Genomic DNA, 72,089 nt, shown 5'->3' on the forward strand with positions numbered 1-72,089 from the left:
AGTGCTCACATCTGGGAGCTTGAAGACTTATGGCGCCGTACACAGATACATAAATATGTACAGTCATGCCCCAACCCACTTCGTTCCACGCTGGTATGTCCTGCAGCGTCTTGCATGCAGATGAAGGTAGCATTGTTGACAGTTATGAAGACGTGTGGTTATGACGCGCCACAATGAACAGCAGCTTGATTGTAGCGAATATGATGATCTCAGGAAGGTGCTTACATTTGGGAGCTTGAGTACTGTTGTCGCTGTACACATATACATAAATATATACAGTCTTCTCCCAAAGGACTTCGTTGCATGCTGAAAGTTGCCGTAGCGCCCTGCAACCAGATGAAGGTAGCATTGTTGACGTTCATTACGAGGACGTGTGGTCATGACGCAATACAGCTTAAAAAAGCCTTGAGTGTAGCGAATGTGAATACATTACGCAAGTGCTCACATCTGGGAGCTTGAGGACTTATGGCGCCGTACACATATACGTAAATATGTACAGTCATGCCCCAAAGCACTTCGTTGCACGTTGATATGTCCTGCAGCGTCCTGCAAGCAGATGAAGGTAGCATTGTTGACGACAGTTATGAAGACGTGTGGTTATGACGCGCTACAATGAACAGCAGCTTGATTGTAGCGAACATGATGATCTCAGGAAAGTACTTACATTTGGGAGCTTGGGTACTGTTGTCGCTGTACACGTATACATATATATACAGTCTTCTCCCAAGGGTCTTCGTTGCATGCCGAAAGGTGCCACAGCGCCCTGTAAGCAGATGAAGGTAGCATTGTTGACGTCCATTACGAGGACGTGTGGTCATGAGGCGCTACAGCGTAAAAAAGCCTTCAGTGTAGCGAATGTGATGACATCACGCAAGAGCTCACATCTGGGAGCTTGAGGACTTATGGCGCCGTACACATATACGTAAATATCTACAGTCATGCCCCAAAGCACTTCGTTGCACGTTGATATGTCCTGTAGCGTCCTGCAAGCAGATGAAGGTAGCATTGTTGACGACAGTTATGAAGACGTGTGGTTATGACGCGCTACAATGAACAGAAGCTTGATTGTAGCGAATATGATGATCTCAGGAAGGTGCTTACTTTTGGGAGCTTGAGTACTGTTCTCGCTGTACACATATACATAAATATATACAGTCTTCTCCCAAGGGACTTCGTTGCATGCCGACAGGTGCCACAGCGCCCTGTAACCAGATGAAGGTAGCATTGTTGACGACCATTACGAGGACCTGTGGTCATAACACGCTACAGCTTAAAAAAGCCTCGAGTATAGCGAATGCGATGACATCACGCAAATGCTCACATCGAGGAGCTTGAGGACTTATGGCGCAATACACATATACATATGTACAGTCATGCCCCAAAGCATTTCGTTCCATGCTGGTATGTCCTGCAGCGTCCTGCATGCAGATGAAGGTAGCTTTGTTGACGACAGTTATGAAGACGTGTGGTTATGACGCGCTACAATCAAGTGCAGCCTTGATTGGAGCGAATATGATGAACTCAGGACAATACTTACATTTGGGAGCTTGAGTACTGTTGTCGCTGTACACATATACATAAATATATACAGTCTTCTCCCAAGGGAATTCGTTGCATGCGGAAAGGTGCCACAGCGCCCTGTAACCAGATGAAGGTAGCATTGTGGACGTCCATTACGAGGACGTGTGGTCATGACGCGCTACAGCGTAAAAAAGCCTTGAGTGTAGCGAATGTGATGACATGACGCAAGTGCTCACATCTGGGAGCTTGAGGATTATAGCGCCGTACACATATACGTAAATATGTACAGTCATGCCCCAAAGCACTTCGTTCCACGCTGATACGTCCTGCAGCATCCTGCAAGGAGATGAAGGTAGCTTTGTTGACGACAGCTATGAAGGCGTGCGGTTATGAAGCACTACAATGAACAGGAGCCTTGATTGTTGCGAATATGATGATCTCAGGAAAGTGCTTACATTTGGGAGCTTGGGTACTGTTGTCGCTTTACACATATACATAAATATATACAGTCTTCTCCCAAGAGACTTCGTTGCATGCCGAAAGGTGCCACAGCGCCCTGTAACCAGATGAAATTAGCATTGTTGACGTCCATTACGCGGACGTGTGGTAATGACGCGCTACAGCTTTAAACAGCCTTGAGTGTAGCGAATGTGATGACATCACGCAAGTGCTCACATCTGGGAGCTTGAGGACTTATGGCGCCGTACACAGATACATAAATATGTACAGTCATGCCCCAACCCACTTCGTTCCACGCTGGTATGTCCTGCAGCGTCCTGCATGCAGATGAAGGTAGCATTGTTGACAGTTATGAAGACGTGTGGTTATGACGCGCCACAATGAACAGCAGCTTGATTGTAGCGAATATGATGATCTCAGGAAGGTGCTTACATTTGGGAACTTGAGTACTGTTGTCGCTGTACACATATACATAAATATATACAGTCTTCTCCCAAAGGACTTCGTTGCATGCTGAAAGGTGCCGCAGCGCCCTGCAACCAGATGAAGGTAGCATTGTTGACGTTCATTACGAGGACGTGTGGTCATGACGCGCTACAGCTTAAAAATGCCTTGAGTGTAGCGAATGTGATGACATTACGCAAGTGCTCACATCTAGGAGCTTGAGGACTTATGGCGCCATACACATATACATATGTACAGTCATGCCCCAAAGCACTTCGTTCCACGCCGGTATGTCTTGCAGCGTCCTGCATGCAGATGAAGGTAGCATTTTGAGGCCAGTTATGAAGACGTGTGGTTATGACGCGCTAGAATGAACAGCAGCCTTGATTGTAGCGAATGTGATGATCACAGGAAAGTGCTTACATTTGGGAGCTTGGGTACTGTTGTCGCTGTACACATATACATAAATATATAGTCTTCTCCCAAGGGTCTTCGTTGCATGCCGAAAGGTGCCACAGCGCCCTGTAAGCGGATGAACGTAGCATTGTTGACGTCCATTACGAGGACGTGTGGTCATGACGCGCTACAGCGTAAAAAAGCCTTCAGTGTAGCGAATGTGATGACATTACGCAAGTGCTCACTTCTAGGAGCTTGAGGACTTATGGCGCCATACACATATACATATGTACAGTCATGCCCCAAAGCACTTCGTTCCACGCCGGTATGTCCTGCAGCGTCCTGCAAGCAGATGAAGGTAGCATTGTTGACGATAGTTATGAAGACGTGTGGTTATGACGCGCTACAATGAACAGAAGCTTGATTGTAGCGAATACGATGATCTCAGGAAGGTGCTTACTTTTGGGAGCTTGAGTACTGTTCTCGCTGTACACATATACATAAATATATACAGTCTTCTCCCAAAGGACTTGGTTGCATGCTGAAAGGTGCCGCAGTGCCCTGCAACGAGATGAAGGTAGCATTGTTGACGTCCATTACGAGGACATGTGGTCATGACGCGCTACAGCGTAAAAAAGCCTTCAGTGTAGCGAATGTGATGACATCACGCAAGAGCTCACATCTGGGAGCTTGAGGACTTATGGCGCCGTACACATATACGTAAATATGTACAGTCATGCCCCAAAGCACTTCATTCCACGTTGACATGTCCTGCAGCGTCCTGCAAGCAGATGAAGGTTTCGTAGTTGACGACAGTTATGAAGACGTGTGGTTATGACATGCTACAATGAACAGCAGCCTTAATTGTAGCGAATATGATGATCTCAGGAAAGTACTTACATTTGGGAGCTTGGGTACTGTTTTCGCTTTACACATATACATAAATATATACAGTCTTCTCCCAAGAGACTTCGTTGCATGCCGAAAGGTGCCACAGCGCCCTGTAACCAGATGAAGTTAGCACTGTTGACGTCCATTACGCGGACGTGTGGTCATGACGCGCTACAGCTTTAAACAGCCTTGAGTGTAGCGAATGTGATGACATCACGCAAGTGCTCACATCTGGGAGCTTGAGGACTTATGGCGCCGTACACAGATACATAAATATGTACAGTCATGCCCCAACCCACTTCGATCCACGCTGGTATGTCCTGCAGCGTCCTGCATGCAGATGAAAGTAGCATTGTTTACAGTTATCAAGACGTGTGGTTATGACGTGCCACAATGAACAGCAGCTTGATTGTAGCGAATATGATGATCTCAGGAAGGTGCTTACATTTGGGAGCTTGAGTACTGTTGTCGCTGTACACATATACATAAATATATACAGTCTTCTCCCAAAGGACTTCGTTGCATGCTGAAAGGTGCCGCAGCGCCCTGCAACCAGATGAAGGTAGCATTGTTGACGTTCATTACGAGGACGTGTGGTCATGACGCGCTACAGCTTAAAAAAGCCTTGAGTGTAGCGAATGTGATGACATTACGCAAGTGCTCACATCTGGGAGCTTGAGGACTTATGGCGCCGTACACATATACGTAAATATGTACAGTCATGCCCCAAAGCACTTCGTTGCACGTTGATATGTCCTGCAGCGTCCTGCAAGCAGATGAAGGTAGCATTGTTGACGACAGTTATGAAGACGTGTGGTGATGACGCGCTACAATGACCAGCAGCTTGATTGTAGCGAACATGATGATCTCAGGAAAGTACTTACATTTGGGAGCTTGGGTACTGTTGTCGCTGTACACATATACATAAATATATACAGTCTTCTCCCTAGGGTCTTCGTTGCATGCCGAAAGGTGCCACAGCGCCCTGTAAGCAGATGAAGGTAGCATTGTTGACGTCCATTACGAGGACGTGTGGTCATGACGCGCTACAGCGTAAAAAAGCCTTCAGTGTAGCGAATGTGATGACATTACGCAAGTGCTCACTTCTAGGAGCTTGAGGACTTATGGCGCCATACACATATACATATGTACAGTCATGCCCCAAAGCACTTCGTTCCACGCCGGTATGTCCTGCAGCGTCCTGCAAGCAGATGAAGGTAGCATTGTTGACGACAGTTATGAAGACGTGTGGTTATGACGCGCAACAATGAACAGAAGCTTGATTGTAGCGAATATGATGATCTCAGGAAGGTGCTTACTTTTGGGAGCTTGAGTACTGTTCTCGCTGTACACATATACATAAATATATACAGTCTTCTCCCAAGAGACTTCGTTGCATGCCGAAAGGTGCCACAGCGCCCTGTAACCAGATGAAGTTAGCATTGTTGACGTCCATTACGCGGACGTGTGGTAATGACGCGCTACAGCTTTAAACAGCCTTGAGTGTAGCGAATGTGATGACATCACGCAAGTGCTCACATCTGGGAGCTTGAGGATTTATGGCGCCGTACACAGATACATAAATATGTACAGTCATGCCCCAACCCACTTCGTTCCACGCTGGTATGTCTGTAGCGTCCTGCATGCAGATGAAGGTAGCATTGTTGACAGTTATGAAGACGTGTGGTTATGACGCGCCACAATGAACAGCAGCTTGATTGTAGCGAATATGATGATCACAGGAAAGTGCTTACATTTGGGAGCTTGGGTACTGTTGTCGCTGTACACATATACATAAATATATACAGTCTTCTCCCAAAGGACTTGGTTGCATGCTGAAAGGTGCCGCAGCGCCCTGCAACCAGATGAAGGTAGCGTTGTTGACGTCCATTACGAGGACGTGTGGTCATGACGCGCTACAGCGTAAAAAAGCCTTCAGTGTAGCGAATGTGATGACATCACGCAAGAGCTCAGATCTGGGAGCTTGAGGACTTATGGCGCCGTACACATATACGTAAATATCTACAGTCATGCCCCAAAGCACTTCGTTCCACGTTGATATGTCCTGTAGCGTCCTGCAAGCAGAGGAAGGTAGCATTGTTGACGACAGTTATGAAGACGTGTGGTTATGACGCGCTACAATGAACAGAAGCTTGATTGTAGCGAATATGATGATCTCAGGAAGGTGCTTACTTTTGGGAGCTTGAGTACTGTTCTCGCAGTACACATATACATAAATATATACAGTCTTCTCCCAAAGGACTTCGTTGCATGCTGAAAGGTGCCGCAGCGCCCTGCAACCAGATGAAGGTAGCATTGTTGACGTTCATTACGAGGACGTGTGGTCATGACGCGCTACAGCTTAAAAAAGCCTTGAGTGTAGCGAATGTGATGACATTACGCAAGTGCTCACATCTAGGAGCTTGAGGACTTATGGCGCCATACACATATACATATGTGCAGTCATGCCCCAAAGCACTTCGTTCCACGCCGGTATGTCCTGCAGCGTCCTGCATGCAGATGAAGGTAGCATTTTGAGGACAGTTATGAAGACGTGTGGTTATGACGCGCTAGAATGAACAGCAGCCTTGATTGTAGCGAATATGATGATCACAGGAAAGTGCTTACATTTGGGAGCTTGGGTACTGTTGTCGCTGTACACATATACATAAATATATACAGTCTTCTCCCAAGGGTCTTCGTTGCATGCCGAAAGGTGCCACAGCGCCCTGTAAGCAGATGAACGTAGCATTGTTGACGTCCATTACGAGGACGTGTGGTCATGACGCGCTACAGCGTAAAAAAGCCTTCAGTGTAGCGAATGTGATGACATCACGCAAGTGCTCACATCTGGGAGCTTGAGGACTTATGGCGCCGTACACAGATACATAAATATGTACAGTCATGCCCCAACCCACTTCGTTCCACGCTGGTATGTCCTGCAGCGTCCTGCATGCAGATGAAGGTAGCATTGTTGACAGTTATGAAGACGTGTGGTTATGACGCGCCACAATGAACAGCAGCTTGATTGTAGCGAATATGATGATCTCAGGAAGGTGCTTACATTTGGGAGCTTGAGTACTGTTGTCGCTGTACACATATACAGAAATATATACAGTCTTCTCCCAAAGGACTTCGTTGCATGCTGAAAGGTGCCGTAGCGCCCTGCAACCAGATGAAGGTAGCATTGTTGACGTTCATTACGAGGACGTGTGGTCATGACGCGCTACAGCTTAAAAAAGCCTTGAGTGTAGCGAATGTGATGACATTACGCAAGTGCTCACATCTGGGAGCTTGAGGACTTATGGCGCCGTACACATATACGTAAATATGTACAGTCATGCCCCAAAGCACTTCGTTGCACGTTGATATGTCCTGCAGCGTCCTGCAAGCAGATGAAGGTAGCATTGTTGACGATAGTTATGAAGACGTGTGGTTATGACGCGCTACAATGAACAGCAGCTTGATTGTAGCGAACATGATGATCTCAGGAAAGTACTTACATTTGGGAGCTTGGGTACTGTTGTCGCTGTACACATATACATAAATATATACAGTCTTCTCCCAAGGGTCTTCGTTGCATGCCGAAAGGTGCCACAGCGCCCTGTAAGCAGATGAAGGTAGCATTGTTGACGTCCATTACGAGGACGTGTGGTCATGACGCGCTACAGCGTAAAAAAGCCGTCAGTGTAGCGAATGTGATGACATCACGCAAGAGCTCACATCTGGGAGCTTGAGGACTTATGGCGCCGTACACATATACGTAAATATCTACAGTCATGCCCCAAAGCACTTCGTTCCACGTTGATATGTCCTGTAGCGTCCTGCAAGCAGATGAAGGTAGCATTGTTGACGACAGTTATGAAGACGTGTGGTTATGACGCGCTACAATGAACAGAAGCTTGATTGTAGCGAATATGATGATCTCAGGAAGGTGCTTACTTTTGGGAGCTTGAGTACTGTTCTCGCAGTACACATATACATAAATATATACAGCCTTCTCCCAAAGGACTTGGTTGCATGCTGAAAGGTGCCGCAGCGCCCTGCAACCAGATGAAGGTAGCATTGTTGACGTCCATTACGAGGACGTGTGGTCATGACGCGCTACAGCGTAAAAAAGCCTTCAGTGTAGCGAATGTGATGACATCACGCAAGAGCTCACATCTGGGAGCTTGAGGACTTATGGCGCCGTACACATATACGTAAATATGTACAGTCATGCCCCAAAGCACTTCGTTCCACGTTGATATGTCCTGCAGCGTCCTGCAAGCAGATGAAGGTTTCATAGTTGACAACAGTTATCAAGACGTGTGGTTATGACGCGCTACAATGAACAGCAGCTTGATTGTAGCGAACATGATGATCTCAGGAAAGTACTTACATTTGGGAGCTTGGGTACTGTTGTAGCTGTACACATATACATAAATATATACAGTCTTCTCCCAAAGGACTTCGTTGCATGCTGAAAGGTGCCGCAGCGCCCTGCAACCAGATGAAGGTAGCATTGTTGACGTTCATTACGAGGACGTGTGGTCATGACGCGCTACAGCTTAAAAAAGCCCTGAGTGTAGCGAATGTGATGACATTACGCAAGTGCTCACATCTAGGAGCTTGAGGACTTATGGCGCCATACACATATACATATGTGCAGTCATGCCCCAAAGCACTTCGTTCCACTCCGGTATGTCCTGCAGCGTCCTGCATGCAGATGAAGGTAGCATTTTGAGGACAGTTATGAAGACGTGTGGTTATGACGCGCTAGAATGAACAGCAGCCTTGATTGTAGCGAATATGATGATCACAGGAAAGTGCTTACATTTGGGAGCTTGGGTACTGTTGTCGCTGTACACATATACATAAATATATACAGTCTTCTCCCAAGGGTCTTGGTTGCATGCCGAAAGGTGCCACAGCGCCCTGTAAGCAGATGAACGTAGCATTGTTGACGTCCATTACGAGGACGTGTGGTCATGACGCGCTACAGCGTAAAAAAGCCTTCAGTGTAGCGAATGTGATGACATCACGCAAGTGCTCACATCTGGGAGCTTGAGGACTTATGGCGCCGTACACAGATACATAAATATGTACAGTCATGCCCCAACCCACTTCGTTCCATGCTGGTATGTCCTGCAGCGTCCTGCATGCAGATGAAGGTAGCATTGTTGACAGTTATGAAGACGTGTGGTTATGACGCGCCACAATGAACAGCAGCTTGATTGTAGCGAATATGATGATCTCAGGAAGGTGCTTACATTTGGGAGCTTGAGTACTGTTGTCGCTGTACACATATACATAAATATATACAGTCTTCTCCCAAAGGACTTCGTTGCATGCTGAAAGGTGCCGTAGCGCCCTGCAACCAGATGAAGGTAGCATTGTTGACGTTCATTACGAGGACGTGTGGTCATGACGCGCTACAGCTTAAAAAAGCCTTGAGTGTAGCGAATGTGATGACATTACGCAAGTGCTCACATCTGGGAGCTTGAGGACTTATGGCGCCGTACACATATACGTAAATATGTACAGTCATGCCCCAAAGCACTTCGTTGCACGTTGATATGTCCTGCAGCGTCCTGCAAGCAGATGAAGGTAGCATTGTTGACGATAGTTATGAAGACGTGTGGTTATGACGCGCTACAATGAACAGCAGCTTGATTGTAGCGAACATGATGATCTCAGGAAAGTACTTACATTTGGGAGCTTGGGTACTGTTGTCGCTGTACACATATACATAAATATATACAGTCTTCTCCCAAGGGTCTTCGTTGCATGCCGAAAGGTGCCACAGCGCCCTGTAAGCAGATGAAGGTAGCATTGTTGACGTCCATTACGAGGACGTGTGGTCATGACGCGCTACAGCGTAAAAAAGCCGTCAGTGTAGCGAATGTGATGACATCACGCAAGAGCTCACATCTGGGAGCTTGAGGACTTATGGCGCCGTACACATATACGTAAATATCTACAGTCATGCCCCAAAGCACTTCGTTCCACGTTGATATGTCCTGTAGCGTCCTGCAAGCAGATGAAGGTAGCATTGTTGACGACAGTTATGAAGACGTGTGGTTATGACGCGCTACAATGAACAGAAGCTTGATTGTAGCGAATATGATGATCTCAGGAAGGTGCTTACTTTTGGGAGCTTGAGTACTGTTCTCGCAGTACACATATACATAAATATATACAGCCTTCTCCCAAAGGACTTGGTTGCATGCTGAAAGGTGCCGCAGCGCCCTGCAACCAGATGAAGGTAGCATTGTTGACGTCCATTACGAGGACGTGTGGTCATGACGCGCTACAGAGTAAAAAAGCCTTCAGTGTAGCGAATGTGATGACATCACGCAAGAGCTCACATCTGGGAGCTTGAGGACTTATGGCGCCGTACACATATACGTAAATATGTACAGTCATGCCCCAAAGCACTTCGTTCCACGTTGATATGTCCCGCAGCGTCCTGCAAGCAGATGAAGGTTTCATAGTTGACGACAGTTATGAAGACGTGTGGTTATGACATGCTACAATGAACAGCAGCCTTGATTGTAGCGAATAATGATGATCTCAGGAAAGTACTTACATTTGGGAGCTTGGGTACTGTTGTCGTTTTACACATATACATAAATATATACAGTCTTCTCCCAAGAGACTTCGTTGCATGCCGAAAGGTGCCACAGCGCCCTGTAACCAGATGAAGTTAGCATTGTTGACGTCCATTACGCGGACGTGTGGTAATGACGCGCTACAGCTTTAAACAGCCTTGAGTGTAGCGAATGTGATGACATCACGCAAGTGCTCACATCTGGGAGCTTGAGGACTTATGGCGCCGTACACAGATACATAAATATGTACAGTCATGCCCCAACCCACTTCGTTCCACGCTGGTATGTCCTGCAGCGTCCTGCATGCAGATGAACGTAGCTTTGTTGACAGTTATGAAGACGTGTGGTTATGACGCGCCACAATGAACAGCAGCTTGATTGTAGCGAATATGATGATCTCAGGAAGGTGCTTACATTTGGGAGCTTGAGTACTGTTGTCGCTGTACACATATACATAAATATATACAGTCTTCTCCCAAAGGACTTCGTTCCATGCTGAAAGGTGCCGCAGCGCCCTGCAACCAGATGAAGGTAGCATTGTTGACGTTCATTACGAGGACGTGTGGTCATGACGCGCTACAGCTTAAAAAAGCCTTGAGTGTAGCGAATGTGATGACATTACGCAAGTGCTCACATCTGGGAGCTTGAGGACTTATGGCGCCATACACATATACGTAAATATGTACAGTCATGCCCCAAAGCACTTCGTTGCACGTTGATATGTCCTGCAGCGTCCTGCAAGCAGATGAAGGTAGAATTGTTGACGACAGTTATGAAGACGTGTGTTTATGACGCGCTACAATGAACAGCAGCTTGATTGTAGCGAACATGATGATCTCAGGAAAGTACTTACATTTGGGAGCTTGTGTACTGTTGTCGCTGTACACATATACATAAATATATACAGTCTTCTCCCAAGGGTCTTCGTTGCATGCCGAAAGGTGCCACAGCGCCCTGTAAGCAGATGAAGGTAGCATTGTTGACGTCCATTACGAGGACGTGTGGTCATGACGCGCTACAGCGTAAAAAAGCCTTCAGTGTAGCGAATGTGATGACATCACGCAAGAGCTCACATCTGGGAGCTTGAGGACTTATGGCGCCGTACACATATACGTAAATATCTACAGTCATGCCCCAAAGCACTTCGTTCCACGTTGATATGTCCTGTAGCGTCCTGCAAGCAGATGAAGGTAGCATTGTTGACGACAGTTATGAAGACGTGTGGTTATGACGCGCTACAATGAACAGAAGCTTGATTGTAGCGAATATGATGATCTCAGGAAGGTGCTTACTTTTGGGAGCGTGAGTACTGTTCTCGCTGTACACATATACATAAATATATACAGTCTTCTCCCAAAGGACTTGGTTGCATGCTGAAAGGTGCCGCAGCGCCCTGCAACCAGATGAAGGTAGCATTGTTGACGTCCAATACGAGGACGTGTGGTCATGACGCGCTACAGCGTAAAAAAGCCTTCAGTGTAGCGAATGTGATGACACCACGGAAGTGCACACATCTAGGAGTTTGAGGACTTATGGCGCCGTACACATATACATAAATATGTACAGTCATACCCCAAAGCACTTCGTTCCACGCTGATATGTCCTGCAGCGTCCTGCAAGCAGATGAAGGTAGCATTGTTGACGAGAGTTACGAAGACGTGTGGTTATGACGCGCTACAATGAACAGCAGCCTTGATTGTAGAGAATATAATGATCTCAGGAAAGTACTTACATTTCGGAGCTTGAGTACTATTGTCGCTGTATACATATAAATAAATATATACGGCCTCCTCCCAAGGGACTTCGTTGCATGCCGAAAGGTGCCACAGCGCCCTGTAACCAGATGAAGGTAGCATTGTTGACGTCCATTACGAGGATCTGTGGTCATAACACGCTACAGCTTAAAAAAGCCTCGAGTATAGCGAATGCGATGACATCACGCAAATGCTCACATCTAGGAGCTTGAGGACTTATGGCGCAATACACATATACATATGTACAGTCGTGCCCCAAAGCATTTCGTTCCATGCTGGTATGTCCTGCAGCGTCCTGCATGCAGATGAAGGTAGCTTTGTTGACGACAGTTATGAAGACGTGTGGTTATGACGCGCTACAATCAAGTGCAGCCTTGATTGTAGCGAATATGATGATCTCAGGAAAATACTTACATTTGGGAGCTTGAGTACTGTTGTCGCTGTACACATATACATAAATATATACAGTCTTCTCCCAAGGGAATTCGTTGCATGCGGAAAGGTGCCACAGCGCCCTGTAACCAGATGAAGGTAGCATTGTTGACGTCCATTACGAGGACGTGTGGTCATGACGCGCTACAGCGTAAAAAAGCCTTGAGTGTAGCGAATGTGATGACATGACGCAAGTGCTCACATCTGGGAGCTTGAGGATTATAGCGCCGTACACATATACGTAAATATGTACAGTCATGCCCCAAAGCACTTCGTTCCACGCTGATACGTCCTGCAGCATCCTGCAAGGAGATGAAGGTAGCTTTGTTGACGACAGCTATGAAGGCGTGCGGTTATGAAGCACTACAATGAACAGGAGCCTTGATTGTTGCGAATATGATGATCTCAGGAAAGTGCTTACATTTGGGAGCTTGAGTACTGTTATCGCTGTACACATATACATAAATATATACAGTCTTCTCCCAAGGGTCTTCGTTGCATGCCGAAAGGTGCCACAGCGCCCTGTAAACAGATGAATGTAGCATTGTTGACGTCCATTACGAGGACGTGTGGTCATGACGCGCTACAGCGTAAAAAAGCCTTGAGTGTAGCGAATGCGATGACATCACGCAAGTGCTCACATCTGAGAGCTTGAGGACTTATGGCGCCGTACACATATACGTAAATATGTACAGTCATGCCCCAAAGCACTTCGTTCCACGTTGATATGTCCTGTAGCGTCCTGCAAACAGATGAAGGTAGCATTGTTCACGACAGTTACGAAGACGTGTGGTTATGACGCGCTACAATGAACAGAAGCTTGATTGTAGCGAATATGATGATCTCAGGAAGGTGCTTACATTTGGGAGCTTGAGTACTGTTCTCGCTGTACACATATACATAAATATATACAGTCTTCTCCCAAAGGACTTGGTTGCATGCTGAAAGGTGCCGCAGCGCCCTGCAACCAGATGAAGGTAGCATTGTTGACGTCCATTACGAGGACATGTGGTCATGACGCGCTACAGCGTAAAAAGGCCTTCAGTGTAGCGAATGTGATGACATGACGCAAGAGCTCACATCTGGGAGCTTGAGGACTTATGGCGCCGTACACATATACGTAAATATGTACAGTCATGCCCCAAAGCACTTCGTTCCACGTTGATATGTCCTGCAGCGTCCTGCAAGCAGATGAAGGTTTCATAGTTGACGACAGTTATGAAGACGTGTGGTTATGACATGCTACAATGAACAGCAGCCTTGATTGTAGCGAATATGATGACCTCAGGAAAGTACTTACATTTGGGAGCTTGGGTACTGTTGTCGCTTTACACATATACATAAATATATACAGTCTTCTCCCAAGAGACTTCGTTGCATGCCGAAAGGTGCCACAGCGCCCTGTAACCAGATGAAATTAGCATTGTTGACGTCCATTACGCGGACGTGTGGTAATGACGCGCTACAGCTTTAAACAGCCTTGAGTGTAGCGAATGTGATGACATCACGCAAGTGCTCACATCTGGGAGCTTGAGGACTTATGGCGCCGTACACAGATACATAAATATGTACAGTCATGCCCCAACCCACTTCGTTCCACGCTGGTATGTCCTGCAGCGTCCTGCATGCAGATGAAGGTAGCATTGTTGACAGTTATGAAGACGTGTGGTTATGACGCGCTACAATGAACAGCAGCCTTGATTGTAGAGAATATAATGATCTCAGGAAAGTACTTACATTTCGGAGCTTGAGTACTATTGTCGCTGTATACATATAAATAAATATATACGGCCTCCTCCCAAGGGACTTCGTTGCATGCCGAAAGGTGCCACAGCGCCCTGTAACCAGATGAAGGTAGCATTGTTGACGTCCATTACGAGGACCTGTGGTCATAACACGCTACAGCTTAAAAAAGCCTCGAGTATAGCGAATGCGATGACATCACGCAAATGCTCACATCTAGGAGCTTGAGGACTTATGGCGCAATACACATATACATATGTACAGTCATGCCCCAAAGCATTTCGTTCCATGCTGGTATGTCCTGCAGCGTCCTGCATGCAGATGAAGGTAGCTTTGTTGACGACAGTTATGAAGACGTGTGGTTATGACGCGCTACAATCAAGTGCAGCCTTGATTGTAGCGAATATGATGATCTCAGGAAAATACTTACATTTGGGAGCTTGAGTACTGTTGTCGCTGTACACATATACATAAATATATACAGTCTTCTCCCAAGGGAATTCGTTGCATGCGGAAAGGTGCCACAGCGCCCTGTAAGCAGATGAACGTAGCATCGTTGACGTCCATTACGAGGACGTGTGGTCATGACGCGCTAAAGCGTAAAAAAGCCTTCAGTGTAGCGAATGTGATGACATCACGCAAGTGCTCACATCTGGGAGCTTGAGGACTTATGGCGCCGTACACAGATACATAAATATGTACAGTCATGCCCCAAAGCACTTCGTTCCACGTTGATATGTCCTGCAGCGTCCTGCAAGCAGATGAAGGTTTCATAGTTGACGACAGTTATGAAGACGTGTGATTATGACATGCTACAATGAACAGCAGCCTTGATTGTAGCGAATATGATGATCTCAGGAAAGTACTTACATTTGGGAGCTTGGGTACTGTTGTCGCTTTACACATATACATAAATATATACAGTCTTCTCCCAAGAGACTTCGTTGCATGCCGAAAGGTGCCACAGCGCCCTGTAACCAGATGAAGTTAGCATTGTTGACGTCCATTACGCGGACGTGTGGTAATGACGCGCTACAGCTTTAAACAGCCTTGAGTGTAGCGAATGTGATGACATCACGCAAGTGCTCACATCTGGGAGCTTGAGGACTTATGGCGCCGTACACAGATACATAAATATGTACAGTCATGCCCCAACCCACTTCGTTCCACGCTGGTATGTCCTGCAGCGTCCTGCATGCAGATGAAGGTAGCATTGTTGAAAGTTATGAAGACGTGTGGTTATGACGCGCCACAATGAACAGCAGCTTGATTGTAGCGAATATGATGATCTCAGGAAAGTGCTTACATTTGGGAGATTGAGTACTGTTGTCGCTGTACACATATATATAAATATATACAGTCTTCTCCCAAAGGACTTCGTTGCATGCTGAAAGGTGCCGTAGCGCCCTGCAACCAGATGAAGGTAGCATTGTTGACGTTCATTACGAGGACGTGTGGTCATGACGCGCTACAGCTTAAAAAAGCCTTGAGTGTAGCGAATGTGATGACATTACGCAAGTGCTCACATCTGGGAGCTTGAGGACTTATGGCGCCGTACACATATACGTAAATATGTACAGTCATGCCCCAAAGCACTTCGTTGCACGTTGATATGTCCTGCAGCGTCCTGCAAGCAGATGAAGGTAGCATTGTTGACGACAGTTATGAAGACGTGTGGTTATGACGCGCTACAATGAACAGAAGCTTGATTGTAGCGAATATGATGATCTCAGGAAGGTGCTTACTTTTGGGAGCTTGAGTACTGTTCTCGCTGTACACATATACATAAATATATACAGTCTTCTCCCAAAGGACTTGGTTGCATGCTGAAAGGTGCCGCAGCGCACTGCAACCAGATGAAGGTAGCATTGTTGACGTCCATTACGAGGACGTGTGGTCATGACGCGCTACAGCGTAAAAAAGCCTTCAGTGTAGCGAATGTGATGACACCACGGAAGTGCACACATCTAGGAGTTTGAGGACTTATGGCGCCGTACACATATTCATAAATATGTACAGTCATACCCCAAAGCACTTCGTTCCACGCTGATATGTCCTGCAGCGTCCTGCAAGCAGATGAAGGTAGCATTGTTGACGAGAGTTACGAAGACGTGTGGTTATGACGCGCTACAATGAACAGCAGCCTTGATTGTAGAGAATATAATGATCTCAGGAAAGTACTTACATTTCGGAGCTTGAGTACTATTGTCGCTGTATACATATAAATAAATATATACGGCCTCCTCCCAAGGGACTTCGTTGCATGCCGAAAGGTGCCACAGCGCCCTGTAACCAGACGAAGGTAGCATTGTTGACGTCCATTACGAGGACCTGTGGTCATAACACGCTACAGCTTAAAAAAGCCTCGAGTATAGCGAATGCGATGACATCACGCAAATGCTCACATCTAGGAGCTTGAGGACTTATGGCGCAATACACATATACATATGTACACTCATGCCCCAAAGCATTTCGTTCCATGCTGGTTTGTCCTGCAGCGTCCTGCATGCAGATGAAGGTAGCTTTGTTGACGACAGTTATGAAGACGTGTGGTTATGACGCGCTACAATCAAGTGCAGCCTTGATTGTAGCGAATATGATGATCTCAGGAAAATACTTACATTTGGGAGCTTGAGTACTGTTGTCGCTGTACACATATACATAAATATATACAGTCTTCTCCCAAGGGAATTCGTTGCATGCGGAAAGGTGCCACAGCGCCCTGTAACCAGATGAAGGTAGCATTGTTGACGTCCATTACGAGGACGTGTGGTCATGACGCGCTACAGCGTAAGAAAGCCTTGAGTGTAGCGAATGTGACGACATGACGCAAGTGCTCACATCTGGGAGCTTGAGGATTATAGCGCCGTACACATATACGTAAATATGTACAGTCATGCCCCAAAGCACTTCGTTCCACGCTGATACGTCCTGCAGCATCCTGCAAGGAGATGAAGGTAGCTTTGTTGACGACAGCTATGAAGGCGTGCGGTTATGAAGCACTACAATGAACAGGAGCCTTGATTGTTGCGAATATGATGATCTCAGGAAAGTGCTTACATTTGGGAGCTTGAGTACTGTTATCGCTGTACACATATACATAAATATATACAGTCTTCTCCCAAGGGTCTTCGTTGCATGCCGAAAGGTGCCACAGCGCCCTGTAACCAGATGAATGTAGCATTGTTGACGTCCATTACGAGGACGTGTGGTCATGACGCGCAACAGCGTAAAAAAGCCTTGAGTGTAGCGAATGCGATGACATCACGCAAGTGCTCACATCTGAGAGCTTGAGGACTTATGGCGCCGTACACATATACGTAAATATGTACAGTCATGCCCCAAAGCACTTCGTTCCACGTTGATATGTCCTGTAGCGTCCTGCAAACAGATGAAGGTAGCATTGTTCAAGACAGTTATGAAGACGTGTGGTTATGACGCGCTACAATGAACAGAAGCTTGATTGTAGCGAAAATGATGATCTCAGGAAGGTGCTTACATTTGGGAGCTTGAGTACTGTTCTCGCTGTACACATATACATAAATATATACAGTCTTCTCCCAAAGGACTTGGTTGCTTGCTGAAAGGTGCCGCAGCGCCCTGCAACCAGATGAAGGTAGCATTGTTGACGTCCATTACGAGGACATGTGGTCATGACGCGCTACAGCGTAAAAAAGCCTTCAGTGTAGCGAATGTGATGACATGACGCAAGAGCTCACATCTGGGAGCTTGAGGACTTATGGCGCCGTACACATATACGTAAATATGTACAGTCATGCCCCAAAGCACTTCGTTCCACGTTGATATGTCCTGCAGCGTCCTGCAAGCAGATGAAGGTTTCATAGTTGACGACAGTTATGAAGACGTGTGGTTATGACATGCTACAATGAACAGCAGCCTTGATTGTAGCGAATATGATGATCTCAGGAAAGTACTTACATTTGGGAGCTTGGGTACTGTTGTCGCTTTACACATATACATAAATATATACAGTCTTCTCCCAAGAGACTTCGTTGCATGCCGAAAGGTGCCACAGCGCCCTGTAACCAGATGAAGTTAGCATTGTTGACGTCCATTACGCGGACGTGTGGTAATGACGCGCTACAGCTTTAAACAGCCTTGAGTGTAGCGAATGTGATGACATCACGCAAGAGCTCACATCTGGCAGCTTGAGGACTTATGGCGCCGTACACATATACGTAAATATCTACAGTCATGCCCCAAAGCACTTCGTTCCACGTTGATATGTCCTGTAGCGTCCTGCAAGCAGATGAAGGTAGCATTGTTGACGACAGTTATGAAGACGTGTGGTTATGACGCGCTACAATGAACAGAAGCTTGATTGTAGCGAATATGATGATCTCAGGAAGGTGCTTACTTTTGGGAGCTTGAGTACTGTTCTCGCTGTACACATATACATAAATATATACAGTCTTCTCCCAAAGGACTTGGTTGCATGCTGAAAGGTGCCGCAGCGCCCTGCAACCAGATGAAGGTAGCATTGTTGACGTCCATTACGAGGACGTGTGGTCATGACGCGCTACAGCGTAAAAAAGCCTTCAGTGTAGCGAATGTGATGACATCACGGAAGTGCACACATCTAGGAGTTTGAGGACTTATGGCGCCGTACACATATACATAAATATGTAGAGTCATGCCCCAAAGCACTTCGTTCCACGCTGATATGTCCGGCAGCATCCTGCAAGCAGATGAAGGTAGCATTGTTGACGAGAGTTACGAAGACGTGTGGTTATGACGCGCTACAATGAACAGCAGCCTTGATTGTAGAGAATATAATGATCTCAGGAAAGTACTTACATTTCGGAGCTTGAGTGCTATTGTCGCTGTATACATATAAATAAATATATACGGTCTCCTCCCAAGGGACTTCGTTGCATGCCGAAAGGTGCCACAGCGCCCTGTAACCAGATGAAGGTAGCATTGTTGTCGTCCATTACGAGGACCTGTGGTCATAACACGCTACAGCTTAAAAAAGCCTCGAGTATAGCGAATGCGATGACATCACGCAAATGCTCACATCTAGGAGCTTGAGGACTTATGGCGCTATACACATATACATATGTACAGTCATGCCCCAAAGCACTTCGTTCTATGCTGGTATGTCCTGCAGCGTCCTGCATGCAGATGAAAATAGCATTGTTGACGACAGTTATGAAGACGTGTGGTTATGACGCGCTACAATCAAGTGCAGCCTTGATTGTAGCGAATATGATGATCTCAGGAAAATACTTACATTTGGGAGCTTGAGTACTGTTGTCGCTGTACACATATACATAAATATATACAGTCTTCTCCCAAGGGAATTCGTTGCATGCGGAAAGGTGCCACAACGCCCTGTATACAGATGAAGGTAGCATTGTTCGCGTCCATTACGAGGATGTGTGGTCATGACGCGCTACAGCTTAAAAAAAGCCTTGGATGTAGCGAATGCGATGTCATCACGCAAGGGCTCACATCTGGGAGCTTGAGGACATATGGCGCCATACACATATACATAAATATGTACAGTCATGCCCCAAAGCACTTCGTTCCACGCTGGTATGTCCTGCAGCGTCCTGCATGCAGATGAAGGTAGCATTGTCGAGGACAGTTATGAAGACGTGTGGTTATGACGCGCTAGAATGAACAGCAGCCTTGATTGTAGCGAATATGATGATCTCAGGAAAGTGCTTACATTCGGGAGCTTGAGTACTGTGGTCGGTGTACACATATACATATATATTACAGTCTTCTACCAAGGGACTTTGTTGCATGCCGAAAGGTGCCACAGCACCCTGTAACCAGGTGAAGGTAGCACTGTTGACGTCCATAATGAGGACCTCTGGTCATGACGCGCTACAGCTTAAAAAAGCCTCGAGTGTAGCGAATGTGATGACATCAAGCAAGTGCTCACATCTGGGAGCTTGACAACTTATGGCGCCGTACACAGATGCATAAATATGTACAGTCATGCCGCAACCCACTTCGTTCCACTCTGATATGTCCTGCAGCATCCTGCAAGGAGATGAAGGTAGCTTTGTTGACGACAGTTATGAAGACGTGCGGTTATGAAGCACTACAATGAACAGCAGCCTTGATTGTAGCGAATATGATGATCTCAAGAAAGTACTTACATTCGGGAGATTGAGTACTGTTGTCGCTGTACACATATACATAAATATATACAGCCTGATCCCAAGGGACTTCGTTGCATGCCGAAACGTGCCACAGCGCCCTGTAACCAGATGAAGGTAGCATTGTTGACGTCCATTACGAGGACGTGTGGTCATGACGCGCTACAGCGTAAAAAAGCCTTGAGAGTAGCGAATGTGATGACATGACGCAAGTGCTCACATCTGGGAGCTTGAGGATTATAGCGCCGTACACATATACGTAAATATGTACAGTCATGCCCCAAAGCACTTCGTTCCACGCTGATACGTCCTGCAGCATCCTGCAAGGAGATGAAGGTAGCTTTGTTGACGACAGCTATGCAGGCGTGCGGTTATGAAGCACTACAATGAACAGGAGCCTTGATTGTTGCGAATATGATGATCTCAGGAAAGTGCTTACATTTGGGAGCTTGAGTACTGTTATGGCTGTACACATATACATAAATATATACAGTCTTCTCCCAAGGGACTTCGTTGCATGCCGAAAAGTGCCACAGCGCTCTGCTACGAGATGAAGGTAGCATTGTTGACGTCGATTACGAGGACCACTGGTCATGACGCGCAACAGCTTAAAAAAGCCTTGAATGTAGCGAATGTGATGACATCACACAAGTGCTCACATCTGGGAGCTTCACAACTTATGGCGCCGTACACAGATACATAAATATGTACAGTCATGCCCCAACCCACTTCGTTCCACGCTAATATGTCCTGCGGCATCCTGCAAGCAGATGAAGGTAGCATTGTTGACGACAGTTATGAAGACGTGTGGTTATGAAGCACTACAATGAACAGGAGCCTTGATTGTTGCGAATATGATGATCTCAGGAAAGTGCTTACATTTGGGAGCTTGAGTACTGTTATCGCTGTACACATTTACATAAATATATACGGTCTTCTCCCAAGGGACTTCGTTGCATGCCGAAAGGTGCCACAGCGCTCTGCAACGAGATGAAGGTAGCATTGTTGACGTCCATTACGAGGACCACTCGTCATGACGCGCTACAGCTTTAAAAAAGCCTTGAGCGTAGCGAATGTGATGACATCACGGAAGTGCTTACATCTGGGAGCTTGAGTACTGATGGGGCCGTACATATTTACATAAATATGTACAGTCATGCCCCAAAGCACTTCGTTCCACGCTGATATGTCTTGCAGCGTCCTGCAAGCAGAAGAAGGTAGCATTGAGAATGTCCACAACAAGCAGATGCGATTATGACGCGCTAATATGAACAGCAGCCTTGATTGTAGCGAATATAATGATCTCAGGAAAGTACTTACATTTGGGAGCTTGAGTACTGTTGTCGCTGTACACATATACATAAATATATACAGTCTTCTCCCAAGGGACTTCGTTGCATGCCGAAAGGTGCCACAGCGCCCTGTAACCAGATGAAGGTAGCATTGTTGACGTGCATTACGAGGACCTGTGGTCATAACACGCTACAGATTTAAAAAGCCTTGAGTAGAGCGAATGCGATGACATCACGCAAATGCTCACACCTAGGAGCTTGAGGACTTATGGCGCCATACACATATACATATGCACAGTCATGCCCCAAAGCACTTCGTTCCACGCCGGTATGTCCTGCAGCGTCCTGCATGCCGATGAAGGTAGCATTTTGAGGACAGTTATGAAGACGTGTGGTTATGACGCGCTAGAATGAACAGCAGCCTTGATTGTAGCGAATATGATGATCACAGGAAAGTGCTTACATTCGGGAGCTTGAGTACTGTGGTCGATGTACACATATACATAAATATATACAGTCTTCTACCAAGAGACTTTGTTGCATGCCGAAAGGTGCCACAGCGCCCTGTAACCAGGTGAAGGTAGCATTGTTGACGTCCGTTATGAGGACCTCTGGTCATGACGCGCTACAGCTTAAAAAAGCCTTGAGTGTAGCGAATGTGATGACATCACGCAAGTGCTCACATCTGGGTGCTTGACAACTTATGGCGCCGTACACAGATACATAAACATGTACAGTCATGCCGCAACCCACTACGTTCCACTCTGATATGTCCTGCAGCATCCTGCAAGGAGATGAAGGTAGCTTTGTTGACGACAGTTATGAAGGCGTGAGGTTATGAAGCACTACAATGAACAGCAGCCTTGATTGTAGCGAATATGATGATCTCAAGAAAGTACTTACATTCGGGAGATTGAGTATTGTCGCTGTACACATATACATAAATATATACAGTCTTCTCCTATGGGAATCGTTTACATGCCGAAAGGTGCCGCAGCGCTCTGAAACCAGATGAAGGGAGCATTGTTGACGTCCATTACGAGGACCTGTGGTAATGACGCGCTACAGCTTAAAAAAGCCTTGAGTGAAGCGAATGTGATGACATCACGCAAGTGCTCACATCTGGGAGCTTGACAACTTATGGCGCCGTACACAGATACATAAATATGTACAGTCATGCCGCAAACCACTTCGTTCCACTCTGATATGTCCTGCAGCATCCTGCAAATAGATATAGGTAGCATTGTTGACGACAGTTAGGAAGACGTGTGGTTATGACGCGCTACAAGGAACAGCAGCCTTGATTGTCGCGAATATAATGATCTCAGGAAAATACTTACATTTGGGAGCTTCAGTACTATTGTCGCTGTATACATATACATAAATATATACGGTCTCCTCCCAAGGGACTTCGTTGCATGCCTAAAGGTGCCACAGCGCCCTGTAACCAGATGAAGGTAGCATTGTTGACGTCCATTACGAGGACCTGTGGTCATAACACGCTACAGATTTAAAAAGCCTTGAGTAGAGCGAATGCGATGACGTCACGCAAATGCTCACATCTAGGAGCTTGAGGACTTATGGCGCCATACACCCATACATAAATATGTACAGTCATGCCGCCACCCACTTCGTTCCACTCTGATATGTCCTGCAGCATCCTGCAAGGAGATGAAGGTAGCTTTGTTGACGACAGTTATGAAGGCGTGCGGTTATGAAGCACTACAATGAACAGCAGCCTTGATTGTAGCGAATATGATGATCTCAGGAAAGTATTTACATTTGGGAGCTTGGGTACTGTTGTCGCTGTACACATATAGATAAATATATGCAGTCTTCTCCCAAGGGACTTTGTTGCATGCCGAAAGGTGCCACAGCGCCCTGTAATCAGGTGAAGGTAGCATTGTTGAAGTCCATTTTGAGGACCCCTGGTCATGACGCGCTACAGCTTCAAAAAGCCTTGAGTTTAGCGAATGTGATGACATCACGCAAGTGCTCACATCTGGGAGCTTGACAACTTATGGCGCCGTACACAGATACATAAATATGTACAGTCATGCCGCAACCCACTTCGTTCCGCTCTGATATGTCCTGCAGCATCCTGCAAGGAGATGAAGGTAGCTTTGTTGACGACAGTTATGAAGGCGTGCGGTTATGAAGCACTACAATGAACAGCAGCCTTGATTGTAGCGAATATGATGATCTCAGGAAAGTATTTACATTTGGGAGCTTGGGTATTGTTGTCGCTGTACACATATAGATAAATATATGCAGTCTTCTCCCAAGGGTGTTCGTTGCATGCCGAAAGGTGCCACAGCGCCCTGTAACCAGATGAAGGTAGCATTGTTGACGTCCATTACGAGGACGTGTGGTCATGACGCGCTACAGCGTAAAACAGCCTTGAGTGTAGCGAATGTGATGACATCACGCAAGTGCTCACATCTGGGAGCTTGAGGACTTATGGCGCCGTACACATATACGTAAATATGTACAGTCATGCCCCAACCCACTTCGTTCCACGCTGGTATGTCCTGCAGCGTCCTGCATGCAGATGAAGGTAGCATTGTTGACAGTTATGAAGACGTGTGGTTATGACGCGCCACAATGAACAGCAGCTTGATTGTAGCGAATATGATAATCTCAGGAAGGTGCTTACATTTGGGAACTTGAGTACTGTTGTCGCTGTACACATATACATAAATATATACAGTCTTCTCCCAAAGGACTTCGTTGCATGCTGAAAGGTGCCGCAGCGCCCTGCAACCAGATGAAGGTAGTATTGCTGACGTCCATTACGAGGACGTGTGGTCATGACGCGCTACAGCTTAAAAAAGCCTTGAGTGTAGCGAATGTGATGACATCACGGAAGTGCTCACATCTGGGAGTTTGAGGACTTATGGCGCCGCACACATAGACATAGATATGTACAGTCATGCCCCAACCCACTTCGTTCCACGCTGGTATGTCCTGCAGCGTCCTGGATGCAGATGAAGGTAGCATTGTTGAGGACAGTTATGAAGAGGTGTGGTTATGACGCGCTAGAATGAACAGCAGCCTTGATTGTAGCGAATATGATGATCTCAGGAAAGTGCTTACATTCGGGAGCTTGAGTACTGTGGTCGCTGTACACATATACATCAATATATACAGTCTTCTCCCAAGGGACTTTGTTGCATGCCGAAAGGTGCCGCAGCGCCCTGCAACCAGATGAAGGTAGCATTGTTGACGTCCATTACGAGGACGTGTAGTCATGACGCTCTACAGCTTAAAAAAGTCTTGAGTGTAGCGAATATGATGACATAACGCAAGTGCTCACATCTGGGAGCTTGAGGACTTATGGCGCCGCACACATATACATAGATATGTACAGTCATGCCTCAAAGCACTTCGTTCCACGCTGGTATGTCCTGCAGCGTCCTGGATGCAGATGAAGGTAGCATTGTTGAGGACAGTTATGAAGAGGTGTGGTTATGACGCGCTAGAATGAACAGCAGCCTTGATTGTAGCAAATATGATGATCTCAGGAAAGTGCTTACATTCGGGAGCTTGAGTACTGTGGTCGCTGTACACATATACATCAATATATACAGTCTTCTCCCAAGGGACTTTGTTGCATGCCGAAAGGTGCCACAGCGCCCTGTAATCAGGTGAAGGTAGCATTGTTGAAGTCCATTTTGAGGACCTCTGGTCATGACGCGCTACAGCTTCAAAAAGCCTTGAGTTTAGCGAATGTGATGACATCACGCAAGTGCTCACATCTGGGAGCTTGACAACTTATGGCGCCGTACACAGATACATAAATATGTACAGTCATGCCGCAACCCACTTCGTTCCCCTCTGATATGTCCTGCAGCATCCTGCAAGGAGATGAAGGTAGCTTTGTTGACGACAGTTATGAAGGCGTGCGGTTATGAAGCACTACAATGAACAGCAGCCTTGATTGTAGCGAATATAATGATCTCAGGAAAGTACTTACATTTGGGAGCTTGAGTACTATTGTCGCTGTATACATATACATAAATTTATACGGTCTCCTCCCAAGGGACTTCGTTGCATGCCTAAAGGTGCCACAGCGCCCTGTAACCAGATGAAGGTACCATTGTTGACGTCCATTACGAGGACCTGTGGTCATAACACGCTACAGCTTTAAAAAGCCTTGAGTAGAGCGAATGCGATGACATCACGCAAATGCTCACATCTAGGAGCTTGAGGACTTATGGCGCCATACACCCATACATAAATATGTACAGTCATGCCCCAAAGCACTTCGTTCCACGCTGGTATGTCCTGCAGCGTCCTGCATGCAGATGAAGGTAGCATTGTTGAGGACAGTTATGAAGACGTGTGGTTATGACGCGCTAGACTGAACAGCAGCCTTGATTGTAGCGAATATGATGATCTCAGGAAAGTGCTTACATTCGGGAGTTTGAGTACTGTGGTCGCTGTACACATATACATCAATATATACAGTCTTCTCCCAAGGGAGTTTGTTGCATGCCGAAAGGTGCCACAGCGCCCTGTAATCAGGTGAAGGTAGCATTGTTGAAGTCCATTTTGAGGACCTCTGGTCATGACGCGCTACAGCTTCAAAAAGCCTTGAGTTTAGCGAATGTGATGACATCACGCAAGTGCTCACATCTGGGAGCTTGACAACTTATGGCGCCGTACACAGATACATAAATATGTACAGTCATGCCGCAACCCACTTCGTTCCCCTCTGATATGTCCTGCAGCATCCTGCAAGGAGATGAAGGTAGCTTTGTTGACGACAGTTATGAAGGCGTGCGGTTATGAAGCACTACAATGAACAGCAGCCTTGATTGTAGCGAATATGATGATCTCAGGAAGGTATTTACATTTGGGAGCTTGGGTACTGTTGTCGCTGTACACATATAAATATATACAGTCTTCTCCCAAGCGTGTTCATTGCATGCCGAAAGGTGCCACAGCGCCCTGTAAACAGATGAAGGTAGCATTGTTCGCGTCCATTACGAGGATGTGTGGTCATGACGCGCTACAGCTTAAAAAAGCCTTGGATGTAGCGAATGCGATGACATCACGCAAGTGCTCACATCTGGGAGCTTGAGGACTTATGGCGCCGCACACATATACATAGATATGTACAGTCATGCCTCAAAGCACTTCGTTCCACGCTGGTATGTCCTGCAGCGTCCTGCATGCAGATGAAGGTAGCATTGTTGAGGACAGTTATGAAGAGGTGTGGTTATGACGCGCTAGAATGTACAGCAGCCTTGATTGTAGCGAATATGATGATCTCAGGAAAGTGCTTACATTCGGGAGCTTGAGTACTGTGGTCGCTGTACACATATACATAAATATATACAGTATTCTCCCAAGGGACTTTGTTGCATGCCGAAAGGTGCCACAGCGCCCTGTAACCAGGTGAAGGTAGCATTGTTGACGTCCATTATGAGGACCTCTGGTCATGACGCGCTACAGCTTAAAAAAGCCTTGAGTGTAGCGAATGTGATGACATCACGCAAGTGCTCACATCTGGGAGCTTGAAAACTTATGGCGCCGTACACAGATACATAAATATGTCCAGTCATGCCGCAACATACTTCGTTCCCCTCTGATATGTCCTGCAGCATCCTGCAAGGAGATGAAGGTAGCTTTGTTGACGACAGTTATGATGGCGTCCGGTTATGAAGCACTACAATGAACAGCAGCCTTGATTGTAGCGAATATGATGATCTCAGGAAAGTATTTACATTTGGGAGCTTGGGTACTGTTGTCGCTGTACACATATACATAAATATATACAGTCTTCTCCCAAGGATCTTCGTTGCATGCCGAAAGGTGCCACAGCGCCCTGTAACCAGATGAAGGTAGCATTGTTCGCGTCCATTACGAGGATGTGTGGTCATGACGCGCTACAGCTTAAAGAAAGCCTTGGATGTAGCGAATGCGATGACATCACGCAAGTGCTCACATGTGGGAGCTTGAGGACTTATGGCGCCATACGCATATACATAAATATGTACAGTCATGCCCCAAAGCACTTCGTTCCACGCTGGTATGTCCTGTAGCGTCCTGCAAGCAGATGAAGGTAGCATTGTTGACGACAGTTATGAAGACGTGTGGTTATGACGCGCTAGAATGAACAGCAGCCTTGATTGTATCGAATATGATGATCTCAGGAAAGTGCTTACATTCGGGAACTTGAGTACTGTGGTCGCTGTACACATATACATCAATATATACAGTCTTCTCCCAAGGGACTTTGTTGCATGCCGAAAGGTGCCACAGCGCCCTGTAATCAGGTGAAGGTAGCATTGTTGACGTCCATTTTGAGGACCTCTGGTCATGACGTGCTACAGCTTCAAAAAGCCTTGAGTTTAGCGAATGTGATGACATCACGCAAGTGCTCACATCTGGAAGCTTGACAACTTATGGCGCCGTACACAGATACATAAATATGTACAGTCATGCCGCAACCCACTTCGTTCCACTCTGATATGTCCTGCAGCATCCTGCACGGAGATGAAGGTAGCTTTGTTGACGACAGTTATGAAGGCGTGCGGTTATGAAGCACTACAATGAACAGCAGCCTTGATTGTAGCGAATATGATGATCTCAGGAAAGTATTTACATTTGGGAGCTTGGGTACTGTTGTCGCTGTACACATATAGATAAATATATACAGTCTTCTCCCAAGGGTGTTTGTTGCATGCCGAAAGGTGCCACAGCGCCCTGTAACCAGATGAAGGTAGCATTGTTGACGTCCATTACGAGGACGTGTGGTCATTACGCGCTACAGCGTAAAACAGCCTTGAGTGTAGCGAATGTGATGACATCACGCAAGTGCTCACATCTGGGAGCTTGTGGACTAATGGCGCCGTACCCATATACGTAAATATGTACAGTCATGCCCCAACCCACTTCGTTCCACGCTGGTATGTCCTGCAGCGTCCTGCATGCAGATGAAGGTAGCATTGTTGACGGTTATGAAGACGTGTGGTTATGACGCGCCACAATGAACAGCAGCTTGATTGTAGCGAATATGCTAATCTCAGGAAGGTGCTTACATTTGGGAGCTTGAGTACTGTTGTCGCTGTACACATATACATAAATATATACAGTCTTCTCCCAAAGGACTTCGTTGCATGCTGAAAGGTGCCGCAGCGCCCTGCAACCAGATGAAGGTAGTATTGCTGACGTCCATTACGAGGACGTGTGGTCATGACGCGCTACAGCTTAAAAAAGCCTTGAGTGTAGCGAATGTGATGACATCACGGAAGTGCTCATATCTGGGAGTTTGAGGACGTATGGCGCCGCACCCATATACATAGATACGTACAGTCATGCCCCAAAGCACTTCGTTCCACGCTGATATGTCCTGCAGCGTCCTGCAAGCAGATGAAGGTGGCATTGTCGACGACAATTCTGAAGACGTGTTATTATGACGCGCTACAATGAACAGCAGCCTTGATTGTAGCGAAAATGATGATCTCAGGAAAGTGCTTTCATTTGGGAGCTTGAGTATTCTTATTGCTGTACACATTTACATAAATAGATACGGTCTTCTCCCAAGGGACTTCGCTGCATGCCGAAAGGTGCCACAGCGCCCTGTAACCAGACGAAGGTATCATTGTTGACGTCCATTACGAGGACCTGTGGTCATAGCACGCTACAGCTAAAAAAAGCCTTGAGTGTAGCGAATGCGATGACATCACGGAAAACTCACATCTGGGAGCTTGAGGACTTATGGCGCCATACACATATACATAAATATGTGCAGTCATGCCCCAAAGCACTTCGTTCCATGCTGGTATGTCCTGCAGCGTCCTGCATGCAGATGAAGGTAGCATTGTTGACGGCAGTTATGAAGACGTGTGGTTATGACCCGCTACAATCAACAGCAGGCTTGATTGTAGCGAATATGATGATCTCAGGAAAGGGTTTACATTTGGGAGCTTGAGTACTGTTGCCCCTTTACACATATACATAAATATATACAGTCTTCTCCCAAGGGACTTCATTGCATGCGGAAAGGTGCCACAGCGCCCTGTAGCCAGATGAAGGTAGCATTATTGACGTCCATTACGAGGACGTGTGGTCATGACGCGGGACGTGTGGTCATGACGCGCTACTGTTGAAAAAAGGCTTGATTGTAGCGAATGTGATGACATCACGCAAGTGCTCACATCTGGGAGCATGAGGACTGATGGCGCCGTATACATTTACATAAATATCTACAGTCATGCCCCAAAGCACTTCGTTCCACGCTGATATGTCCTGCAGCTTCGTGTAAGCAGATGAAGGTAGCACTGTTGGCGACAGTTATGAAGGCGTGTGGTTATGACGCGCTACAAAGAACAGGAACCTTGATTGTAGCGAATATGATGATCTCAGGAAAGTGCTTATATTTGGGAGCTTGGGTACTGTTGTCCCTGTACAAATATACATAAATGTATACAGTCTTCTCCCAAGGGACTTCGTTGCATGCCGAAAGGTGCCACAGCGCCCTTTAACCAGATGAAGGTATCATTGTTGACGTCCATAATGAGGACGTGTGGTCATGACGCGCTACAGCGTAAAAAAGCTTTGAGGGTAGCGAATGTGATGACATCACGCAAGTGCTCACATCTGGGATCTTGATGACTGGTGGCGCCGTACACTTATGCACAGATATCTACAGTCATGGCCCATGGTACTTCTTTGCATGCCGAATGCTGCTGCCGTGCCCTCCATCCAGATGAAGGTAGCATTGTTGACGACAATTACGAGAACGTATGGTTATGGCGCGCTACAGTGTAAAAAAGCCTTGATTGTTGCGAAGGTGATGATCTCACGAAAATACTTATATTTTGGAGCTTGAATACTGGCGGCGCCGTGCACATATAAGCAAATATGTATAGTCATGCCCCAAGGGACTTCGTTGTATGCCGAATGGTGCCGCAGCACCCTGCAACCAGATGAAGGTAGCATTGTTGACGTCCATTACGGGTGCGTGCGGTTATGACGCGCTACAGTATAAAAAACCTTGATTGTAGCGAATGTGATGACATCACGCAAGTGCTTACATCTGGGGGTTTGAAGACTGATGGCGTCGTACACATACACACATATGTAGAGTCATGTCCCAAGGGTCTTTGTTGCATGCCGAAAGGTGCCGCAGCGCTCTGCAACCTGATGAAGCTAGGAATGTTAACGTCCATTATGAACACGTGTGGTAATTACGTGCTACAGTAAAAAGAAGCATTGAGTTTAGCGAATGTGATGACATCACGCAAGTACTTACATCTGTGAGTTTGAGGACTGATGGCGCCGTACGCATATACAGAAGTAAGTGCAGTCATGCCCAAAGGCACTTCGTTGCATGCTGAAAAGTGCCCCAGCGGCCTGCAAACAGATGAAAGTACGAACGTGAAAGTCCATTATGAGGACGTGTGGTGGCGACGCGGTACAGTGATAAGAAACCATCACGGAAGTGAAGGTGGGGACGAGGTTATGGAAGTCCATATATGTACTTGAGGAATGGCGTCACAGAGTGACATTGACATGCTTGATATACATAATTGTATACACACAAGTATGCTCACTCATAGCTCGAGGTACCTGCTTGCATGCCAAAAGTTGGCGCAGCGCCATGAATACATATGAAAGTTGCAATTTTTCGGTCCATATTTAAAACGTGTGATTATGACCCGCTACAGTGAGAAGACGCTTTGACTGTAGCGTATGTGATGAGAAGTTCATGGAAGTCCGTATATTAGCGGACTTGAGGGCTTGCGACACGAAGTTGTATTTCATTGCTTCGATGTGCAATGCAGGTGGCGTGAGGTGACTTGACATCAGTAAGTCAGACAGGCACTTTGTTATCTTTGCAGTGGATCGGCTGCGTCGAATAGTGAAATGTATGAGACACGTGCGACTGAACTGCCGCGTAGGATACAAAGTGTACATATTAGAAAAGGCAGAAATGAATGAAAAAACACGGCAAAGAAGCTGTTGTGGTCCATGTGAGCCACACGGCGCAATCCCGAAATCGTCAAGTTTACTGTTGCGAATATTCCCAAGTCCCTGATTCGCGTAGATTTGGAGATGCAAATTTAAAGGCTTTAACAGTAGTAAGAAATGGGCGTCTACCTATCTGAACCTGGTGTCGTTGGTCATCAACTGCGCTCAAGGTGTCCGGCTGATTATGAGCGTTGCAGAGAAAAAAATTATTACAAGCTGAATGCGCTATAGCTTCACGTGGCAACTTTCGAACCAGTTGTAAAGTTCACTCACGAAATGCCGTGTCGAACAGCGACGTGCCGTTGAGCGAAAGCTTAGCCGAGACGACGTGGAGGAGCAACCAGCAAATCGATGTGGCGAGGCCGAGCACGCGCAGTTGAACCAGGCTGGGACGTCTGTAGTGGCAGCTTCGCTGTATTCACAACGCTTCTCGCGCTACGTGACCTCGTGGGTTCCCTTCGTTTTTGAAGTGTTATTTGCGCCGGCCTTGACGCGGCGTTTGCTAGTTCGTTGCTTGTCTAGGTGTGGCACGCGATGATAGGCCGCTTTTGTTGTTATTCCTTCGTTCTTGTGGTTGCGAGCACGAGCTGTAAGGCGTCGTCGTCGTTTTCTTCAAGAACCTCACAGTTTCGGTTTCTCATCCTCGTCTTCTTTACTCGTCGGCATTTTCTCCAATTTCCCTTTTCATCTCAATACAACGTACTCATCATCGTTTATTTTATCGTCGTCGTCTTACAGATCTTTTATTTCTTACACATATTCGTTTCACATGTGTAAGAAATTCGTTTGGACTGATCGCAATGTCACTGGCGGTTATGGGACTGGATGCCTTTGCTATGCGTCAGGTTTAACTTCGTGCAGATATAGTTTCGAATTTGCTGCGATGCGCTTCCCTTATACGGAAAAGGGCGGCTTGCCTTTTTGAGGCACCATAGAAAATCTTAAAGGCGCGATCCGCCTGCGTGCGAATCCGCCTACATGTTCACCTGTGTGACCAATAGTCACCAATAGTGTGATATAATAGTCAGTGCGACTATTATATGTCGAAGGATCTGAGCCAGGAAGGACTGATCGATTCTGCTACCTGTAAAGCGTGCCGAAAACAGTTCATTGGTAATTCTCCGTAAGAATTGAGAGGGCGCCACGACCGACCAAGTCACGTACTGACTGAAGCCGCTTTTAATGCATAAGCATTTTAGGCTACTTCCCTCCGAAATATGTCAGTCCGTCTGCACGTAACACTTGACTCAATGCGCTCCACACACACACATCGCATCGAGTCAGATGTCTGTTTCATATGGGACACATTGGACAATGGAGCAAGTAGCAACCACTTACCCACTACATTTGAAAGGTAAATATATATATATATATATTAGTGTGTGTGTGTGTGTGTGTGTGTGTGTGTGTGTGTGTGTGTGTGTGTTTGTGTGTGTGTGTGCGTGCGTGCGTGCGTGCGTTCGTGCGTGTGTGGAGCGCATCAAGTCAGATGTCTATTTCATATAGGACACCTTTGACAATGGAGCAAGTAGCGACCACTTACCCATTACATTTTAACTTATGCTTTCATGCGAGGCTCCTATTCTACGGCGAAGACGGCTCAATAATTATAAAAAATAAAAATCAGCTATACATTCAGGGTTATCAACATCGGCCACTTGTGATGAACCACGGAGGGCTGACTCAGTTGTATTGTCGTCAAACTCTTCTTGGTGGAGTGAAGCATGTACACGGTATTATAGGCGAAGAAAAAATCGTGCAAAAGTCGCCAACATAATCATTCACCAAAAAATTGGATGAACTATAAATTATATGCAGCTTTGTTTAAAACAACTGTGGCAAAAGATGAACAACAACATCAACAAAAAAGCAGGCTGCATTCATCTTTGTGAAAACCAGAAAGAAGATCGGCACTTTATAGGTTTTTATGGAGCAAACAATGTTTTCAGCAGTCCGCATGGTCCCATTCTGCTGTTCCATTTCCGAAAGAAGCGATGGATTCATTAGATGCTATCGCGAAAGGGCATGAAGAACGTTTTTCTTCGCAGTTCTAGTCCTAGGAGGTTTAAAAGTTTGAGATCTTAACTCCACACCAATTGGCTCCTGGACCAGACCATATCACAATTTCTATGATTAAATTATTGTTTAACTTTTTCTCTAGAGGAGTATAGTTAACTATTCACAACAATATAGATGAATTCCCAACTCGTGGACAATCGCAAACATTTTGGTTTTACTTAAAAATCAGTACCTCGGATATGTCTTGGAGAACATTCGGTCAATTGCCCTTACATCGAATCTAGTCAAAATAGAAAAAATAATCCATGTCGGGTTCAATGAATTTACTTCTTCTCAGGGTATTATGTGCTCGAGACAAATAGGGTTAAGGACTCAATGTTCCATATGGTCAGCTCATGTTAATTTGGAAAGCCGCATTCGACTCACATGACTATCAGGAGATGTATGAGCTTTGATAACTTTAGATATTGCAAAAGCATATGGCAGTGTCGAACATGGAATTTTAATTTCTAAATTAGCAAGCTGTGCTGTTCGAAACCATATAGTGGCCTGGATACAAGTTTCTTTCTGGTAGACGATTATATTGTTTCAAGGCAGCGGTGACATAGGGTACATATTGTTACGTGTAGAAAGACACAGACAAAAGAGGCTATTTACAGGCTATTTACACTGGAGCCAAACAGCCAGGCCGACACTCGCCCGCGCCAAGGCACAGACCAACTTCATCGCCGTTCTCGCGGCGGCTCATCTCTTGAGTATCTCCCGATAATATCGTAATACTATCCCCCCGGCGGCAAAAGCGCCGTGACCGTGCTGTTAAATATCCAAGGCGCGTGGAGAGTTGTAGGGCTTGAGTCGGGCGATGCGGACAATGTCACTGGTGTTCAGAGCGGAGGACGTAGTGGGCGTGGCTAGAACGATTTCGTACGTGACATTGGTCACTTGGCGGGGCACGCGATATGGGCCTGTGTAACAGGAAAGCAGTTTCTCACAAAGGCCAACTTTACACGATGGTGACCACAGCAACACGACGGTGCCGGGTACAAAGTGGACATCACGGTGACGGAGGTCGTAGCGTTGCTTCTGTTTGTCTTGACACTTGTAGACGAGCGCGCGCAAGTTGGCGAGCATGGTCAGCACGGGCGATTGCATCACGGGCGTAAGCGCTAGTTTAACCTGTGGTGGACGGAAGCACAGTGTCTAGTAGTAGCGTCGGTTCTCGGTCATACAAGAGGTAAAATGGGGAAAAGCCAGCAGTTTCGAGACGGGAAGAGTTGTACGCAAAGGTAATGTAAGGTAGAGCCAGGTCCCAGTCATGGTTGTCGTCTGCAACTTATTTCGATAGAATGTCTGTAAGGGTGCGGTTCAAATGCTCAGTGAGGCCGTTCGTTTGAGGGTGGTAGGAGGTGGTAAATTTATGCTGTATTGAGCAGGCGCGCATGATGTCGTCCATGACATTGGACAAAAACATACGGCCACGGTCTATTAGCAATTGACGCGGAGAACCATGAATCGAAATGATATCATGTAGAAGGAAGTCCGCAACATCAGTTGCGCAACTGGTCGCAAGGGCGCGGGTTACAGCGTAGCGGGTCGCGTAGTCAGCCGCAACTCCAACCGACTTGTTTCCTGATGTAGATTCCGGAAATGGGCCGAGAAGGTCTAAGCCAACACGATGGAAGGGCTCGGCAGGGATGTCGAGCGGCTGCAGGTAACCAGCGGGGAGCTGGGAAGGCTTCTTGCGTCGTTGGCAAAGTTCACAAGCGGCGACGTAACGTCGTACGGAACGGGCAAGGTCCGGCCAGAAAAAACGACGACGTACGCGGTCATAGGTTCAAGATACGCCGAGGTGTCCTGCCGTTGGTGAGTCGTGAAGCTCTTCTAGAACGGTTGAGCGGAGGTTAGGTATGACAAGTAGGAACTGAGAGCCGTCCGGATGAAGGTTACGACGGTACAGAGTACCGTCGCGGAGGACGAAGAGGCGTAGAGTGGCATCGGCCGGAGAGTGTTCAAAACGGTCGATGAGTGCTCTGATGGAGGCGTCACGACGTTGCTCATCGACGAAACGAAGCAGCTGTGATACAGAGAATACGCAATCAGCACTGGCAATATTGGAGGAGACGGAGTCATCGACAGGGTAACGCGAGAAGCTGTCAGCGTCTTGGTGCAGGCGGCCAGACTTGTAGACCACGGAATATGAAAATTCTTGTAGCCTCAAAGCCCATCGACCAAGCTGACCAGTAGGATCTTTTAGCGATAAGAGCCAGCAGAGAGCATGATGGTCAGTGACTACGGAAAAAGGGCGACCGTAAAGGTAAGGACGGAACTTCGCAACCGACCAGACAACAGCAAGGCATTCTCGTTCCGTAATGGAATAGCTGCGCTCAGATGGTGCTAGGAGGCGGCTCGCATAAGCAATAACGCGATCCTGGCCACGCTGACGCTGGGCTAAGACGGCACCTACGCCATGACCGCTGGCATCTGTACGCAATTCTGTATACAGGGGCATCAGGGTCGAAGTGGGCGAGAATGGGTGGTGAGGTAAGAAGAGCGACGAGACGAGAGAAGGCGGCGGCTTCTGAAGTACCCCACGAGAATTGTACGCCTTTCTTCAAAAGATTAGTGAGGGGTCTAGCAATTGTCGCAAAATCTGGAACAAATCGACGAAAGTACGAGCATAGCCCTACAAAACTTCGAACGTCTGCGGCTGTCTTCGGAACCGGCAAATCTCGGACAGCGCGAGTTTTGTCGCGATCAGGCTGTATACTCCGGAAGCGTCAACGAGATGGCCCAGAAGAATAATTACCCGCCGCGGTTGCTCCGTGGCTATGGTGTTAGGCTGCTGAGCATGAGGTCGCGGGATCGAATCCCAGCCACGGCGGCCGCATTTCGGTGGGGGCGAAATGCGAAAACACCCGTGTACTTAGATTTAGGTGCACGTTAAAGAACCCCAGGTGGTCTAAATTTCCGGAGTCCTCCACTACGGCATGCCTCATAATCAGAAAGTGGTTTTGGCACGTAAAACCCCATAATTTTTTTAGAGGAGTAATTTGACGGTGTCCAAAACGACATTTGGACGAGTTGCAGCTTCGCCTTTCGAAATACATCAAGTATAGTTGTTAGACGCTCAAGGTGAGTGTCGAACGTTGGCGAGAACACGATGACGTCGTCGAGGTAGCAGAGGCGTGTGGACCATTTGAAACCTTGGAGCAAGGACACCATAATACGCTCAAAGGCGGCAGGGGCGTTGTATAATCCTAACGGCATTACTTTAAATTGGTATAGGCCATCAGGTGTGATGAACGTGGTTTTTTCTCTGTCCATATCGTCAACAGCTATCTGCCACAATCCAGAACGAAGATCAATAGAAAAGAAATAGCTGGAACCGTGGAGGCAGTCAAGGGCGTCGTCTGTACGTGGAAGTGGGTAGACATCCTTCTTAGTAATGTTGTTCAGATGACGGTAGTCTACACAGAAGCGCCATGTGCCGTCCTTCTTCTTAACCAACACCGCAGGTGACGCCCAGGGACTTGAAGAAGGCTCAATTATATTTTATCTAGCATTTTGTTTACTTCACTTTGAATTATTCGGCGTTCCGACGTAGAAACTCGATTCGGTCGTCGGTGAATAGACGTAGCATCGCCAGTAAGAATCCGATGCTTGACCGCGAGCGTCTGGCCTAAAGGACGATCGTCGAAGTCGAAAATATCTCGGTAGGACGATAATACTTGGCGTAGGTCTTCAGCCTACGCAGAGGACAGGTCCGTCGCAACCATTTTCTTTATGTTGGGATCAGCGCCCGAGGCTGGTGCAAGGGCCCTGCTAAGCTCGCAAGAACCATCGGTTGATAACGCTGCCACGTGGCGGTCGCCGAGACAATCAACATTGGCAAGGCAAATACCTTGCGGTAGAATTCGCTTTGCCAATCCAAAGATAAAGATAGGCACGCGAGTGCGGTTCGCAGTAATAGTAAGTATACTGTGAGTCACGATAACGTCATACTGTACTGGAATGTCGGGCAGAGTAGTGACGAGGTACTCGCCATCAGGAACTGGTGGGGAAGACAACAGTTCAATAAAGGCTATTGACTTTGGCGGCAGGCCAAGAGAGCCGGTGGGGCGTAAGCGGCACTGGGGTGCGTCAGAAGGTTCTGCGAGAATCGGTAACTCAAGGCGAAGGGTACTAGCAGAACAGTCAATGAGAGCAGAATGCGCGGAGAGAAAGTCGAGGCCGAGAATTAGGTCATGGAGGCAATGAGCAATCACGGTGAAGAGAACAGGAGTGTGGCGGCCGGCGATGCTGACAAGTGCCGTACACATGCCGACGATAGGTACAGTGCCGCCATCCGCAACGCGGACGACGCGTGCCGACGCTGGGGTGTGGAGCTTTTTGAGTCGTCGTTTTGGTTTTGGTTCGTAGGTAACGTGAGCAGAGGATTTGAGGGCAGGGTCGACAACGCAGCTTCACCTCCAGAAGCTGCAGTGCCTAGTTTTCCGGCTGGGTCCTGAAGGCGATAGGCGGCGAAGAGAAGCGGCGGGGTTGGGGCGAACGAGACTGATGGCGTCGAGGTGAGGGTGAGCGGCTGTAGCGAAGGTTCGGAGCAGGGGCATCAGCGGCAGTGCGTTCATGGCGGGTGGCAAAGGGAACAGGTCTATAGGTGCGGGAATAAGTGGCGGCGTATGTCGAAGGAGGTGGTGGCCATCGGTTGCGGCAGTGACGAGCGACGTGGCCGATGCGACAGCAGTGGAAGCAGATCGGCCTGTCATCAGGGCTACGCCATTCGGACGGGTTGCGGCGAGATGTGGCAAAAGAGGACTGCCGGGGACGAGGAGGGCCGGTGGAGAACTGGGGAACGCTGGGTTGAGACGTTGAACACACGGAGTTTAGACTCATGTTCTCAAATTCCTGTCTGACTACGGCCTGAATCGTCGCAATCGTGGTTGTTGGCGGATCGGGAGGCGTCGCGGAGAAAGCTGGCGAACAGACAGCCTCGAGCTCGCGGCGAACAATACGGGTGACGTCGTCACAGGTGGTGGTCTGACGCGGTCGACCCTCACATGTCGACGTAGCAGCAGTGTTGGGTAGCCATGTGATGTGGTGTGTGATACGGCGGCTCTTAGCTTGTTCAAGGCGCCTGCATTCTTTTATGATGGCGTCGATAGTCGAGACGTTGCCGAAAACAAGCAAATTGTAAGCGTCTTCCGCGATGCCTTTTAGAACACGTGCCATTTTATCTGCTTCAGACATAGCATCGTCAGCTTTGCGGCATAGAGCCAAGACGTCGAGGATGTATGAAACGTACGGCTCTATATGTCTGAGCACGAGACGCAAGAGCCTTTCTCGCGGCAACCTTGCGGCCAATGGGGTGGCCGAACAGTTCCCGTAGCTTTTCTTTGAAAATGTCCCAACTGGTTATCTCGTCGTCATGCGTTTGGTGCCACAAGCGTGGGGTGCCGCCGAGATAAAAGATGACATTTGCGAGCATAATCGTTTGGTCCCACCTGTTATTAGCACTGGCGTGTTCATAGAGCTTGATCCAGTCGTCAACGTCCTGTCCCTCCAGGCCAAAGAACACACGAGGGTCGCGATGTTGGGCAACCGTGACGATTGGAGCAGTTGGACAAGCCGAAGCCGTTGCAGGGGCGGTCTCGTCAGCGGGAGGCGTGGTGACAAGCTCGATGTACCGACCACTTCGGAGTTCCGTGGTGAGGACGGGGATCGCTATCCTTCACCAGAATGTTACGTGTAGAAAGGCACAGACAAAAGAGGCTATTTACAGGCTATTTACACTGGAGCCAGACAGCCAGGCCGACACTCGCCCCCGCCAAGGCACAGACCAACTTCATCGTCGTTCTCTCGGTGGCTCGTCTCTTGAGTATCTCCCAATAATATCGTAATAATATAAATAGAAGACATGAGTACCATAGGGATCAGTTCTTCGTCTGCTTTTGTTTAATATTTTGTTGTCTTCTGTGCAAGTTCATCAGGATGTGCAACTCTATCTCTATGCTGATGACATTGAATTTTTCTCCTCATCACGGGATATCAGTACGTTATACCAAATCTTACAATCATATTTCGCTGCACTCGAGTCCTGGCTGGCCGCCCTGTCTTTTTCCGTTAACGTCAAGAAATGATCGTTACTTGTGTTTCTATTGTCAAATACCGTTTTAGAGCGCAGCTCTTTGGCGTCCGTTCCTGGGTTTCGCGTCGTCGTCGGCGTCGTCGTCGACGTTGTCGTCGGCCTCGTAACCAGCTCCGCCCCCCTTTCATCCCCCCAGCGCTAGCAGCGACCGACTGATACCGCTGGATGCCGCTGACGCCGCTAGAGAGTCAAGATAACGTGACTGCATAGAACACCGTCGCCGCCATGCAGAAAGAGGAGGAAAGGGTCGCTGCTATCTCTTCCCTCCTCCCTTTATCGTGTTGTCCGCTTGCTGCGCGCGCTTCTGCCCCCATCGTTTGCCGCTGGGTGTACACGCCGCCCCCCTCCGCTTCCGCTTACTGCTGGTTGCTCTCGACGGCGGCGATGAGCCTCCGCTTCGGCAGCGCGAACTGCAGGGTCTTCTCGGCGGCGGCGATGAGCTTCTGCTTCAGCCTCGCTTACTGCTGGTTGCTCTCGACGGCGGCGATGAGCCTCCGCTTCGGCGGCGCGAACGGCAGGGTCTTCTCGGCGGCGGCGCTTAGCCTCTGCTTCCCCCACGGCTGTGACAACCTCGCGAGCCACTTGTATAGATCTCGTCTTTGAGAATCAAGCATTGGTGTACCAAGTCGAACATATATCAGTCTATTTCTCCGACCACAAAGCTTCCTTCATGACTGTCAAGAACTGTTAGTGGAGTCTTTGTTAAAGGAATACGTGTGAAAAATTAAAAAAAATTCTGTGATAGCGCATACATGTGTTGCTCGATTTCTTTGCCTCAATCTATCCAAAAGGTGAAACAGCTTATTTGCTGCGCTCAAATTTCGCATTAGGAAGTAACGTAATCGTCGGTAATTTTTTTGTTCACCCCATTTCTTATTTTTGATTTCCTCGTATCATATATCGTCTTGTCTCAAGAAAATGGAGGTGGGCTGGCACTCCCCAGTTGTTAAGGTTGGAAAGTGCGGCGTCTCTAAGTGGCACCGTGTTGTGCATTTGTGGTTGTGCTTGGTTATTAGAAATGTGAGCAAACAAAAAATTGTCTCTCAGAATAAGCTTTTTATTTCTCTTCATTATTGAAATGAGCCGATACCGCAAGTTGAAGCTTGGAAATACCTAGGGATAACATATGATGGTACGCTAATGACAGCACAAAATCGAAGGAAATGCTAGTGAAGGAGAACGTGTAATGGCGATGTTGCGCCGCTTCGGTTATAAAAAAAGTCACCGACGAGTACGATACTCCCTCATGCGAATTTAGAGCGCAGCTGTTTACGTGTTTTGAATTAGCGATATATTATGCCAAATAATTTGGTTCTGAAGGACAAGGTGCTCTCGGTGGCGGCGCTGAGCCTCTGCTCAGGCAGCTCGTTTAGCAGCAGCGGCAGGCGAAGCATTTCCACCGGTTGCGTCGCTCATTGTTCAGAAAGAAAGCGTGAACACGGAAACGCATGGCTCGCGCAGAGCGCATTCTCTAGCGGTGGCAGCGCTGCAGGCGAAGTATCGCATGCGCAGTGGGTCATAAGCCCACGCGAGCGCTTTGTTTCCGTGCTAGCCGCATGCCTGGACGTGCCGGCACTCCGCTTTCCTCCTCACTGCTTTTGCCATACCCTACTCCGCTTTCCGCCTCCTTGTGGCGCTGCACCTTCCTCTCTACTTTCCTGCTCGCGTCTTTCATCCACCCGCTTCGCTCCGCGTTCGCTTTCATCTTTCGCTGGTGCTCGTTCGCTCGGTTACGCCGAGGCCGACGCCGACACTCGCCGCAGGAACAGGCTCCTAAAAGCTGCCCTCTAGAAGACAGGTACGCGTAGGGCTACGTTGGTGAGATATTTTAAGCTTTACGTCCGCCCCATTCTCGAATTTGGCTGTGTTTTTTCTTTCAGGATGTGCAGCATACAAGCTGATACCTTTAATACTACTATTGGTTTTGACAATATTAACTAAAAACTTTTGAAAAATAACAAGGATATTTATGCGCAATTTTTATGCTGACTTTTTTCACAGTCACTGTTATCAGGTCAACTACCACGCGATTGGAAAAGCGGTAAGGTCGTTCCAGTCTTCAAATCGGGTAAAAAAAAAATTCACCACTTAACTACCGTTCCATTTCCCTTACCAGCGTACCCTGCAAACTCATGGAACACGTCATCTACTTCAATGTCATGAGCTTCCTCGATTGCCACAACTTTTTTCATCCTGCGCAACACGGTTTTCAAAAAGGCTTCTGATGCGAAACATAGCTGGCAATTTTTATTCATGATTTGTATGCTAATCCTGACTCTAACCTACAGACCGATGCTATTTTTCTGGACTATGCAAAAGCGTTCGACAAGGTTCCTCAGAAGCGCTTACTACTAAAACTTTCATATTTTAACCTCCCCTCTAATATCTTTAAATGGATAGAATAATTCTTGACTAACCGCTCACAGTTAACAATCACAACTCCAATCCTATCCCAGTAACGTCAGGTGTCCCGCAAGGGTCAGTGCTCGGTCCGCTTCTGTTTTTAATTTATATTTACGATTTACCAACGCATGCCTCTAGTAATATTCACATGTTCGCCGATGATTGTGTAATTTATCGCAAGGTTAATAACGCTTCTGACCAAACATCTCTTCAAGACGACCTTAACCGGATTCAGGAATGGTGTGCCAATTGGTTAATGGAACTTAACCCTCAAAAATGTGATTCACGTGTCGCCGCAACCCACTTCATTTCCCACACGTCATAGCTAACGTCCCTGTAAAGCCGGTTGTATCATACAAGTACTTAGGCATTACCTTGTGTGGCAACTAGTCCTGGAGCACACACGTTACAAACATCATTTCATCCGCTAATAAAACACTTGGATTTTTAAGACGGCATCTCCGCAAAGCCCCTAGCATGTGAAGGTATTAGCGTACAAATCCCTTGTCAGATCAAAATTAGAATATGCCTCACCCATTGGGAACCCGCACCAAGCTTACTTTATTATTGCACTCGAATCAGTCCAAAACAGAGCAGCCAGATTCCTCCATTCATCATATTCTTACGAGATCAGTGTGACAGCGCTGAAAGCTGAATCCGACTTATTGCCGTTATCACTTCGTCGCCGCATTTCCAGCCTTTGCTTGTTTCATAATTTTTTCCATAGTTCACCAGGCCGCGCACCCTACATCGTCCCTCCAGCCCGCATATCTCATTGCACTCGTCATCCTTTTCAAGTTTCCCGACCTCGTGCCCGAACTACCACCTTTGCCGCATCATTTTTTCCCGTACTGCAGCAGACTGGAACGACCTACCCAACGACATCGTAACCATCAAGTGCTCATCCAACTTTGCCCATAATGTTACCAGTCATGTTTTTTGTGTTAACGCTTGCTCACCAAAATATATGTACCCACCCCCTATGTAATACCTCTCGTGGGTCCTTAAGGTAATAAAATGAAATGAATTGAAATGAAAGGGCAACACTGCGTCTGTGTCACGGGCAACCAGGTTTTGTGGCTAACGATGGGCTTTATCTGGAGGCTGAAATTATTCCGCTCGAGTCCATATTTAAGCAACTTACTGTCCGGACTTTCTTGAAGCTTTACGATGCATCCCTCTCTCGTTTCAATCCGTTTTCGTCAATTCTCCCGATAAGTTATTCAGAACATGTTGGCGACGCTATCGACAGCCACAAGTTGGTTTTGTTCAGGCACTGCTATCAAAACTTAAAAACTCGTCTGCCGTGCCTGATTTCTCCAAAAATAAATTCGTTGAAGGTTAAACTGATTTTTGGTTACATTTTTCCAAAACACGCGAAACTTTTTCCAGAGCATATACTTGAAGGTCTCCGTCAAGATCATCTTTGTCAATTTCCGTCTCGCTTGGATATTTCTACGGACGCAACACACAAAATTTAGAGAATGCTTTAGTTGGCATCTTTTCAAATCAGCTAAACTGGTATCTTGCTCTCCGTCTCGCTGATTACACTCCAATATTTCTTGCATAATTTCTGGCAATAATTCTGACCATCAGAAAATTGGGTCCACAGAAATCTCAAGCAATAATTGTTACAGATGTGCTTTTAGTTTGTACTGATTTAACTTGTAATAATCGCTTACACGCGTTGAGTTTCTGAGTTTGGTGTTGTCCCACTCGTTAAACGTAGCTACGCGCTCGAACCCAGGCAGCCAATCTTCCACGTCTTTAAAGGTGCCGCCATGAAAAGCCGCCGGCACTTGTGCATTCAGCAGCGTCATGTAAGTCGGCGTCTCCCTTGCTGCAGTGTTCGCAGTGGTCGCAGTCATCACTTTTTTCTGAAGGTTTCCAAGTTCTGTAGCGAGGCCTCGGACTTGCCGACTTGTGTGGTGAACTGAAGCGAGCTCCAATTGTCGGCGGTGTACTTGCTGCCTAGTGGGGTCTCTTGTATAAGTCGAGCTTACCCAGCAACCTCCACCAAAACTGTCGCGTAAACCCTGTTGAAGCACACGCTGAGCCTCCAGGCGTTACCACTTTACTGAGCGTAGACGCGCGGTGCCAAGATGATCTTCGTTCTGCTCTTCTTCAGTCCCCTATTTTGCCACACCATGTGGCAATATTTTCGACTGTTGTCCCGGACAACTTGTCTGAAGCAGGATCTTTTTAAACGAATCAGCTGGCTCACTCGCACCGTCGTCACTAAATGGTCCGGTCTTAAAGATTCTTCCTCATTTCGCTTTTATAACAGGAGCTAGATTTAAACGCCTTTTATTTCAAAATTTTAATTAACCATGCCTACTTCCCGCAGATGATTTTAGACATCCAAATGTCCAGTGTAACACGAGCAAATGCCTTTAGTAACACCAGGTGACTTTATCAAGCTTCCATTGCAGAGTTCCCCTCCTAAATTTTTACATTGATAGATCTGGTTTATCCATAACTAATCTATGCTCTTTTTGTTAGGAACTAGAAACTATGGACTATTTCTTTCTTGCTCCCGCTTTTCCTCCCTCCGCAGAGTGTTTTTCGTATTTCTAACAGGTAACTTCCTAACCGAAACATGGCTTACTTCAGAGTGTGACACTCCAAAACATGAAAACTACAGCAGTTTTTCGAAAAACAGAAGTAACCGAAATGGTGGGTTGCTTATGTATGTGAAAAGTATCAGATGCGATTTAATAGAAAACTATTCGTTAATGACGAATGACGTAGAGAGTCTTGTTGTCCGATCCAAAGACCATATGTTTGCTGTCATGTACCGCCCGCCTGATGGGAATTTACTCAATTTTTTTGCCTACCTTGAAGATCTGTTCATGTATGTAAACCAAAATGAACTGACACTTGTCCTTGGCGGAGATTTTAATATTAACATGTAGGACACATCCACCCCGCGGCACGCGTTCCAGACGCTTTTAGATTCGAATGGTTTTCACTGCACGGTTAACACGGCAACACGCATTACATCGGCCACAAGGACATTATTCGATCTATTCATTACCAATTTAGCACCTCATGATAATATAGGTGGTGTTCTCGCCTCCCATATTAGCGATCACTTACGTATATTTCTGCTTATTAGGTCGCCGCACCATAAAATTGCCGCACAACTTTTAGATAATCGGAAAATTCAAAATATTAATCGAATCACGCTTGAAACATTTCGCTCTAAGCTAAAAAGGATAGATTGGGACCCTATATAATACGCGGATACAGTTGATGAAGCGTATGATACATTCTTATGTTTGTTTAAGGAAGCCTACCATGAGTCTTTTCCTTTAATTACTATAAAAAAATCCAGCCGATCGCGGAAACCTTGGATTTCGAACTTCTGCCTTAAACTGATAAAAAAGAAAGACAAACTTTATAGAAAGTTCTTGTCCACAAGAAACCCTGATGACTGGGAACAATTTAGGCAACATAGAAACAATACAACCGCATTTCTTCGTAATGCGAAAAGGGAATACTTATTTCCATCTTTCAATTTGGAATGTAATGCAAAGGCAGATGTAGTATGGAAAAGGATAAATGAATTATTGAGTCGTTCACCTGCGGCTCAAAGTGCTCAAGAGATAAGTGTAAATGGTCTGGTTTTACAGGGCAACCAATTGACTGAAGCATTCAATGATTTTTTTGTCAATCTAGTGAACACTTCCCACTATCCTGAGGCTGTTAATCAAATCCAGAGTAATAAAAATAGTATATCTCTGAACCCTACGAGCGTGCATGAGGTTAAAACGACATTTAACCTGCTTAAAAATAGTAATGTCTGCGATGTGGATAACCTGTTAAGTACACCATTGATATAATTGCAGCACCACTCGCTCATATATATAACCAAGCGATTATTACTAGCACTTTCCCCAAACGGATGAAGCTCTCTAAAGTAATTGTTATTCACAAAGGAGGTGATAAAAACCAGTTTTATAACTATCGCTCTATTTCCATTCTTCCAGTGTTCTCAACAGCACTAGAAAACATAAAACATGGTAGAATCGAAAATTTCGCCTCTAACTTCTTCTTAATCACTAACGCTCAATACGGCTTTCGTAAGGGCAGATCAGCAGAACTTGCTTTATTAAACCAAAAGGAAATAATTTTAAAAGCTTTTGAAGAGAAGGAAATTATAGCTGGTATATATATAGATTTTTCAAAGGCCTTCGATCGCCTGAACGACATAACGTTGCTAAAAAAACTCGAGCTATATGGTATACGAGGCACACCCCTACAACTTCTAACCTCTTACCTAAAATTTCGTAAAGAAGCCATAGTGATAGGTGATTCTCTTTCCTCATTTAAAAATGTGAATGCTGGTGTTCCCCAAGGGAGCATCCTTGGTCCCCTTCTGTTTAAATTTTACATTAACGACATAATTAAGATAAGCGCGAAACCGACATTTGTTATTTATGCGGATGACACGACACTACTGTTCCGAAACTCTAACACTACGACACTTCACCTCGATATAAATGATTGCCTTGACAAATTGAACTCCTGGAGCAAGTTAAATTCATTGGAGATAAACGATAATAAAACAAAGGCAATGCTGTTCTCACCCAAACAATCACGTGCTGTGCTAGAAGGTAATCTTCTCCTCGGTAATAACATTGTAGAAGTTGTTGACTATGTTAAAGCACTTGGTGTCCATTTTCATAAAAACATGTCCTGGAATCTGCATATCAATCACGTTATTACCCGTATTGCAAAGTCTGTTGGTATTTTAGCAAAGTTTCGATTCTTTTTACCACAAGAGGTTAAACTAAAAATTTACAATTCTCTGTTCCTTTCTCATCTTAATTACTGTATCCTTGTCTGGGGGAAAACCACAACAACAAACTTAAATCGCATATTCGTACTCCAAAAGAAAGCTCTTCGACATATAGCGAATGCAGATTACCACGCTCATACTAAACAACTTTTTCATCGTTTTAATTTAGTTTCTACTCGCAATATTTACTCGTACCATCTGGCGAGAAGATATAAACAAAGCACCAACAATCCTGGAAATTTATTAAGTTCCCTTGCAGACCTGACAATTCAAACGCCGATACATCACACTTGTAGCACGGAACCTTGGCAAATACCATTTTCGAGAACATCCTATGGTGAGCAAATGCTTCGCTGTTCTCTTCCTATGCTAATAAATTATCTACACAAACAGACACTAACGATAGAAAATAGTAGTAGAACAAGGTTCCGCAAATTTTTTGTACATGCCGAATAACAACTTTATAAGAAAATGTAAAATTCACTTATATGTTGATAAGATTGTTTTCTTCTCATTTGTACGCCTGTGTTATTGTACACTAATTATTATCTTGTTATGTATAATTGATTCTATTGTTTGTTTGTCGACTTGTCACCTTCGCTGTGCCATGTAAAAGGGGGCCCGTACCCTCGTCAAGTGGACTAGCTTCCACTTTTCGTTCGGGCCTCCTTCCAAATGTTCTTTGGAAAAATAAACATGATTTTGATTTTGAATCTGGGTTTAGCACTTACACCAAACATTTTGCCATTTGGTGCCTGTCAATGAGGCACAAGCGTGTGTCGATGTGGCGAGGCACAAACATGTAGCAAGGAAGAAATTAGGAGCGAGCATTTCGCAACACGATTGAAGTCAACTTATCGGATCAACACGTGATCGTCACGTCAGAGCGCGCGGTAGGTTTAAGTCCCCCCTTATGCAGGCAGAGTTACGACTGGGCAGCCGAACAAGGTCGCATCGATTAAAAACTAACGGTAACCAAACATTCCATGCTAATCCGCTAAGGCTACGAGGTCACGTACTGGGCCGTTACTGCAATAGAAAAAGGCAAAAGAATGGCTTCACGGAGAGCTCGCTTGTCAAGGGTGGCTGCGCGATATAATTCTCTATCCAATAGTTTATATCCTTTATGCTTGCGTTCAAACTTGCTCAAAGGAATGGCGTAGGCTTTTCTCCATGGATGACTTGCGTAGTGCTCCGTGCCAGTGGCCGTGTGGACTCGGCCGTGTTGTTTATGTGATAATGGATCGCTCCTTGCGACAATACGGCTAAATCGCTTGACCGCGGACACGGGTGTCGATCCGTACGCCGATGCTTTGCTTGGCGTATATGGACGCTCCTAAGCCTTTTCCTGCTGAGACGGCGTTAGTCCGATGTGTTTTAACTAGGCTTGGTGAAACTGCGCGTCTTGGTGTAACTGACGCAGTGCATTTGTATTATTATTGCCGCCTTTGCAGCCAACAACTGCGCAGCGGTGCCGCAGTTTCCTGTTCGTTTTGAGGAATTCGGCTTGCAAGCGCGTTTCACACGCCTTTAGGAAGAACTGTGAACATAAGAACGACAAAAGTAAAAGAACAAACGAAGACAGTTGTGCTTGCTGTCAGGCGACACTAAATATACGCAAATTCTACTCTCAAAGATGCACTGCAGCACGAACACGCACGTAGCGGTAAAGATCGGCGAAACTTCAGCGACGGCACGATCTTGCGCTGCGGAGTAGCCGCCACAACTCGAGAAAACGACGGCTGCCGAATACCGGAAGTGCAAAACAAAATTTTCATGCTGGTACTTGAAATGCAATGAAATTTTGTAATTTATATGTATGTAATGTAATATGAACATTATTAACATTACAGATGGTTTTATGTTCTTTGATAAAGTAATGATTGATAATAACGTCTTCAGAAATCCAGCCAAAAGTCCTACCAGGGCGCCATTGCGTCAGCATGTAGAGTTCAGATGGTGGCGGTTTGAAGAGGCTACAGGAAAGCATAAGCGATCTTTACATTGAGATTATACGTTTCCTGCGCCGTGGAAGTGAGTAATATGTTGATGGGGTGGGAGGGGGGGGGGTCATTATCTCGCGTCTAGTATGGTTTACTTACCATGTTCAAATAGCGTTGCAGGGCCGCTTTGAGCGTGCTTGCAGTGCGAGATTAGCCTCGTTCTTCCGTCAACTACGCCTAAGATCGGGTTGCTGAGAACAAAATGTTACGATATCGAGATTAGAAATAGACTCTTGATAGGTTATTTTATTATGCAGTTCTGTTATAGCCTCCAAAGATGACTATAGGGAGATTAAAATTGTTTATTCTTTTCTCTCGCATGGTCACGCTTACGATTTGCGAGGGCTATAGGGTGCTTGGATAGAAGCGCCGACGGCCATTAATAGTATCGAGGCACTCTACCGAAGGCGGCTCAAGGAGAGTTGCGAGCTTGCACCGCATGGCGCCGTGAACATATTTTAACATCATAGTCATAGTTGGTGGCACTCAAGTTGAATATCCAGTTTCGCAAAACTCCAGAAGGTGTGTATCTAACCTTGCAATTGAGGTAACATTAAACAAAAAGAAATTCCGGCAGAACCCATCTTGCGATGACTGTCGACTGCAATGCAATTAGCGTTTAAGCGATGTAGCCACACAACGTATTGCTGATGACACGTTTATTTAGAATCTGTGGTGGTTATTCTGAGACTTCTACTGCTTTGGGTATATTTGCACACAATGATTACAACGACGAGCACATAGCTAGTGGTCCAGCTATTAGGCATCTTGGTTCATTGGAACGGCGTGAAAGCCGTGATGACGGCAGTATGATGAAAGTCTGATGACGAAGCCTGAATGACGACAATCGAATGGCTAGGAAGGGCATGACGACGATGGTACGGCAATGGATGTATGAAGACTGTATGACGACGGTGTGACGGCGACAGCATGCAGAGCGTCGAATGACTAAATTGGAATGACGACGATAGAAAGATCAGGACGGCATCACGACCACGAGCGTGTACCTATGGCCCAACCTGGTAGACTTATGCAACTCGGTCGGCGTAAGGGGACAGACAGACAGACAGACAGACAGACAGACAGACAGACAGACAGACAGACAGACAGACAGACAGACAGACAGACAGACAGACAGACAGACAGATAGACAGACAGACAGACAGACAGACAGACAGACAGACAGACAGACAGATAGATAGATAGATAGATAGATAGATAGATAGATAGATAGATAGATAGATAGATAGATAGATAGATAGATAGATAGATAGATAGATAGATAGATAGATAGATAGATAGGCTTAGAATGCCTGAAGTAGGCAAAGAATGTTAGTCGTATTAAATAGATTCCGGCAGAATCCATCTCACGATGAATGTCGACGGTAATGTCATAGCATTGAAGCAATGTAGCGACACACCGTATTGCCACCGCAGAAACGCTTCACGTATGAAGCGTATACCGCATCCGGGCTCCTCTCTCGCGCTTCTCTATGGACACGCTGCGCTATCTACTAGTCCCACGGCGAAGTACACGCGTGGCGCGTGTCTGATACATATTTAGACAAAATTGTCTCAGTATACTTGTATATGACGTGTGTTCGATTTCGCCTAGCTCCGGATACATTTTTAATGATTATGCTGCCATGAAGAGCGGCATATAGCCAGCGGCACATACCTAGTGACCCAAATCGGCGCGAAATAGGTTCATTGGAGAGCGACACAGAACCATTGGCACATACCGAGTGACCTAAGTTGGCGTCAACGAGGTTTGTTGAAGAGCGGCATATACCCAGTGTTACATGCCTTGTGATCCAGCTTGGCGTCGACGGGGTTCATTGAAGAGCTGCACATGCCGAGTTCCACGCACCCAGTGTCCCAAGTTGTCGCCAGAGAGGCTTACTGAAGAGAGGCACATACCGAGTGTCACATAGTCAGTGACCCAAGTTGATAGGACAGTTGGTTTCGAACCCGGTTCTCACAGCACAGCAGCCCACGCTCTACCCATTAGTCCATGCCTATTACCCATTACTACCATTAGCTCTACACAGTGACCGACGTTCGTGTGAAAGAGGTTAGATACGAACTGACAGACAGGCTGACAAACAGGCAGACATACCGCAAACCAGGTGAAGTTCCTTAACAATTCTAATTGCATTAAAACAGAATTATGGGGAAAGTAGCGACGCAGGCCCCATGAAAAAACTGAAAGCCGTGTACATACTAGAACACACAGAAGTTTACTTGATCATGGTGCACGTTGGTCGCACTACTTTAGGCGTCATTTCCGATGTCGGAAGTCATTGGCCTCATCGACGAAGTTTCACAGTATTCTTTATTTAACGTGAAGGTTATAGATTTTCGTCGCTTCGGACGCTCGACGAGCGTGAAACTTACTTTTCAGGAAAGACTACTTGATTAGGAGGAAGAAGAAGACGCCGTTCGAAACGGCTGCGCTCAGATCGGGCTACGCATGTTTGGTTTTTCGGTTGGACCACCTTCTGGGACCAGCCCGAAACGATCACCACCATCTCCAAGAAGTGGTCCGGCGCCTGTGGAGACCAACTGCAGGTCAGTCGGACCATATTTCGGCGTTTTACGGCCGATTTTCCACCTTCAGAACGTGGCGAGCTGCAAACCCTAACTTCAGTTAAGGGAGCAGCGCCGGCGCCGGCGGGCGAGCGCGCACTCGAACTCCGGCTGCGACATCGAACCCGCGACTTATTACAATGTCGCGACTTGAAGAGCAGATGGATTTCACTGCATCTCAGGTGGGTGATACAACACCGCACCACGAATGCAATAAGGCAGCTACGATCAACAACAACATGCAAACCGCTACCGTGGCCGACGAAAAGGCAGCAGAAGCCGGATGGGAGCGCGCACTTTCCTTGAAGGAAAAAAAAATCTCGCTCAGGAGCGACGCTCCGCGCAAGGAAGCGCACTGCCATCAGGTCCGATTACCAACTCATCCAAACTCATGGCGCGATTCAAGCGTCTTCCGCCGCTACCGAAGAGTGACTTGAAGGTGGTCATCGGACCACACCAAGGGCTACCACTCAAGAACGTTACTAGCCAGGCCCTGGCAAGAGCCGTCATGGCGGCGTGCCAGGACAGAACGACCGACAACAATTTTATTTTAAGAATCAAGTCAGGTTCCAACATTGCAGTGATATGCACCCCGAATCGGGATACGGCCAAGGTCATGCAAGCCATTAAATCCTTGAACATCAACGGACGACAACACCGGTCAATGCGTACGTTACGGCAGGAGAAGACACGACGCGGGGAGTAATCCACGGGATAGAAGCACACACCCCTTATGACGTGCTGCGATCGAACCTACGTATCCAAACGCAGGGACTGGAGTTGATCGACGCAAGAATGATGGGCGACTCACAAAGTGCTTTGCTCACCTTCTACGGCAGCCGAGTGCCAAGGTGTGTTTATTATTTCGGGGGGGGGGGGGAGAAACTCTGCACACCCTACCGAAATGCGGTACAATTCTGCCTTATCTGTGGCACCGTGGGACACCGCACCGACGTATGTCCACAGCCCGACGTACAGGTGTGCCGCTCGTGCGGGGTGCGGGAGCCTGCCGATGGACACACCTGCACCCCCAAATGCGCCATTTGTGGGAGTGATCATCCAACGGGTGACCGCAGATGTCCCAAAAGACTAAAGCCAGTCAGGCAGATATCAAGACCACGGCCAAAGAAACCAACGAAGACCCAGCTACGGTGGTTCGCCACCGAAGACGAAGACTCCGAGCTGGAGTTCCTTCCGGCGATGGATCGTTGCAGCCGCTCCAGAACCCGCTCACCGTCGCGGAGCCGATCTTGTTCCGGGCGGCCGGGCCAGAGAAGACGGTCGGCATCCCGACCCAAGGTGCCTCAGCAGCAACATCAGACAAAAAAGAAGGAGGCCCCAAGAAGCAAGTCACCAGGGATCCTACTGGCATGCAGCACCCCTAAAAATAATCAAGTGAGCTGGGCGCAAGTCGCATCTCCCACTGCCAATGCTAAGAATACACCTACACCAATCACACAAAACCCAGAGTACAAGAAAATAGTAGAAGGAAACAAAATACCTCGAAACAATTTAGCCGAGCTACGAGCCGAGTTTGAAGCTTTTAAGCGCATGGCAAACAACAGCACATCACAGCAACCCATACAAATTGCGTACCACACTTCCAAATCACCATCGCAGACATCACTGCAATAAAGTACCGCCTCCAGCGCTCAATCGGTAACGCTGGAACAGTTAGCACAAAACATGCAACTGATGTTCGCAGAGCTACACAAACTCAAGCGAATGGTAGAGAATGTGCAAACAAAAGCCGCAGCCGTCTGCCGAAAGAGGGTCAGTCAAAGTCCGGGAGCTCCTACCAGGACACCGAAAGGTATAGAGCGCATTGATAGTGACAGTAATATCTATGGATAATATAGCAAACAACACAAAGACCGGACACGTTGAAATCTGGAAATGGAATTGCCGCACGCTACGCACTAAATTGACCAATTTCACGCGCTACATAGAATCGGCGCCAATCCTTCCTGACATTATCTGTATTCAGGAAATAGGGAAACAAAATAAAAAAATTAAAGGATGCGAGCTTTATGCTCACCCAGATTACCCTCAAGTAGCCACCTTTGCCAACAAGGATGTCGCGATTAGCGTAAATTATTTTGGGGGGAACCTATTCAGCACCACATAATCACAATTTGGCCGCAGAAAAGGGGCAAACCTAAAACAATTATTGTCAACGTTTATAGTTCTCCCAGAGAAAAACAGGCGGAATTCGAATACGTGGTGGCCACCGCGGTGCGACTCGCTCAAGATAGGGACAAATTAATATTGTTAGGCGACTTTGACGCACAACACTCAAACTGGGGCTACAGTACAGACAATCCCAAGGGCATCTTGTTAGCAGACGTTGTAGAGCGCTACGGAGTTTTCCAGCTAACTCAACCGGATCTCCCAACGCGAATCGGGAACAGCGTGTCCAAGGACACTTCCCCCGACCTTACGTTCACCAACAAGGAAAGTGAGACGCGATGGACGAACCTAAGTGAAAACCCAGGAAGCGATCCCTATATCTTGAGCATATCGGTTAATGCAGCCAGGATTCGAAGAGCTATTGGCAAGGCAAGGCTATCCGACTGGACCAAATTTCGTGAAAAACAGAATCGGCAGTATAACAGACGTAGGAGAATGGGCCGAGCGGATCAGATTTATTCACTCTGGGGTCACAAAAACGATTGAAACGACAACGGAGGCTCCAACTGAGGATCGTCACCTCTTGCATCTCTGGGAAGCCCGGAGAGGCCTCACAAAAAGATGGAAAAGGCAGAAGCTGAATCGCAAACTCAGGATACGGATAGCTGAGCTAGCGCAAGAAGCTAACGAATACGCACAAAAGTTAAGCGACAGCAATTGGCGTCAGTTCAGCCACTCGCTTCGGGGCACGTTGACTACAACGAAAACATGGCGCATTCTTCGAAGTATGATTGACCAGGGAGGAACAAAAACAGTATCGAATCGCACACTCAAGCTGCTTGAAAACGAGTTTGAAGGTCGGGAAGCTGACATGATAGACAAAGTTAAACAGATATACGTAGGAACTGCTCCGACCGGGCAATCCACCAAACCCGTTTACGAAGGTCAGGACCAACCGGAACAGGACGCCCCCATAACCTTTGAAGAGGTTTATGCAGCGGCACACTCCTTCGGGAAAAACACGACCCTAGGGGTAAATCACGTCACGAACGCAATGATTCGCAATCTAAGTGACGACACGCTAAAGAGCTTGACCAAATTCTTTAATGACACGGTCTGGACAGAGGACGGCATCCTTCCAAAAAAATGGAAGGAAGCAAAAATTATTCTCATTCCTAAACAATTAAGGTAAGCCTCGTAACATCAACAACCTTCGACTCATCTCCCTAACGTCGTGCGCGGGGAAACTCTTTGAAAAGGTTGTGCAGGTCCGGCTCTCGAACCACATAGAGCTAAACAACATGTTCCCCTCCAACATGTTCGGTTTTCGAACCCCCGTGTCGGCGTAGGACGTTTTTCTACTGCTAAAGCATGAGGTCCTGCACCCCAACAGAGGGTCGGACGATAAATTTGTACTGGCATTGGACATCAAAAAGGCCTTCGGCAGCTTCTCCCACCACACTATTCTGGAGGGACTGGAAGCGGAGAACTGCGGAACGCGAACTTATAACTACGTGCGCTCGTTCCTCAGCGACCGCACGGCCACGATCGGATTAGGCTCCACGAGGTCCGACACCTTCAACTGTCCCGACAGAGGTACCCCTCAGGGAGCTATACTCTCTCCACTGCTATTTAATGTAGGGATGAGAAAGCTAGCCCTGGGAGCTAGATAAACACCCGAATCTCGGCTGTGCGATATATGCCGATGACATCACGTTCTGGGCTCGCCAGGGGTCCTACGGGGACAAGCAAGAAACCCTTCAAAAGACCATAGACGCAGTCGTGGAATATGCGAGGGCGGCGGACATGGCATTCGCACCCGAAAAATCGGAACTCATTCGGGTCCGTGCGAAATACGCAAGAAAGAAGGATTGGGTGCCACTCACTCTGACTCTCGACGGGGCGTCAATTCGTGAAGTGGAGACACTCAGAATATTGGGGATGTGGATACAGCAGAACGCTGGAACCCCCCCCCCCCCCAATCCCAAACCCTTTAAAACCTAAAGACGGTCACAGAAAACGTGGCCAGAATGATACGGAGAGTGGCAAGAAGCAGAAACGGCCTAACTGAGGGAGAGACCACCAGCCTGGTTCACGCCTTCCTAATTAGCCGAATCACATACGGCCTTCCGTATCAGGCCTTGACAAACCAAGAGATTATACAGGCAAACACAATAATAAGAAAAGCCTTCAAAGCCGCCGTTGGTCTTCCCGAATGCGCTATAGCACAGAGAGATGCGAGGGACTGGGCCTTCACAATACTTTTGACGAGTACGCAGTCGCGACGTTATATGCTGAGGAAGAACAACCTTGTTCTTCAACTCAGGGAAGGGAAGTATTGGCGAGGTTAGGCTTTCCCCTGAGACCCCAGTATTGCGGAGAGGAAATGGCACAGATAGACCACAACGTTCTTAGAACTGAGGTGAAACAGCGCGAAAAAGACGAGGACACAAGGAAACAAATACCACAGGCAAGCGCTTGTCTGTGGTATTTGTTTCCTTGTATCCTCGTCTTTTTCGCGCTGTTTCACCTCAGTTCTAAGTATGAACCAACTAGCCCTCATCGTGATCTTACTAACGCAACGTTCTATCGCACATCGTGGTGGCCCCAATTCCCAAAAACATGCACCCCAAGTACTATCCCGGACGACGCAGAGCAAGGGTAAAGACTCTTCACAAACGTTTTTGCATGGGACCGGGGGTGTATTATACGGATGCCAGTCGAGCCAGCTCAGGCACTTTCACCATAGTCTCTACATGCAACAATAACATAACAACGGCATCCTTCAAAACAGCCTCGGCATGCGTGGCAGAGACTGCAGCCATCGCCTTGGCCATTCAGGACGCCCAGCGCCAAACCAATTCGGCTGTCATATAGCTACATGGAACGGTTTCTACATGGAACGGCACCCAAATCAATAATCAAAATTTTAGGCACTCAACTAGAGGGGCACCACACTATCGTATGGTGTCCGGCACACGAGCGACTGGCAGGAAACACGAGGGCAGACCGTATTGCTCGAGGATTAAACGTCCGAGCAACGGCATGGCCTAGCGACGACCTTCCACCGAATTCTCGTGACATCCTCCTACAGGAAAGGCAGGAGCGAAGACGTTTTGGACATCCTCACTCCGATTTAAACAGCCAACAGGAGAGGGACTGGCGTCCTATTCAGACGAATACATACCACAACCTGCACCACCTACACAGAATACACCCCACGAGGTTCACTGACGAGTCCCCGGGGTGCACAGACACACCCACCCTAAAACACATCACATGGGAGTGCCCCGGGAGGCCTCCGCACATAGACAGCCCCATATTACACCAACATCCACTAATGAGGAATACGCAGTGGGAGGCATGGCTTGCGGACGAGGGTCGGGAGAGCCAGTTGGCTGTTCTGGACCAAGCCCAGCGAGCCGCCCGTGCCAGTGGGGCCCTGGAATAGGGGCTCCAACCATCGTGCCTTATTTTATTTTATTTATATTCAATAAAGTCTTTACACTTTCTCTCTCTCCACGTGATTACGTCAATTTGGGCTATGTGAGGCACCAGGTTCCTCTGTCCCGACCACTGCAATGTCACGACTCACAAGAGCTAAAATTTGGGTCATTTCAGCGCTGTCTGCACAAACCAGACGGCGTGCCTCCACTGTGAGGGCAGCCATGACATATATTTATGCACAGTGAAAGAAACGAAGTGCTTGAATTGCAAAGGACCACACGAAGTGAACGCTTGACCTAAACAAAAAATAAAAGGTCTGGAAAATATTTAACCTAATGAGCAAGATCAGTATTTCATACAAAGAAGCGGCAGCGTTGGTGCACCACCGGAGGAGGTGGTCGCGTCGTGGAAAAGCAGTAGGTCACTCGAAAGCTCCTTGGCTTCAATTGCGCAGGTACATCAGGAGGTGGCTGCATCGGCATCGGTTGATCTTCCCAAGACATTCTGTCAAGCAAGCAACGCAAGCCCTTATTCGAATGCATGGCCACACTTGGCTCTGTGGACGCGGACCTGTCAGCACAAACAAAGACAGTGCGCCGAGACATCCCCATCAGGCTCTGCTATTAAGGTCATGCTGCGGCAAATAATCGACGCCCTGCAGCTGCTATATCCGGTAGTTTAAATACGCCAGAAACAGTATGCTGCACAGCTCTCATAATAAACTTCACAATACCGTTCTCCTTCCTTATCACACCTTGTCTCTGTTGTTCACCCAGACCGCTTCTCCAGCATACTACTCCATGCCGGAGTCACATCACTCTGGCCGACCTCACTGTCATTCTCCCATTAAAGTTCCCCTCTCTCTTTGAGCGAACATTTTCTGTGCAGGCAAGCTTAGCGAAAAGTGGGATACAGACGCAAATATTTTTTTTGTCTGTTCAGCACTTCGCGCTAAGTTACCATAGTCAGAATGCAAGACCAACTAGCCCAACATTCAGTCCCCGGAAAACACTTTCCGTGTCTCTACGTGGTAAAAAACAAAAGCCCACAGAAAATGTCGATAGTACAAACGTTGTTTGCTTTTTTTTCTTCTCATGCTGATTGATGTGATTAACTGTCTCTTCCGAGCACATCCGTTGTGCGCGATAATGGCTATCTATGTAAACCTTGTCATGCCATGTTTATCTGTTGCATTGCTCCATTTCTGTAGCTCTCAGATGCTGTGATTCCGATAGGCGCTGTGGGTATATGATAAATAAATGAATAAATAAATAAATAAATAATGCGCCCGTGTTCACCCTTCGCCAGAGAACATATTCTGCTGTGATTACGTCACATTTGCAGATTAGCTGGCTATAGCGATGCAGCTCATGCCGATCACGGCTTTCATTTGGTATGAAAGAGGACGTTCTTGAGGGCTAGTTGCTTCATACTTTAAGGGAGGTTAAAACTGCGCGAAAAAACGAGGACAAGCGAAAGAAACACACAACACACCAGGAGCGAAGTTTGTTTTTTCCATTTTTGAGGAAAAGCCAATCTGGCGCGTTGCCATAAGAACTCTGCAGCTTTGGAGGCTAGCTTCTTGTTTTCAGCGAGACGTGCAGCCACAACGAAGGCGTCTAGATCGCTCTCAAGTAGCACTTGAAGCCAGTCGGGGTATAACCTAAAGTTTCTCCAGCATTGTGACTTCAGTACCTTGGCGATTCTTCGGACATGACCCCAGGAAGAACCAGGTGGCCAAAGAATGCTTGAACTTGTGGAGGGACAATCCTACGCTTCAGGCAATGCGCCAGAACACGGGATTGGCAGGTGGCTACCGCGATGAGGTTCACACATGAAATAGCTGAATCTTGCTTTTGTTGCGAACACAAAAGAGAGCCCAAAGGAGAAGAAATATACTTTAGCAGGACGTTCTTGGGCGCCAGTTGGTTAACACTTGAAGGGAGATTAAAACTGTGCGAAAAAATGCGGACAGTCGAAAGAAACACACAACACACCACGAGCGCAGTGGTGTGTTGTGTGTTTCATTCGCTTGTCCTCATTTATTCCCGCAGTTTTAACGTCCCTTCACTTATGAAACAACTTTATTTATTGCCGTCGGACTTCGAACCATATGACATACCCGAAGTTCCACTCCGGACGACGGCAAAGCCAACGGTGAGACTCTCAATCCCTGGAATAACGAAGAAGTCGAAAATGCCGCTTGCCGGGCTCAAGCATTTCGCGTTATCATGCATTGCTTACATGTATGGATATTCCGAACATGTTTTTACAGATGGTTCTGTGACACAGACCTCTTCCGCGGCGGCCTACACGGTACCAGGAATGGGGATCGCACAACGGTTCAAGATAGGACACAGGACGTCGTCTACAGCAGCTAAGTTGACCGGAGTTCGAGAAGCAATTCGCTGCATAGTGCAACAAAGCCTCGAGAAGTGGACAGTGTTCTGTGACTCAAAACCAGCACTGCAACTCATCAGCAATTATATGAGTGACAGAACCGCATATAGTCCTCTGGTTTATGACATCATGTCTCTACTTGCTGAGGCGTCTCACTCCGGGCATACCATCGTGCTGCAGTGGATTCCTGGCCATTGTGGAATAGCTTGAAATGAACAGGCTGACGCGGAAACAAAAAAGGCGCACGCGGACGAAACATTATAAAAATTCATTTTCCCGGTATGACATTAACGCCTTGCTCTATAACTCCATCAAAACTTCTATGGCGCGACATTAGGACAACCGCGAACATCGGCAAGAGCGCCTCCATAGACTTGACGCTGGTTTACAATTCCGGCTTCCACTTCTGCTGCGGAGAGGCCAGGAAACACTTATTCATCGATTACGGCTGGGTATAGCATAAACCCACCGATACCTTCACAAGATTGGACAAGCACCGGATCCTGACTGCATCGTCTGTCACACTCCCGAGACAATAGCTCACGTACTTTGCGTGTGCCCTCAATATGTGGCCGAACGACGAACACTCAAGTCTACTGTTGACTGCTTGGACTCTCGGCCCTTTTCGGAAGAAAATCTTTCGGGCGCGTGGAGGAGTGTTGACTATGCCCAACGTGCCATAAAATCAGTTTTGAACTTTCTGTAAGTGAGACTGGTTTAGACGATCGTCTCTAGAACCTGTGAGACGTGCAGTCAGTGCGAAATGTGTTTGCGCAATAACTTTTTCATTTTCTGCGTGGACAAGATTACTCTTGCGTGTATTGCGTCTACAGTGCGCATCCGCATATTGGACAACGTGTATATAGTATCTAATTGTACCATAACATAATCATCCGCCACCTACCTTTCCGTTTTTCCCAGTTCCCCTTTCCCCAGTGAGGAGTAGCAGGCTAGAGACACGCTCTCCAGGCCGACATCTCCTCCTTTCTCTTCATTAAAATCCACTCCTCCTCCTCCTCCTCCTTATTTGCCACTTTGCCAAAGGAACGAAGCTAATTGATATCACCAGATCTACGTAGGGGTTCTCAGGATCCGCCATATAGGCTAAAAACGAATTCAGTGGAGCTGGTTTTCAGCTATTGCGGTGCTGTCCAATTGGAGGATTTGTGAACTGGCACGAGGTTGTGCAATGTTCGCGTAGCAGCCTTAAAATGGCGTTGTGTGCACAAGTTCAAAAATAATGTTTTTTGCATAATTACTTTATGCACATGTTGAAATTTCGGAAGTGACGCCGAGCAGTAAGAACTGCCAAGGGAGCTGCTACTTCTAAGCAGCGCAGATAGAAGTTCTTTTCCCGTGAATTGTGGGCGCGTTAAAGATCCCCGGTGGTCAAAATCAATCCAGAGTCGTCAACTACGGCGCCTTTCATAATCAAATCGTGGTTTGGGCACGTAAAACCCCATGATCCACGTAAGAGCTCATGCTTAGGAGAAATATTAAGACTAGCACCATTTTCGAGGTATCCGCCCCTGCAATGTGCTAAAGAATGCATTGGTGTACGTTGTAGCTAATATCGTCCAGAAAAACAAGGAGGACGCTTTTTGGAAGTAGTCATGAATTCACTCGGATCCGGATCATGAGACGGAAATAATCAGAAGAATAAGAATGGGCTGGGGTGCGTTTGGCAGGCATTCTCAGATCATGAACAGCAGGTTGCCATTATCCCTCAAGAGAAAAGTATATAATAGCTGTGTCTTACCAGTACTCACCTACGGGACAGAAACCTGGAGGCTTACGAAAAGGGTTCTACTCAACTTGAGGACGACGCAACGAACTATGGAAAGAAGAATGATAGGTGTAACGTTAAGGGATAAGAAAAGAGCAGATTGGGTGAGGGAACAAACGCGAGTTAATGACACCTTAGTTGAAATCAAGAAAAAGAAATGGGGGGCATGGGCAGGACATGTAATGAGGAGGGAAGATAACCGATGGTCATTAAGGGTTACGGACTGGATCCCAAGGGAAGGGAAGCGTAGCAGGGGGCGGCAGAAAGTTGGGTGGGCGGATGAGATTAAGAAGTTTGCAGGCATGGCATGGCCACAATTAGTACATTACCGGGGTTGTTGGAGAAGTATGGGAGAGGCCTTTGCCCCGCAGTGGGCGTAACCAGGCTCCTGCTGCTGCTGATGATGATGAATTCACTACTGCTCGGCTTCCATTGCGGAATTTCAGCGTCTGTGCTCAAGTGAATAATTGTAAGAGTAGTTATCGAATTTAGTTAGCTGGCTACCTGTACATTGCGATTGTTGCGCAGGTGATTTCCACCACTTCCAGTAGTCCTTCTGAAGAAACGGAACAGCGGCACCTTTCACGGCCCATTATGAAAAAAAAAATTGTGTTCGAATTAAGATTAAAGGATGTTATGTAATCGATACACGTTTCTCTTCTCAATAAAGCGACATTTATTACCTCTCCTTATGATATTAAAACGTAAATTTGATTGCCGCTTCAAAAAGAAAAAAGAACAAGCCCATAGGTTTTCCGTTCTGTGTCTTCGCGTGCTTGAGCTGCGTGAGGCATTGAGACACGAAGCGCGCCGTTGCGGTGAGAAAACTAGTTGCGGCCTGAGTAGTTTTTATTTACTCCATAGATGGCGCTACAACCCTGACAAGTGAAAAGGTGCAAGCTGTGTAAGTCTTCGGTGAGCTAGGCTGCTTTTGTTCCGGGCCGCGAAGGCAAAAATAATTACAGTGTGCACAGGCCACACCGGCAGGATCTGAGGCGGAACTTCTGCTGGTGCTGGGCACCATGGCCGCGCACCAATTTCTTTGTCGAGGGGATGGAGAGGTGGGGGGGGGGGGGTTCGTTGTGCGCGGTGCTGCCAGTAACTGGCGCCGGCACGCGGTCGCTTGTCAAAGTAGTTGATTATGCCGCGAATATTTCGAATGAGGCGTGCTTTCCTCAGAAACTACCACACGTGCTCTACACTAAGAGAAATAATGTTTGCAAACAGCACAACGCCAATATCCCTTCTCACTCTCAACGTCATCGTACGCTTGAATATTTTTTCACGTGTCTACAGGAGACCAAGTTATTTAATTAAGTTATATAATTCACTTCAATAGACATGCCCTCACTTCGCAAGAAAACTGTTTGGCTGTACTAGCAGCCCCACATAGTCCACAGTTGGCGTTTTACGCCGGTGGTCTCAAACGACTACCCAACAAACCGACAGAGTGAGTTTAGTTTTCGTATACACAGTGGCGTAGCAACAGGGGGGGCCGGGGGGCCGTAGGCCCCGGGTGCAAGGGGCCAGTGGGGGGGGGGGGGGGAGGAGTCGTATACGTCTGAAGACACCCCTCTTTCCGCCGGCTACGCACCGGGGGGGGGGGGGGGGGGGGGGACAGAAGACCTACGGGCCCCGGGTGCCAGACGTCCTAGCTACGCCACTGCGTATACATATAATCTTTTCCTTCAGAAAGCCTGCAAACGTTGACCGCATTATCATACGTGCAGTACGCGTTGCTTATCCGCCCTCACATAGTAAAGGTATCACCGTGTTTTAATGCAATTAGAATTTTTTGAGGACATCACGCACTTTTCAGTAAGATGCCCGTATCTAACCTCTCTCAAGCCAACTTTGATTACTGGGTGTGTGCTACTGAGTATGTGCCCCAATAGACAACGCGGGCCATTGGGTAGGTGGAACTCGGCATGTGACACTAGGTGCTTGAACATTCTTCGCCAATCCTGTATGTTCCCCTGAGTAGTTGCCTGGATAGACGAGCAGAACAAGAGCAAACACGTGAGGAATTCGACTACATGAAATTGAAGAAGTCAGCAACAGAGAAGAGAAAACCTCAGCATCAAAAGCAGCCGAGTATGGAGAAAGAAGCAAAGTGAACAGAATGCGAGCAGAGGGGTGCATTAGCGGAGTAGTTACAGAGAAGTGAAGAAGATGTCGGTCACAAAAAAATAAATAAGTCGACTGCACAGATGTGAAGAATTTGGCAGTACGGTGTGTCGCTACATTGCTTCAGTGATAATCGCATCAACGTCAGAATTCATCGTGACATTGGTTCAGCCGGAATTTTTTAACGTAATTATACCATTACTTGGGAACTTTACCCACTTTCCGGTTTGTCCGTTTTTACCCTCTTTGACCTAAGTTGCCTGGTACATTGGACAACTAAGTTATGTGCTGGCTGCCGTCTTACCTAGCAGACATGAGTCACTGGGTACGCGGCCGAATAGACAACTTGTTGTTCTCTGCTGTCGGGCCTCGTGAACGACTTGTGGTCGCTGGGTGGGTGCCACTGGGCATGTGCGCCAAACAGACAACTTCGGCACTGCGTATATGCGATATTGGTATGCGCCCATTCTGGGCCAATTCTCAATAATGGAATATGCCAAGGAGACACAAAGGATATGCAGCCTTATTTAAATTGAAGCCATAGCTCCCCATCGGCACCAGACTCATCCGTGTCGAGCACGGTCGCTTGACAGATAGCTATTGCAATGGAGTTGGAGCCAGGATAGTACGGATAGTGGGGGTTGCTACGGAGTTTCGTCTGGAGTTCAGTGATTACTGCAAAATATACTGTGTTGTGGTATCATTAGGCGTTGCTGATGGCAGCGAGATTGCTACTGCTGATGCGGATATGAGGTTTCGTGATTCATGGACGGCATTAGGATACAATAATCATAATAATAATAACCATAACATATAAAACATATCCCATCACCAATTACACACCCCTGTTGCGACTCTGCGTCCGAGCGGCCATTACGGTTCTGTAGCTGATGATGTGTCAGGTGCCGGGCGATCGAGAGGTCCGGGGCGACGTGCAAGAGATGCAAAAGGGTTTATTTACAAACTTACATAATATTAGTTTACGTGTACTATATAGCACGAGTACATGTAAACATGCACGAGTACATGCATGAGTACATGCTCATGCTCGTACTAGTACGAGCATAATCAGAAGCACACTCATGAGTAGGAGCACAAGTACGAGTCGGAACACACACCCACAACACTCAAGACCGACTTTTTATGCACTTCTTTTTCCTCTTTCTCTCGTCGGAGGAATTCACTGTTGTTCTCGACCAACTACAATCGTTGAACCATTCGTAAAATCCCGCCCATGGCGTCGCATCGTTCCGCCGGGCTCCGCCTCCAATGTTGCACGAACGCCCCCGCTTACAAGGCAGCGAGTGGCAATCTGGGAATTTGATGCCGAAGTCGTTCCCACGGAAGTCCTCGACGTTGGCCCCTTTTGTCGATTAGTGGGCCATTCGTAATGGTTTGCTTGTCAGGGTCAAGTTCCGGTAGAGTGGTATTCGCGGTAGTTCGTTCCACGAAGGGTGGCGGCCGTGGTCGCCTCTGGCGAGCTGTTTCGTTTGCGAGTCACAGTCTATTCCAGGCGGGCGCTGCTCTCGCCCGTCAGCTTTGGTAACGCTGATTTAGTCGCTATCTCCCTGGTCCCGAGAAAACGACGATGCAGCCTCAAGGCCCTTTTATAGCTGCACGCTTGCCGGTGAAGCATTAATATTCGAGAAGGGATGCCGCGTATAACAATGCTAAACGCGAATTGTAGCATCTCTCACAAGAAAGATTGCCAATCGGATCAACGCTTTCGGCCCTGGTGTTGTATAAAAATGATATGAAGAGAATAAGTTATAAATTGTGACAGAACGGCTGAGAAAGTCAAAGAATGCTTTCAGCTATCCTCAATATATCTCCGCCAGCAATGATGATAGTGATGATGATGACGATGATGATGACGACGATGATGATGATGATCCTGTCCCTATAAAATGGCTCGTACTCACCCTGGTAAACTGGCCAAGAATTGAGCATCTGAACTTTCACATAGTATTTCAAGCAGCTACAAACAACGCGCAATTGAGCAATAAAAACAGACGGATTAACAGTTTTCCTAAACAGTCCAATTTATATAGTAATGATAGGATTTAACACACAAATATCACTAAGTGAATTTATAAAAGTGGGAATTTAAAGCACTATTCGTTTTGTTCATTGAATGAAACCGCAAACGGCATCAAAGGCGTCCCTGTGGCTAAAACCCTATACAGAGGCACCGAAAGTTAGTACCTAGTTTAGCAAGCGCGATTTAAAAAAAATGTTTCTTGGTAATTTGTTTCGGCGACATATTAGAAAAGGTACTGTTCTATGAATGTTATTTCTAGGCAGAATGGGCACACAGGCGATATCGCCAGATCACCCCTGTGTAAATATAATTTTAATGGGGGGCATGGAAGCGTAATCTGATGATCATTACTTCCGATTGTCTTGATGGACGCCACTGGATTTTCCACGGAAATTTTAGGTGCTGAAATTCAGTCCATCGTGTTATTGTTTCGATGATACCTCTACACATTGAAAATTTTGATATTTAATCGCTGTTTTGGGTGCCCCTATTAGAAGAACCGTTATTAAGGGACCACTCAGGGATGTTCTTGCTAATGAATAGACGTTTTCATTTAAATGTAGTTCTCCGCGACCTGGTATCTATAATAGTTTTACAAGATTCAGCTGTGGAGGAACTAACGCTAGGAACGTCTTTAAAGAGACCCTGAAACGATTTTGACGATTTTCTACAAACGTACTGATTCGTTAGAGTAGGTCCTTCGGATCATTAATTGACACATCTAAGTTCTCCGCGTAAAGCGTGTAATTTATTATAAGGTTTTAAAAATGCGCTTAGCTGCCGATCGCAGCACACTGCTCGGCGGAATTTTAAGCCGACCCTACCCATATAACGGAAATCACCCATATGACGTCAGTGGGGCGAGCTATCCGATTGGCTGATCAAGGCGCGTGATCGGTAATTTTTCCAACTTTATAGTAAACAAATGATGTTCGTAATAGTTGGAATGTTAGTTAATTTGTTTTTATAAAAAGAAAGTAACAAAGAAAACGCAAAAGAACATTTTTTTTCAGTACACTTAAGCACTTCCGGCACACAGCCAGCGTCGTCTGCTTGTGTTTCAACGTGCTCCGTCTTTGACGAGAGCTCCGCCGTAAATGTGTTGGTTTGTCTTTTTGTGAGCGCTATGATTAGACTTTGTTGCCCTCGTGTCCCTCTGCAAGCCAGTAGACGAGCGGACTGGCTGCAGCGCATCGGACTGCCGCTATCCCATCGGCGCCATGATTTGCGCGATTGCGGCCGTCACTTTACACCGTAAGATTACTAACGCAATACCGTTTCGCGAGTCCGGTATTAGGGTAAACGCAAGCGCAAGCCGATCGGCGCCAGGATTTGCGCGATTGCGGCCTTCGCTTTACACCGTAAGATTACTAACGCACTACCGTTTCGCGAGTCCGGTATTAGGGTAAACGTAAGCGCAAGGGGACAGGGCCTGACAGTGTCCCCTTGCGTGTCGTACGTTTCAGGGGATGAACAGAAGCGCAAGTGTGAATGGTCTGCACGATGCAGCCACCTGGTGGCATAGAGTTCAACCACACACAGTAGCAGTAACAAAATGTATTCTTCTTTGCTGCTGGTGTAAATTTTTCGGAGGAGTGTAATCGTTAACACGTTGTTTTTGTAAATGTTTAAAATGTTTTACACTTGGTTAGCGCAATATTAGCTCTTTATTTGGCTGGTTAAGCTCTGGGCTAACGGGTGGCTGGACCGTCAAGACCGATCAGGCAGCTCACGCACGTCTAAAGTTAATTCATCAGCTTGAGTTTATGCCTCCACCGTTCCGTCGAAACGTTCAGCTAGTGTGTGATTACCGGAATACCAGACACGTTCGGCGTTATGACAGAATGCTTGAAACGCACGCTGCTTCGATAGCTCTCGCTTGGGGTCGACGGACAAGCGGCTAGCGCAGAGGTTTCGCGCGGGCGGGGGCGGGCTCCAAAACAACCGGAAGTTGGCGATGTGACGTCGAATCGTGATGCAGAACCAGTGAAGGCGGAGCTTAGCCCCGTCTGCTCGGCGAACGAGTTGAGGGGGAAAAGCATGGCTAGGGAGGTGGGTAACTTGTAATCGCTTGTAGCTCCATTATTACGTAACGCTTCATTTAAATTATGGTGCGAATGTTCTACTTAAGCTGTACCCTACGCGTCTACAAAATTTGTCCGAACCGTTTCAGGGGCCCTTTAAGGCTAGTGAATTGGATGAAACTGTAAGCAAAGTACAGACGGAAAGGGAATTTGTTATAGTATCCGCACTGATTGCATTAAAAGGGAGTTTCCGCAGGGCTAGAATCATTGGCAAAAGCTCAGCTTCTAAGACGGGAGTGATATCTGGCACTGTCAAAGCGAATGACCAGCCAAGCGAAAGCGACAAAATGCCTACGACTACCTTATCTTCGTTCACGGAAGCGTTTGTGGCTATTATGTTATTTGTGTGTATGTGTGCAAGGTAATCTTGCAACCGGTTACTTATAAAACCAGACTAATATTGAAACTTAGGGTTCTCGGGGAAAATATCATTACATTCAATCTTAACATTCTGATTTGATTCATAGGATGGAATTGCGTCTAGGGTGTTCACATTTAGACTATCTAATTGCTTTTGTACAAAACAATCTGTCGAGTGTGAAAACGGGGCCAATGAGCAAGAGAGAAGGAGTTTGGATCATTGATAGACATATTCAGATCGTCTAAGGAGAAATCTGTAAACTTTTAGAAATGTTTGTATCGTTAAAATGCGGCATCTGCAGGGCAATGTTGGCAGGCGCGCTTCCTCATAAAGAACATTATTTGCCACAAACCTAGGGAGTCCAAGACAGGAGCAGTAGTAGTAGTAAGTGATTTTAGTATGAGAAAAGAAGAGATAAGTGCAGTACCGTAACTGTCTCTCGCTTAGGAGGTCACCTCAACAGTACTGCACGGGGAAGGGTAATGGGAATAAAAGAGTGTCGAGAAATAAAGATGGAAGAAGTCGAGCGTAAGTCCGCGAAGGGAACAAAATAAAAGAAGAAGCGAAAAACGGGGCCTATGGCCGCGTGTAGAGGTTTGAGGCCTCAAAGAAATCTATGAGAGCCGGAAAGGCTCTTTTGAGACAGGAGCAGGGCTTCACGCTCCAAAAGAACCAGAGGCTTAGTTTTAAAGGGAAGCTGAAAGGTTTTCCAGAAAAAATGAGTGAACATCTGTACATAATGGTTTTCAACCCTCCGAATTCGAATATCGTATCGAAATTGAGCGAAAGAAAGCGCAAATATATTTTATTTCGACGAAAAGCGCAGCAGCGGACACGCCCAGCTCGCGCGTCTCGTTTCCGCCTGTGATTGGTCGGGCGCCTCGTGACGTCAACACTAGTGTTCGTCCGAACCGACCGCTGCCGCTACACATGAAGCGCGGTGCCAAGTAGTTTGGCGCTGTTTTTCTGAGACGGTAATGGAAAATTTAGAGAGACTGCGTTTTTCTGAGGAGTTCGGCGTTACTCCCTACATGTACGAGCCGATTGCGAAGAGCCAGCCTCTCCAAGAAGCAAACGATGCTGGTGCGAGCAGTGCTTTCGACGCGAACGAAAGCGAAGTCTTGGGATCTCCTCGTGTTGGAAATGCTCTTTGGTGAGTATGTTTTTTGCAAAGCGATCTAGTGATCTCGCCGATCTTTCGCCGATCTAGTGAGCTCGTTTCCGGTCAAATAACTGTAGTGTTGCGTTCCTGCATGCCTCCTCGTGGAACGTAAGCGGGGATGCGATCGTCGGCATTTGTGCGCTGTCCAAAGCTGTCGGCAATCTACAAAGACGGTTTAAACGCGTGAAAAGCTTCCCGGTACGTGTAGTGAACAGTACGTGTAGTGACCTTCATCTGTGCGCCATCCGCACACTACTCGTAACCGAAGTCGTAAAGGCGGCGAATTCCGTCGGCTACGTGAGACGGTCGGTTGCTCGCTGTGCGCGAGAGAAGGGGGGAGCGTAGCGTCCTGGCGTGCGCCGGCTTTACAGCACATGCAAACTCTACATTTGCACTGCGTTATGGTAGCTGCATGCAGGCTGTTTTACAACACACGTGCAAATAGAAAATTCGCGGCGCTTTGCGACGAAACCTGCGTCAAGGGCGGGAGATAAACATGCACCTTCCGTTCAGCGTGCTAACACGAAGGAGCTCGCAGTAAATCAAAATCCAGGTTTGGGCGAGTTCGTGTATTCATAAGGCCTTCCAACACCAGTTATCATCAGTCAGTCTGCACTCGTGCCGTCTTTGTTTTCGTTGCTCCGATCTTTTCGCGCTGCGTTTAGAAAGCCTGCTAGTGGCAAGTAGTCCTCTCTCATTCTGTGGCCATATACAGCAACTGCGCAGGCCGAATTGCAGGGCTGGCCGTATACGTGCTGCGTGCTTGATAATGTATCAAGCAAAGGTGCACTTGGTAATTTGATACTAGTTCTTTTCGTTTTCGCGAAAGCTGGCCTTGACAGCGGTGACGAGCTCCTTGTGTACGCGAGCACTGACGGCACTGCGCCGGGTCTTAGACGAGCCGACTTGACTGGCAAACCCCAACGCACGTTTTAATGATAAATTCTGGTGATAATCGTCGTCACGGAAGTGGTTGGAGCACAGCACTGTTGTTCTTGAGGGCTTGAAATTCTTTCGCTTCACAGCAGCCTCCCACTTCGTTAAAAGCTTCTTGCCTTGTGGGAAGTAATGGAAGACAACATCGTCGCGGCCGCTGGTGTTCGTGCAACCGTAGGCTGCACAGAAAGCCGGCATGATCGGCCCACCACTTCAGTTGATGCTGCGCACGTTGACTACCACTCTACATACACGCAGACGCACCAACAAAGGAATGCAGGGTCGATCGAAGCAGATTACGATGGCACGCACGCAGAAACAAGCACGGTCAGGCACGGTAGCAAAGGCTGCGAAGGAACGGAACACTAGTGTTGACGTCATAACACCGCGGTTTCCGGTCTCCGCTCGCATCGTCAGCGTCAGCAGCAGCGCGCGGCATTCGACGGGGGGCGGAGCTACAGCGCAGTTTTAACCGACGATTACGTCGCTCCTAATTGAAGAAAGACCCCCAAATTTTACCTACATGGTTTATAAGGTTCCCGCATCCGTATATGAGCGTCTTATTGAATTCGACAGACTCTTCAGCTTCCCTTTAGGAGAACAATACACACCCAAATTCCAATATTGGGCACATGTACATTTTGTACATCATTACCAGAGAGTCCCTATGCAGCCCATATTGTCGCATACGCAACAGTTTGTTCGTTCTTGTTTTCCTCAGAACGCCATAGATGTGAAAGCAGAATGACAAAGGTTAAAAAGACGACGGCAGCAGTAACCGTGTCCTTTGATGATATTTTACTTAATAATTACTGTCTCGGTATCGATTGTAATTTTGAACATTGTTTCGAATATGCTGAGGGGTTTATGTGTATCAGGAAATTTGCTTCTCATTTGCATATAGCCTGCAGCACGTCACGATCTGCGTGTCCTAATATAGGACAGCAGGGCTCAGTCGTTGTCAAGGGCTCTGCATCTGTTGAATGTAGATCGAGGGCGCTGTTGGTTGTGAGAGCTTTCGATTTCCAGTTTTGTTATTTCAGAGGCGATAAATGAGTCTAAATTGCTGGACTCAGTGACACGCGGACTCATATAGTGAAAAGTATGTGCATGAAGGACTCATATATGTTTGCTGCATTACAGGAACGGGTGCCTGTCGGAGGTATAAAACGATGATGATGAAGTGCAGGACGGACAGCTTCCATGTGCCGGCGTGTGGAACAGTAACTTCTGCGCAGCAGACGAAAAATAAGCCCCCACCTATGACACAAATAAATTCTACGAAGCGACCATGAAGTTTTACCAGAGTGTTTTCTTCAAACTGATTGCACGCTACGACAAATGTCTCAGTGTCGGTGGCGACTATGTGGAAAAATACTGCAAGGTGTGTAGCTCATGATGCCATGGTGTATTTTCTTGGCAATAAAGTTTCCATGTGAAAATAAATGACGAAACTTACTTTTGGAACGTCCATCGTGTTTACTTCAAAGCTTACTACGTTCACTCCCCATACGTATAAAATTTTAACCTGCCGCAGGATAGAAAAACTTAACTGAGAACTATGACAACAGACACATACCGGATGTTTTCAACGAATGCTTTAGGTAATACTTAAAAGCAGGCTTTTTTTTCTAGATAAATAACCTGGTTACTTTGGGGCCGTGGCGCAAATGGTGGCAGCCGTCATAATGTGAGAATCAATCAATCAATTTCCATTGTTTCCCAAAATGCTTTACAGATGGGGGTATACAGAAGAAGGTCCCATAGTAAAAACTGAATTGGGACATTCTGTTCATGGTCAACAAAAAAGTTACAATGGCAAGAACAGCAGCTGAATCAGTACAATTACAAAAATTATAAATAATGAGATACAGATATAAATAAATGAAGGTTTTAATAGACAACAATGTACCGGCAGTAAGTAATATAGTGAAACTATATAAAGCTAACATGAGGCGTGGTAATCAATGCGATAACTAAAATCGCGTAACCTTTCAGTTATTAGACTT

General features: G+C 47.0%; 8 long non-coding RNA genes across 8 annotated transcripts; all 8 read right to left on the reverse strand.

Moving 5' to 3' along the window:
• Window positions 1-1,106: 1,106 nt before the first annotated feature.
• On the reverse strand, window positions 1,107-1,851 carry LOC142572235 (uncharacterized). The gene is made up of 4 exons (XR_012826025.1): window positions 1,758-1,851; window positions 1,538-1,638; window positions 1,322-1,418; window positions 1,107-1,202 (listed from the first exon to the last, which is right to left on the reverse strand). It is a non-coding gene; the product is annotated as an uncharacterized LOC142572235 (long non-coding RNA).
• A 10,453-nt stretch (window positions 1,852-12,304) lies between these two features.
• LOC142572240 (uncharacterized) lies at window positions 12,305-13,199 on the reverse strand. The gene is made up of 3 exons (XR_012826027.1): window positions 12,912-13,199; window positions 12,693-12,792; window positions 12,305-12,573 (listed from the first exon to the last, which is right to left on the reverse strand). It is a non-coding gene; the product is annotated as an uncharacterized LOC142572240 (long non-coding RNA).
• Window positions 13,200-16,757: 3,558 nt separating this feature from the next.
• On the reverse strand, window positions 16,758-17,355 carry LOC142572246 (uncharacterized). The gene is made up of 3 exons (XR_012826028.1): window positions 17,294-17,355; window positions 17,075-17,174; window positions 16,758-16,955 (listed from the first exon to the last, which is right to left on the reverse strand). It is a non-coding gene; the product is annotated as an uncharacterized LOC142572246 (long non-coding RNA).
• A 3,507-nt stretch (window positions 17,356-20,862) lies between these two features.
• On the reverse strand, window positions 20,863-21,562 carry LOC142572252 (uncharacterized). The gene is made up of 3 exons (XR_012826029.1): window positions 21,468-21,562; window positions 21,247-21,347; window positions 20,863-21,127 (listed from the first exon to the last, which is right to left on the reverse strand). It is a non-coding gene; the product is annotated as an uncharacterized LOC142572252 (long non-coding RNA).
• A 787-nt stretch (window positions 21,563-22,349) lies between these two features.
• Window positions 22,350-23,094, reverse strand: LOC142572259 (uncharacterized). Its single transcript, XR_012826031.1, has 4 exons — window positions 23,000-23,094; window positions 22,780-22,880; window positions 22,563-22,660; window positions 22,350-22,443 (listed from the first exon to the last, which is right to left on the reverse strand). It is a non-coding gene; the product is annotated as an uncharacterized LOC142572259 (long non-coding RNA).
• A 350-nt stretch (window positions 23,095-23,444) lies between these two features.
• Window positions 23,445-23,960, reverse strand: LOC142572266 (uncharacterized). Its single transcript, XR_012826032.1, has 3 exons — window positions 23,880-23,960; window positions 23,660-23,760; window positions 23,445-23,540 (listed from the first exon to the last, which is right to left on the reverse strand). It is a non-coding gene; the product is annotated as an uncharacterized LOC142572266 (long non-coding RNA).
• Window positions 23,961-24,980: 1,020 nt separating this feature from the next.
• LOC142572270 (uncharacterized) lies at window positions 24,981-25,725 on the reverse strand. The gene is made up of 3 exons (XR_012826033.1): window positions 25,636-25,725; window positions 25,196-25,516; window positions 24,981-25,076 (listed from the first exon to the last, which is right to left on the reverse strand). It is a non-coding gene; the product is annotated as an uncharacterized LOC142572270 (long non-coding RNA).
• Window positions 25,726-30,711: 4,986 nt separating this feature from the next.
• On the reverse strand, window positions 30,712-32,194 carry LOC142572275 (uncharacterized). The gene is made up of 3 exons (XR_012826034.1): window positions 31,917-32,194; window positions 30,925-31,025; window positions 30,712-30,812 (listed from the first exon to the last, which is right to left on the reverse strand). It is a non-coding gene; the product is annotated as an uncharacterized LOC142572275 (long non-coding RNA).
• Window positions 32,195-72,089: the final 39,895 nt, after the last annotated feature.

Source organism: Dermacentor variabilis, chromosome 1, assembly GCF_050947875.1.
Source record: "Dermacentor variabilis isolate Ectoservices chromosome 1, ASM5094787v1, whole genome shotgun sequence".
Classification (NCBI taxonomy): Eukaryota; Metazoa; Arthropoda; class Arachnida; order Ixodida; family Ixodidae; genus Dermacentor; species Dermacentor variabilis.